Here is a 72,089-nt window from a genome sequence, read left to right on the forward strand (position 1 = left end):
CCGCTTGGTTTCCTGGATCATATCTGACCTGATATCCCCAGTATGTCCAACTACAGAACTGTGTGTACGAGACAGTGATCTACAGCACTGGAGCTCCCCAGGGGACTGTAACGTCTCCATTTCTTTTCACCCTCTATACATCTGACTTTAAATATAATTTAGAGTCATGCCACCTGCAGAAGTTCTCTGATGACTCTTTGGTTGTTGGGTGTATAAAGGAGGGTGACATCTCTGAGTACCAGTCTGTAGTGGACGACTTTGTTTCCTGGTGTGAGCGTAATTACGTACAACTGAACATCAGGAAAACAAAGGAGATGGTTGTGGACTTTAGGAGAAGCAAGAACCCTGTGACTCCTATATCTGTCAAGGGGGAGATAGTGGACATGGTCTCTAAATACAAATATCTGGGAGTCCATCTGGACAACAAACTTGACTGGTCACTTAACACAACGGCGCTCTACAAGAAAGGACAGAGTCGATTGTACTTTTTTCAAGGGCTCAGGTCTTTTAACGTCTGTCACACCATTCTACGGATGTTCTATGAAACTGTTGTGGCGAGTGTCATTTTTTACGCTGTGGTCTGTTGGGGTGGTAACATTAAGGTGTCTGATAAGAACAAACTGGACAAGTCAATTAAAGAGGCCGTATCTGTGCTAGGCATGAAGCTTGACTCTGTGGATGTAGTAGCGAAGAGAAGGATTCTGTCCAAAGTACAATCCATTTCAAACAATCCTTTTCACCCACTATATAGTGTTTTCACCCTAAAAGCATTCATAACAAGAAGCTTAATCTTTTGAAACATGTCTTACAATCTGTAACCACTGGCCAGGCGATTACTCGTTTACATATTCCACAACAGAGTAGGACTAACACTTCTAACCAGCGTACCGAGCATAAAATAAGAAAAAGGTCACGTCAAATGTAGGCATTAGGCCTAGCAGTCAACATTATTGTAGTTTTTTGCTATTTGAGTGTGTTTTACGCTTTTAGAGACACACAAACAACAGCAACGAATAGCCACATAAGCTAACAGAAGAATGAAAAGGAAAACCATGAAAGCTAATAGGATTTCACGGCCATATATTTACCAGGAACCTAGCCAGGCCCCTAGACTATCACTGTTAACTTATTCAATATGTATAATAAGATCACGTAACTTCTCTAAGTTTTTAATGTACTGAGTTAGGTTTAAGGGAGGGTCAAAAATGTCCGTACAACATTTAGGGCCTACAACTGCACAGGTACCCCCCTGTTGAGCTAAGATGTAATCTAAAGCAACTTGATTTTGAAAGATCATCATGCGATGTGATTCTAGTGTGGTAGATATCACACCTAGGGCTTGGGCAGTGTCATTAGCCAATTTCTCAACTTCATGAGATACGGATCTGATCCAAACTAACCATAATACCATAATTAGGAATAAGAGCACCGAGTGATCTAATCCAGAAAGTCTGACTACATGTGAAATATTTAACACATGGACGAGGGTCATTAGCTGCGAATGATATAACCTTGAAAGAACTATTCTTCTTATGGGAGCGTGTATAAAGTTGATAACTCACCAGGCACTTTTATTTATTACTACTAAATGTAAAAATAGCATCAACTTCAGAATAGAAAGCAATGTCTAACAGCAGCTTATCTGTCACAGAAATAGGAATTTCAGATTGGTTGATTAAGTTGACAAAGAATTGATATCCCTGCTTCGTTGGTAAGAGTGTTAAGGTACCATTGTCATAAAGGTTAGCATTTGAGGGTACCTTTTAAACTCCCCTCTCTATGGCAGTGTGCACTTTCCTGTTCTTTTAACAAATGCATTTACTGGTCCACATGATCTAGGAACATCTAGATTAATTACTGAGCGATCTGTAGGAAGCCGTTGTATTAAAATGACATGCTGCGGAGTAGAATTAGGTTTACTTGTAACTTGGTCCTTAGAATTCATGTGTCGAGGTCTCATGGCTGGAAGAACATAGATTAAAGAACATCGGCGATTAAATCTTGCGGATAATTCGCTATATGTGGTACTTCCACATAACCAGTAAGTACCAGAAGAAGCTGGAACGCAACAGAATTTATTAATTGAGAGCCAATTAACCCATGGACCAGGTTTAGAAACACAATCAAATATAGAATGAGCTGTAAATTTAGGTTAAACTTGGATAATGTGTGAAACATGTGAGTTTGACGATAAAACTGCATAATGCCCCAGAGATTTCGCCCATAAAGGGAGAGTCCCTTACATGATTTTCAACACACCATGAAAATTTAGTTAAGGTAATGACGTCAGTTACACTATGAGAGGGAAGATAAGTCTAATTACAGACTTCCGCCCCTGGAGAGCGTGACCTTTTATTGTGGGCAGTATAAGGTACACCTGTGCACTACTCATGATGTCAGATCAGCATCTTGATGTGGCACACCTGTGAGGTGGGATGGATTATCTCAGCAAAGCAGAAGTGCTCACTATCACACATTTAGACTGATTTGTAAACAATGTTTGAGAGAAATGGTAATATTGTGTATCTGGAATGAATTTTAGATCTTTAAGTCCATCTCATGAAAAATCGGAGCAGAAACAAATGGAGTGTTGCGTTTATACTTTTGTTGAGTGTATCTTCCCCCAGACTATAGGAGAAGGTAATCTTCTGAAATTCTTAATAAAAAAACCTTGAGCTCCAGTGGCAGGATAAATGTGATTGTATAATGTGAACCCAGTGATTGTAACTATTTTATGATAACAATTTTGAGAAGGTCTATGTGTGTAATCGACAAAATTAGCTTCTTGAGATGTGGTGGCTATGACAGCGAGGATAGCTGGATCTTGTCTCAGCACGGCACAAATAGATGTCGAAGGATGCTGAGGCGTGCTGTGTGGACAGCTGGGAGAAAGCGGGAACCCGATGTATCCTGTAGCAGACTCGTGGCTATCTTGTATTAGCTTCTCCATCTTCTGGAATGCCTCACTTTGTTGTTCCTGAAAAAAAAAAAACACCACACACACACAAACACACAAAAGATATAGCAGAATCAGGTAGTAAACACAGTGATGGTACGTTTTTTTTTCCCTCTCTCCTACGTTATTATTTTTAATTAATTGGCAATGGTTCAGGATCCACCATATGACCACTGTAAAGGGTGACCATCTTTCCCTTCCGAACTTGGGTCCTGTCCACTGAGAGAAGTAGGGAGCGCTAACAGCATGTTGGGGAAAAGGGAATCTTCATTTCGAGTTTAACCCCCGCGGCCTAAACACCATCGGATCCTCTCGAAGCTCTTCTCCCAGAGCCACCTAAACTGACCCTATTTAGGAGGTAACACCACTTTACAGTGTAAAGCATGAGTCTAGGTCTTACGCCCCTGACATAAAACTGCTGAATCGGTTACTAGAAGAACTTGCAAAGGTCCTTTCCATTTCGCCTCCAATGGCCCAGCAATGTGATTTTTGATCATCACCCACTGTCCTGGTACAATGGCATGGCCACCCTTCTCAGGTGAGGTCCATGCCTTTGAAACACACTGTTAAGCAGCACTGACTGCATCAGTGAGCTCTTCACAATACTTTAACAGTGCATCAGAGGTCAGATGAATATCTGCCTGTCTCAAATCAAGTGTGCCTGGCAAGGCCATGGGTCGACCAGTTATGATCTCATATGGGTTGAGACCAATCTCCCTTGTAGGAGATGACTGAATGCTGCACAAAACAGCTGTTAGTGCATCTACCCATGACACTCCACTCTGATGGAGCTTGGACAATGGTAGTTTTAGTGTCTGGTTTTGACGTTCAACCTGCCCAGAAGCCTGGGGCCTGTAAGAGCAGTGAATCTTCCACTGAACATTTAACAATTTCATGATTTTCTGCACAACCTGACCAGTGAAATGAGTTCCACGATCTGAATGAATGCATTCGCCAATTCCCCAGCGAGGGAAGAAGTCCTTGACCAGTGATTTTGCAGTGTGCAGAGCTGTGCCTGTTTTAGTTGGGTAGGCTTCAACCCAGCGAGAAAATTGGTCAACCACCACCAACACATCTTGTTTACCTTGACATGGAGGAAGGGTGATGTAGTCGACCAGTTGCTGCAGGTGTTTAAATGGACCTGCTGGCGCTGGTGTGTGAGCTGCAGGAGTTGGCACTCTAGCTGCACTATTGTTAGCCTGACACAGAACACAGCATTTCACGACATAAGATGCTATATAATGGTATAAACTTTAGAAGAAAAGCTATAGTATTTTTTTCATGCTGATGAACATTTAGCTGTACTTAAAAAAACATTCAGACACTAAGACATTATCATTATCACTACACAGTGTTGCACAGATATGCAGGTATAATATGACATGTCACAGGGCAGATAAGGATGGTGATTAAAATTAGACCACCTAACTCATACTCCAAAGTTCCCTTACATCAGTACAATAAAAATTCTCAGTTAAGATATTCAGCAAACTGAAGAATAAGAAGGATTTAAATTTCGACCTTTTATTTATTATTACTTTGTTTTATTTAGGGTAAGGTAATGAGTTATATTAATAATCCCCGAATAAAACCTACTCTAGTGTCCTTTTTAAGAAAAGCATTCACTTGACCACTTTTATAATAAAAAAAGGTAATGTATAAAAAAAATGGCATATTGCATAAATGATGTATGTTGTAAAAACTCACCCAAAACAGATTTTGACAAGCTTTATAAGTGTGCTCTATGTTCTGATTAAGCTTTACTAAATGTAGAGGGCTTTGAGCTCAGTAGGTTAAGTCTTTGGGTTACTGACCAGAAGGCGAGAGTAAAGGGGTCTGGCTCAAACCCTAGATCCCTTTACCCTTACCCTGTGTACTGTGCTTTAATTTATATTTGACGAATAAAGGCTTCTTCTGATGGAAGACTTTTTTTTAACTTTGCATGCTATATCATAACATAAAAATGGCTTAGCCCCGAGTTCTCCTAAAAAAATAAAAAAATAAAAATTCCTTAATAATTACTAAGATATGGAACAACTCTAGATAATGTAGCAAAAACATGAAAAGTGATCTACTCTGTACTGTCCCCTTAAAGAGGATTTCAACAAAATCTAGATTCCTGTTTAATTCTATAACAAATTTAACCTGAAATATTTAGTAACAAAACCAAAAAATAAACAAGAAAAATTTCTGCCTTAAAATTCAAACAAGACAATCTCAGAATTAACCCTGTAAATATGAAGGTTACAGGTTTATAATCTTAAACTCAATTGAAAATCTTTAAATTTGCAATATGGGAAGTCTTAGATCAGTATGTTCCTTTATATTTCCACTTTCTGTCATAATCATATTGTATATTTAGAGTGTTTGGTATAGCTAAGAAACATGGCATTGCTATAAAAGAGCTTAATAATCACACATGGCCCAAAACACAAAAATTACCTCACGCACACAGAAAAAAGGCTAAAGTCCTCTGCATTTAATGTCTGTATTTCTTGTGTGTTAATTTCCATATTTTATTTATAGTCTATTACAGTCTCTCTCAATGTTATTGGAATACAGAATCTTTAATTTAAAATTCTGTTTTACCTCAATCGCGCCATTAATCTATTACTTTATCCTGTGTTATACCTTTGGTTTAGGAAGTGCATTAAATTAATTATAACTCTACAAAAACTACAACAAAACAATACATTATTAAATGTACTTTCATTCACCTAGGCGTCAACAAAACTACAGGGCTTTCAACAAGCATAACTTCTGTAAAGTTTTTAAAGTTGTGTATTAGAAGAAGCAAGTTGCTCGGTATGTCCGCTTTGCTTGAGTAAGCTTTTCTGGCACCAGGAGAGACTCAGGCAAACACACACACACACCCACACATGCTGTCTGTCAGAAATGTCCCTGTTTATTAACAAAAAAAATATGTTTACATAATAAAGACAACGAATAGCTGTTGCATTCTTTAATATGTAATGTTTAGCTCTGGGTCAGAGTTGTATCGAATCTTTAACGATTCGGGTTAATTTGATTAACTAAATCAAAATTTATAATGTGCACTTTATTAACTAGCCGGCCAGCGTTTAGCACAATTTAGTGTATCTTACCAGTTCTGCTTATCACGTGGCCAACGATAATAACACAAAATCTAGTATTTAGCAATTATGAGCAAAGTACTGTAACAAGATCTGGGCAAATGTTTAGACTTTAAAATACATGACCAAGACAACAGTTTTTTATAAAGAAACAAGAATTTATTTGACTAATCTACGATACATAACACTACGCTACTTTAACGCACACACACACACAGTTTGGAAAGCGAAAATGAAAAAAGTTATTCTAGTACTGTTTACTAGATCAACAAAAGTCACAAGAGCAGAGTCTTGGGTTTAATCTTATGGTTTAGTTATGAAACGAGCACAAACATCAGCAAGGAATGCAGCTTTGTTTGTTTACTTGCGTTATGTTTTATTCTCATCCGTCGGTTCACCTCCAGTGAAGGGAATCAGAGCGTTGCTGATTGGTTGGTGCGCTAATGTAGAGATGACAGCTGTTGGGAAAGCCCTTCGGTGAGATGTTGGTTTCCTGGTTGGTTACTCATGGCTGCACTCTGGAACCTCTCCTGAGGGTTTCTTCATTGCAGGACTTTGGAGTTCTGGCACAAAGTCTCGTAGAGAGTTCTTGAAGAGCGGATGACGCCAGCTGCAGTGGCGAGGCGCCCGCAAGTGTGGAAGCCCGAGCTGCTTGGAAGATGTTGTAGGTTCCAGTCGCGACTGTTAACTTCTGAACCTTTACTCTTTAGGGTTTTTGGTTGCGGGGCTTAGCCACGCTTCACGTGGTTTCTCCTTTTGTGCATACATTAGCCCGGTGTTTTGGCTGTCATGTGGGGCCCATCCGGTTGGAGTTTTTAGTACTTTTTATAAAGTAATTTTGCATGAGCTCTGTTCATGCTACCAATTTTCCATGTTTACCAATGTTCTTTGAATAAAGCCAGCTTTAGATGGACATCAAACATTACATACCGTATCTTACCCACTCATTCCTTCCTTTATCTAATAAAAGGGGTTTGTAAATGCTGATTACACCTTTTTATGAAGAATAATCAAACATACACACAGAAATAAAACATACTGAGTAAATATATGTATGTATTGCCCCACTGGCACACTTTAAAGATGTTTCAAATAGTGTCGATGCCATATGCTTTTTTTTTTTCATTGAAAGGCATATGGAGGTCAATAGGTGTCCAGGTGTGACTTGGTGGTTCCAACAGACAAAGCATCTGTTTCCAACCGGGAAAGCCATCCAGAGGAGTGTCTGGGAAACACCCACCTGCCACCGCATCGTTAAGAGCTGAGAGGAGCTGGTTAGTCCAATCATGAGGAGTGCCAGTCAAGGCACTCAGGAGCTGCTGCCCACACTAGGCCTATTCAGCCACTCTGCCCACTTCATCATTGGGCACTGCCCACAGACCTGTATACTTTCCCTCCTTTTCATTTTTCCCTTTCCCCCTCCTCCTCTAAAAGCTTTCATTCCCCCTAAATAAAATTACCCCTTTTCTGTCATTGTGGTGCCACCCATGCATCAAACTCATTACAACATATAAATGCTTAAAACACAAAGTTAGCATTACTCACATCGCAGAAACATTTTATTTACATGTTTATTAGGCATTATCTTAGGTGTGCTATTAATATGTATTAATATTCATATTAATGAACTTTAAATATTTTCTATTTACCCTGACAGAAATTAAAGAAATTGCAATAATCCCATCAGTCTAGGAAATAGTACATGGGAGGAGAAAGGTTTTCTCTGGTTAGACCTTTTTAGTTTCAACACAGTATTACATCTGTCATGTTGTAATTCAAATAAGGGAGGCGTGATCAAATACTAAAGTATAAAAGCCCCAGAGCTGCCTAAAATATAAGTCATATAATTAGGACTTTTTACAATTAATGTTTAGTTAGACTTGGACAAGACTGTTTACAGCACTGAAATGCTTTATTCATGAATCTGACAGAGTTTAATCAGTCTAATCGCTGTGTGCTTTTGTCCTGTCCAGAGAGAACTGTATCTACTGCAATTTATTACTTACTTTATGCTTGTTTAGCTGCTTTGGTTCTGATAACAGTGTGTGGGAATCTGCTCATCATAATCTCTGTTATTCATTTCAAGAAGCTTCACACACCAACCAACATGCTTGTGCTCTCACTGGCTGTGTCAGATTTCCTCGTTGGCATTTTTTTAATGCCACCAATGTTTATCTGGACTATTGAGTCATGCTGGATTTTTGGGAGAGTTTTATGCACACTCTACTGGCAGATTACTGGTTTTCTTACAATATCAAGCAACATTATAGCTCTAATTGCTGTGGATCGGTATTTGGCTCTCTCAAAGCCTTTTCTTTACATTAACTTCATCTCTGTTAGAATGACTAACCTTGTAATTGTTTTTAACTGGTGTGTAGTTGTGGTGAATACGGTAGCATCACTATATTTCAGTGGAAACTTTGAAAAACTTGTAATGTGTCCTGGCGAGTGTTTTCTCTCTCTAAGTGAGGTTTGGACTGTAATTGATCTTATATATTCATTTATAATTCCACTTTCTGTCATAATCATATTGTATACTCAAGTTTTTATGATTGCTAAGAAACATGCCACTGCTATCAGAGAGCTTAATAATCACACACGGCCTAAAACACAGAAAATCACCTCACACTCAATGAAATCTGAGAGAAAAGCAGCTAAAGTCCTCGGCATTTTAGTGTCTGTGTTTATAATGTGTTTACTTCCATATTTTATTTATAGTCTATTAGTACGTGTTACTGAACTACAGAAAGAGCCATTTAAGGAAGTTTTAATAGTGTTTTACCTTAATTCCACCATGAACCCAGTTATTTATGCTCTCTTTTACCCATGGTTCAGGAGGTGCATAAAATTAATTATAACCCTGCAAATATTTCAAACAGACTCTGCATTAATCAATGTCCTTTTATGAACAGTACTGTCAAGTGCTTTTTTTTTAACCCATCAACCACCCCGATGACTGTCCCTCATGAAGACCACTCCAGAAAAGCAAAGCCAAAACTTACCTCTGCTCCAGTTTTTCAAAGTTAAAAGCCTAAATAAAAGCAATTAAGATTATAGCCATTATAAAGGTTTTAAAGAGCATAACTGGCAGACACATTTCACTACCAACATTATTTTGCACTGTTTTACAGTGTAGAAAAAAAAATCTATATCTTTTCTGTCAATGTGTATTTTTTTTAACATAATGGTTATGGTAATGGGTATTCTTTTATCCAATGAGAATTAGTGTGGATTATTTACATAACTGTATAATTACATAATTTACGTAAGTGTATAATTAATTTACATATTTGTATAAATAAAATCATACAATGCAAAAACCTTGTTATGCAGATGATAGAAATAGTATTTGCTACAGAAGATTAAAGTATGGCTTAAATACAAAATACAGGGGTTGGACAATAAAGCTGAAACTCCTGATTTTAGACCACAATAATTTATTAGGTGTAGGGCCTCCTTTTGCAGCCAGTACAGCATTAATTAGTCTTGGAAATGACCATTACAAGTCCTGCACACTGGCCAGAGAGATTTTAAACCATTCTACTTGCAGAATAGTGGCTAGGTCACTATGTAATGCTGATGGAGGAAAACATTTCGTGACTCACTTCTCCAAAACACATAATCCCTTTCAGACAGCTTCCTCTTGCATCCACAGTTACTTCTGTTGAATGTGGTTCATCTTTCTTGGTGGTAAGCTGTCACATATGTGCCAGCGAGACAGTATGTCACTCATAATATTGTGTGCATTGCAACATTTTAAGCAAAACTGTGCCATTATTTAGCTAATTAAACCTTCACACTCTTACTAGTGGAAGGAAAATGTAATTTTAAACATTTGTTAAATTTAAAACATACAGTTAATGCTATTTAAATGCAAAGTACACTGTCATATTTGCAAATTCACCAGTTTAGAGTGTTATCCTGATGTCCAGGTATAATAAGACATTTTAAATATACAAATAAGAATGCTCAATGCAGGTTTAAGTATGTATCACCTTTCTTAAAGTCAAGTTGACTTTATATCAGCATAATAATAATAACAATCAATGATATTGAGGTGTCTCTGAGCACCTTTAAAAGGACTGCCAAATAGTTAGGGTGGCCTTACCATGAGTGGATTGGAATTCTCATACTCATGTTGTCAGGTGAGGTGCAATGTCCCACATTTTCACTGCTTAAAGAAGACAGAAAATTATGACTTGCTCAAGAATGAGATTCTGTTTCACAAGTGGACCTATAATGCCCAGATTGTAACTGGGCATTATAGGTCCACTTGTGTAACAGAGTGGGCCAACTCAGTTAGATTGCAATTAGGTGGCTTCAGCCATTCAAGGTGGCAGAACGAGTGACGATGGACTCCTCTGAGCGCTACCAAAAGAGGAACGAAAAGGATCAGGCATGAGACGGCCAGCAAACATCTGAGAGATCTGTGAAGTATGCTGGAGTGTGCATTAACCCTATGGGGTCAATAGCATCGTCCATTTTGGAGGGGGGTTTATCAGTGTAAGCATGCCCATGTCCAACAAAACAGGAAGGGCTTAAATAAAAAAAACAAAAAAGAATTTAATATTTTCACATAAATATTTGCATGCATGTAAGAATGTAACGTGGGGCTAATGATCTCTCTAACCCATATGTTTCACTGTTTCAGCAGGTCATATTTCTTTGCAAGAAACAGTCTGCTCTATTATCATACTGTGCGACGTGGAACTAAGATTGATATCTTGGTGGTCCCACAGGTGAAAGTCCTGCACCTGATGCATTCCACACGACACCATTCAGTGGGCAAGAATGCCTAATCCTTTTCGTTTCTCTTTTGGCAGAGCTAAGAGAAGTCCATCGTCACTCGTTCTGCCACCTTGAATGGCATGAGGCACTCCGGCTGAAGCCACCTAATTGCAATCTAACTAAGTTGGCCCAGTTACAATCTGGGCATTATAGGTCCACTTGTGAAACAGAATTTCATTCTTGAGCAAGTCATAATTTTCTATGTCTTCTTTAAGCAGTGAAAATGTGGGACGTTGCACCTCACCTGATAACATGAGTATGAGAATGTCAATCCACTCATGGTAAGACCACCCTACCTATTTGGCACCTTAGAATAAACAGCACAATAATGATAGAAAAGGTCTAGGACTGTTTTCACTAACCAGGGATCCACACGAACAGCGCCCGTTAACTCCATTGCCCATTAGCGTACCCTTTGAAGAATTGCCAACTGGTCAGTCCACTGCCTAAATCAGTAAAAAGGCATGAATACATCCGTAAGATTATCGATTATGCCATGCATTACCCTGAGGCCTTCCCCCTATGAAAAGCCAACTCAAATAACATTGCAGACAGCTGTTATAACTTTCCAGTAGAGTGGGTCAAGGTATACCTTTTATGAGTAAGCAAATGTATGATATGTGCCGACTGTTGCAGAGTAAACAGCTCTGCATGTCACTGTACCATACCCAAACAGACAGGTTAGTACTATAGAACGATTCCACCTGACACTAAAGCAAATTTTACAGAGGGTAGTGGACGATAGTAGCTGCAACAGGGACAGATGATTTTACATATCCTGTTTGCAGTCTGCAAGACACTGCATGCCTCCACCGGTTTCAGGCCCTTTGAGCTACCCTTCGGCCACTGGCAGCACAGACTGCAGGGCATGCAGTGAATGTCACCAAAGCTGGATGTCGCCAAAGAAGCCTGGGAGGAGCAGCCATCAGGTCAGTGACAGAAGCTGTTCAAAAGCTACAAACCAATATTAACAAGGTGCACCCTATTGTACAGCAACAGATACAGAAGGTACAAGGAGTGCAGAATTGTGTCTATGACCAACCAGCACAACTGCACAAGTTCAAGGTGAGTGACTGCATACAGCTGCTCTTCCCCAGTACTACCTGCAAGTTACTGGCCTGTTGGCAAGGGCCCCTTACCAGCTTGGAATGAGCCGGGCCAGTGAAATAGCGACAAAGCCGCCATCTGGTCCCCCGTCAGAGGATCTGATGCCCACACAAAATCAGGATCTGAGCCTATGCTTAAAAGTAAAGCGTATAAGTCTGTTCTCCACACAATGCACATAGTGTAGCATGGCATTGTTAAGGTGTCGACTAGTCCCTGTTCAAGCACCATTGTTACGGTGCCGAAGTATGATGGGTCAATCAGGTTATATAATGACTCCTGGCGGCTTAACGACATCACCACCTTCGACGAATACTGTTTAGCAGGTGACCTCCTCATCACTGTCTCCTTGCTCAGTCCTTCTATATCCCATAACTTAAACATAAAAAAGAGACATTTGGACAAAACATCTATGTCAAAGAATCCTCCAAAACTACTCCAGATCAAGGGGCAACCAGCTTATAGAATAAGGACCTTGACATTGATGATCAAGAATTCCATGCCATCCATTCCATGCCAGCCACCTAAACCATATACAGTTTAGTACACAAGTAAAACAAAAGAACGTTCCCCCAGAACCAAGATGCTACATACAACATAAAGTAACAAAGAACTAACTAGATAACTTAGAGACCTAATTAGCCAGCTAGCTGGGACATTATTACAGATTGACAGATTAAAGTTAACAGATAACTATCTACATTTTTATACTAAAGAGACAAAATAAAGTGCACGTGCAAATATGCAAACAAGAGCTACTGAAATACTGAGCCACTGAAATACCATGACATTAATTAAATTTCAATTCAATTCAATTCAATTTTATTTGTATAGCGCTTTTAACGATTTACATCATCACAAAGCAGCTTTACACAATCAAAAGAATTAAGTTTGTATGAAATGTGAATGTGTATGAATCAAAATTATATGATTGTCCCTGATGAGCAAGCCGAGGACGACGGCGACAGTGGCAAGGAAAAACTCCCTGAGATGGTAATAGGAAGAAACCTTGAGAGGAACCAGACTCAACAGGGAACCCATCCTCATCTGGGTGAAAACAGATAGCAGGGATTGATGTGCATAATAATATGCGAGACTGGAAGTTCAATATAAGAGGAGATGTGTAAGATTAAAGTCCAGTTTGTTCCTGGAGGCTCAGGTAGACTGTGAAAAATTCCAGTCCTAAACCATTGAGCGACTGAAGTCACAGGTCCTCAGAGAACAGCTGTCTGCATCAGTCGAGGACAGGACCACCTTCATGGAAAAGTGGAACCAACCCCAGTCACCACACGCATTCCAGGCAGACCACACAGGGGCATCCATGTGATGAGATCTCCAACCAGAAGCAGGACTCCAGGATGAGTTAAAGAGGTCCAGTGGGCAGAGTGGGTCTGGATCACTGGCAGCTCAGGAGCGACATGTATAGCTCGACAGAGAGATAGGTAGAGGAAAAAGGAGAGAGGGAGAGAGAGAGAGGAGAGAGCAGAAAAGGAGAGAGCAAAGAGATGGAGAAATAACAGTTAGGTATGGTCACAGTCGAACAATGTAAAAAGTGAAAGTATATTTAGTGCAGAGTGCAAGCAGAGACTCCGGCAGGACTAACTATGACAGCATAACTAAAAAGGGAGAGCCAGAAGGAAACACAGACATAAGGGCTTCCAGAGATGTAAGGCAACCAATCACCTCACCGTCAACAAACCTGAGTGATCAATGAGAGTGAGGAAGACAGCATCCAAACATACCAGTTCACCATAATACTCTACGTCCATGAGTCCTCCAGATCTGCTCCTTTACCTAAGGCTAATTCATTTATAAAAATGCTTGGCTAAATAAATAGGTTTTTAGCCTGGACTTAAACACTGAGACTGTGTCTGAGTCCCGAACACTATTTGGAAGACTATTCCATAACTTTGGGGCTTTGTAAGAAAAAGCTCTGCCCCCATTACAATACTTTGTGGTGATAAGTTGTGGTAGTGGGATGAGGAACAGTAAACAACAAGCGTTCCATAATTAGCAGCAAAGATAAAAAATAGTTTGTCATAATTAGCAATTGATGAATATTGTGCAAAAGAGCTTGATTTTGTTAAGCACTTTGGTCAGCTTGCTGAGAGAAATGTGCTATATAAATAAACTTTGCTTACTTACTTACTTACTTACTTACTATTTACAGGTTAGTGTATACAATAATTTGATAGAATTGATCAGTTTGCGTGTGTTTATTTATCAGTCCAGTCGCAATGTTTTAAGCTAGTTAAGTTAATCTGCGTGGTGTGTGTGTTTCTGTGTGTGTGTGTGTGTCCAGTCCCTTTTTGTTGTGGAAAAAAGCTGTCGCACGGTCTGAATGTGTGTGGTGAAGAGTGTGTAACAGGCTTCTACCTGGTTACGCACTCCTGGCCACCGGGGGCGCTGCGGGAAGCCTCTCCAGTAAATAAATAAAAGAAGAAAAGAGGCTAGGCTAGGCTGATAGCAGCAACAGATGATGCTAATGCTTACAGCGTATTGTGAACCCGAATGCGGGATGTATCTTGTCCTGAAGCGCATGTGAGTATGTTAAGTAAATATGTTTGTGAGTGCAAGGCCCATTTCCGCTTTTTATTTGTGTATTCCTCCTGCTGTGGTTACGCAGGAGTTTTTTTTTTTTTCTGTTTCCCGTTCTTAAAGGCGGATGTGCATCCGGAGGACAGTTGTACTGAATCAAAGCACATCCCGGGACGGTATCACTTTTTGTCCGGACTTTGTTTGAAAGATTCAAATTCAAATTTCAAATTCAAATTTTATTTGTCACATACAGAATGCTTAGACAACTGCCCGTGACCTTAAAATAAAAGACTATGAATAGAAAATAAATATGAAAAAAAACAGAAGGTAAATTTAACTAAGAAAAAATAAAATATAATATAAAATTAAAATAAAAAAACAACTGTACAGTACAAAATATACAATATAAGAAAAATATATTTACAAAAATTTTGAAATATAAAAGACAGCTGGAATGTACAGGACAAAATATACAATATGTGAAAAATATAGACAATAAGAAACAGCTGTACAATACAGATATATAGAATTTATGGACTTTTTGTGTGGGAATGAAGTTAAATATAAATTGAATATAAATGGAAATGTCACATATTTAAAGTGTTTAAAGTGACTTGTGCATCCGGGTAACAGAATGCCCAGGAGGTGTGCAAATATGCTTGAAAGTGACATATTTAAAGTGACTTGTGATAGGGGTAATTGGATAATTTAACTAGTGTCCACGAATGTGTAGTTGTGCAATGGACACTAGTGTAAGTAAATGTCCAGAATGTCCACAATGAGTGCAAAAACCTTGTGTGTGGATGTGCAAAATGGATCAGTACTGTGTGGTGTACTGATTAAGAAACTGTATTAGCTGTGGGAAGAAGCTTCTCCTCAGTCTTTCTGTGTTATTTATTGTCGCTAAACGACGCAGAAAAACTAGTTCATGCTTTTATCACCTCTAGGTTGGACTATTGTAATGCCTTACTGTCTGGTTGTTCAGCTAGATGCATAAATAAGCTTCAGCTAGTCCAGAATGCAGCAGCGAGAGTCCTCACCAGAACCAGAAGATATGAGCACATCACCCCTATCTTATCTTCACTCCATTGGCTCCCTGTGAAATTTCGCATTGATTTTAAAATACTACTCTTGACATATAAAGCATTAAATGGTCTCGCGCCGCAGTACCTGAGCGAACTGCTAGTGTCTTACGATCCGCCACGCCTACTTCGATCAAAGGATGCAGGCTGCTTGTCAGTACCGCGTATTATGAAAAATACAGCTGGGGGCAGAGCTTTTTCTTACAAAGCCCCAAAGTTATGGAATAGTCTTCCAAATAGTGTTCGGGACTCAGACACAGTCTCAGTGTTTAAGTCCAGGCTAAAAACCTATTTATTTAGCCAAGCATTTTTATAAATAGATTTTCCATAGGTAAAGGAGCAGATCTGGGGGACTCATGGACGTAGAGTATTATGGTGAACTGGTATGTTTGGATGCTGTCCTCCTCACTCTCATTGATCACTCAGGTTTGCTGACAGTGAGGTGATTGTTTGCTTTACATGTCAGGAAGCCCTCATGTTTGTGTTTCCTTCTGGCTCTCCCTTTTAGTTATGCTGTCATAGTTAGTCCTGCCGGAGTCTCTGCTTGCACTCTACAGTTAATATACATTCACATTATACATTGTGTGACTGTGACCATACCTAACTGCCATCTCTCCTCTTCTTCTCTTTCCCCCCCTCTTTCTTTTTCTTCTCTCCTCCTCTCCCCCCCTTTCACTCTTTCTCCCTCTCTCTGTCGAGCTACACATGTCGTTCCTGAGCTGCCAGTGATCCAGACTCCCTCTGCCCTCCGGACCTGTCTGACCCATCCTGGTGCCCCGCTTCTGGCTGAAGATCTCGTCACATGGATGCCCCGTGTGTCTCTTTGGGATGCGTCTGGTGTCTGGGAATGATTCTCTCTACCTAGAAAATGGTTCTGGCCTTGACTGGTGTTGGCAACTGTTTCTCTGGGGACTTGACAGTTCGATAGTTCAGGACTGGAACTTCTTACAAGTCTACCTGGGTCTTCAATAACTACCTGGACTCCATATTAACATCAATTAACATCAGCTATTATAGCTGAACTGCCTTCCACCCTACACACTGTATAAATGCAGATCATTTACTGCTTTCTGTTTCACCCAAATGAGGATGGGTTCCCTGTTGAGTCTGGTTCCTCTCAAGGTTTCTTCCTATTACCATCTCAGGGAGTTTTTCCTTGCCACTGTCGCCCTCGGCTTGCTCACCAGGGACAAACTGACCATTTTGATTCATACAAATTCACATTTCATACAAACTTAAATAATTCTTTTGACTATGTAAAGCTGCTTTGCGGCAATGAAAATTGCTAAAAGCGCTATACAAATAAAATTGAATTGAATTGAATTGAATTGTTGGCCTTCAGTAAGCGGAATTGCTTTCCTGACCTCAACAGAGAGAACAGTCAATTGTTGGGATGGCTGAGGTCCTTTACAATCTTCCCGGCCTTGGTCCAGCACCACTTGCTGTAGATTGAGTGTGGGTCGGTGTGGATGATGCACTCAGCTGATTGCACCACCCTCTGTAGAGCTCGTCTGTCCTGTATGGTGCTGTTCCTGAACCAGGTTGAGATGGTTCCCATCAGGATGCTCTCTATGGTGCAGAGATGGTGAAGAGATGCTCTGGGGCTCTGGTAGTTCCTCTCCTGCTTAGTGCTGAAGTCCACTATCAACTTCTTTGTTTTACTGATGTGTAGAAGGAGGTTGTTTCTCTGGCACCAGTTCTCCAGATTCCCAATCTCCTTCAGGTAGGCCCACTCATTGTTGTCAGAGATCAGGCCCACCACGACGGTGTCATCAGCAAACTTAATGATGGTGGTGGAGCTGGTAGTGGCCACACAGTCATATGTGTACAAAGAGTACAGCAGGGGGCTCAGAACACAACCCTGGGGGCTCCAGTGCTAGTAAGGGAGGCTGAGACATGTTCGCCCATCCTTACTGCCTGTGGTCTGCCAGTCAAAGAACTAGAGATCCTCTGGCATAGAGATGAGTTAAGTCCCAGGTGCTCCAGCTTGGTGGTGAGTGTGGAGAGAATTATTGAATGCTGAGCTGTAGTTGATGAAGAGCATTTTAACATAATTCCCCCTTCTAGTGTCCAAGTGAGTAAGTGATGTGTGGAGGAGATGAGAGATAGCATGATCAGTTGAACGGTTTGGACGGTAAGCGAACTGTAGTGGGTCAAGTGTGTCTGGTAGAGATGAAATGATGAAGTCCTTGATCAGCCTCACAAAGCACTTCATCACTAATGAGGTGAGGGCTACTGGGCGATAGTCATTGAGAGAAGCAGGATGAGGTTTCTTCGGAACAGGAACAATGATGGACTGTTTAAAGCATGTGGCTATCACAGACTGAGATAAAGAGATGTTAAATATCTCTGTGAAAACAGGTGCTTTGTAGTCTATCATTGTCTTTAGTCCCTGTCACAGGCTCCTAGAGTCACTCTGTTGGAGCTGTGACTCTAGTTTTCTTCCATAGCGCTGCTTCGCCTCTTTCACCGCCTTCCGGACGTTGTATGATGCAGCCTTGTACAGCTCCATGTCCCCCGACGCAAGACCCGCATTGTAGGCAGCGGTGTGAGATCTCGCGTCGCGGATGGATTTATCCACCCACGGCTTCTGGTTGGGAAATGTTCTGACAGTTGTTTTTTTGCACGTTATCATCCGCTAGTTCCCAATGAATTCCACAACCGCTTCTGTAAACACACTGACATCATCATCGGAGCTGTTTTGGAACATTCCCAGTCATCCAGTGTGTCCTGTAACGTGGCCCCCGATTGGTCCGTCCAGCACGCGACCTCGCTCTGAACCGGAACTTCCTTTTTCAGCCTTTGTAGGTATTTTGGCATGGGTAAGATGGCGGCATGGTTGGATTTCCCAAACGGTGGACAAGATTGTGCCTTGTAGCCGTCCTTGACTGTAGTGTAGCAGTGGTCTAGTGATATGCTGATGAAAGTTCGGCGCTGCGTGTTTGAGGGTGGCACTATTAAAGTCCCCCACCACAATAAGCCTGCGTCCCGTATGAGTACCTCATGCAGCTCACATAATGCAATGTGTTGCTTTGCATTATGTTTCTGGGTTAACATCTTGAGGCAGGATATAAACTGCGCTGATTATGACCAATGTAAACTCCTGAGGTAGATAAAAAGGACGACACATGATAGACAGTAGTTCCAGGTTTAGTGTGCAGGAGCGTGTAAGAGAAACAACGCTCGCACTGTTGCACCAGCTGTTGTTCACCATTAAACACAAGGCGCCTCCCCTTGACTTTCCTGAGTGCCATGTCCTGTCCATGCGATGAACCGAGAAGAACTCGGCTGGCTGGATGGTGTGGTCCGGCACCGCTGGGTTCAGCCATGTCTCGGTGAAGCAGAGGAGATTGCAGTCCCGAATGTCTCTCTGGAACTTTACTCTGGCCCTGAGGTCATCGAGCTTGTTCTCCAGTGACTGGACGTTGGCGTTTGAATAAAGCTACTTATCCACTCATTCCGTCCCTTATCTAATACAAGGGGTTTTAAAATGCTGATTACACCTTTAAATTTATGCAGAATAATCAAACATATACACAGGAATAAAAGATACTGAGTAAATATAATAAACTGGCACATTTTAAAGATGTTTAAAATAGCTGTCCATGCTGTATGCCTTTGTTTATTGAAAGGCACGTGCTCCGGAGGTCAGAAGAGCATCCCCCCCCCCCCCTTGTTTATTCTTGTTTATTGCTACACTGCTCACATACTTATTTACATCCAGGCCATTGAACCTTCTCTGCCATCAACTTAACTATTTGCACCCCCGAACTGCTGACCGATTTTATTTTTAATTTTTTTATGGCTTGTATAGGATGTCCCTTGTGGAAGTGACCACTTCCCACTGATTATAACTCTAACAGTAACTGAAATACAGCAATCACCCCCTAAATAGAAATTACAAAAAGCTAATTGGCATGCATTTCGAACTGCTTGCCAAGAGAGAATTATCGAGAACTATCAGGACCATGAGGACTCCATGAAGTGGTTGACAAACACACTGATTACAGCAGCAGATGAAACCATCTCAAAATCATCCACCAAACAATTCAAAAGGCACAACCCATGGTTTGACGATAAATGCAAAAACTTATACAGGCACAGAAAAAAGCTGTAAGAACACTTAATGAACATCCAACAGTTGAAAATCTCATCAATGTAAAAATCTGCCAAGCACAAAGATACATAAACGAAGCAAAGAAATGAAGCTGGAATCTATTTTTATCAAGCCTGACAAGAAACACACCTACAAAGAAAATATGGAATGTGATAAGAAGAATGAAAGGAAAAGGAGGTGGACCACAAGTAAAACATATAAATGAGCTAGATACCCTTCTAACCCAGAAACAAGAAATAGCAAACAGTTTAGCAAAAACATTTGAAAGAAACTCCTCAGCAGAAAATTACCACCCAAAATTTCGGAGACTCTAGGAAACGCAAGAAAGAATTGAATTAAACTTACGTACTGAAAAACTAGAACCATATAACCAACCCTTTACTATGAAAGAACTATCAGTTTTATTAAAATGCTGCCATGACACTGCAGTAGGATCAGACAAAGTCCATTACCAATTTTTTAAACACTTACCACAAAACATATTGTCCATTCTATTGGAAAACTTTAATAAAATCTGGAGAACTGGTAGTATTCCACCATCTTGGCTAGAAGCAAAAGTTATACCTATACCTAAACCAAACAAGGACCATACAGACCCTAACAACTATCGACCTATAGCACTAACAAGTTGTATGTGCAAAACCATGAAAAGAATGGTAAACAATCGACTTGTCTGGAAACTGGAATCCGATCATCAAATAAGTGACTTTCAGTGTGGTTTTAGAAAAGGAAGGAGCACTCTAGACCACCTAATAAAACTTGAGCAATATGTCCGTCATGGTTTTATTAAAAAGGACCATGTGGTAGCTGTCCTTTTCGACTTAAAAAAAGCATGCGACACCACCTGGAAAAACGGAATCCTAAAAGATCTACATAAAATGGGTTTCAGAGGCAACCTACCTACTGTACCTACCTTCATATCCAGTTTCCTATCTAACAGAAGCTTTCGTGTCCAAATAGGAAACTCTATGTCAGACTTGTGTACTCAAGAACAAGGAGTCCCCCAGGGCCTCTTTGTCACACTGTTCATGATAAAAATAAATAGCATTATAAATACTATTGGCCCAAATATACTGTGTAGTCTCTATGTTGATGATGTCTGTATATGTCACATGGGGAAAAACATGAGTACAATTGAAAGACACTTACAGTTATGCCTAAACAAAATACATGAATGGTCAATAGAAAATGGGTTCAGATTCTCTAAGACAAAAAATGTCTGTATCCACTTTTGCCTCCTGCGAACCCTGCATCATGAACCAGAACTATTCATCGACAGAGAACCAATTGAAATCGTCAAAGAAGCTAAATTTTTAGGACCGCTCTGGGATAACAAAATTACCTTCATTCCTCATATTAAGTCCTTAAGAAACAGATTTCTAAAAGTTTTAAACATCATTAAGTCACTAGCAAAAACTAAATGGGGCTCGGATTACACAGTATTACTGCGACTGTACAGACTACTGGTCCAATTCAGCTTGGATTATGTATCGTCTATGGATCCGCCAGAAAATCATACTTGCAAATGCTAGACACTGTCCACCACCAAGGACTGAGACTTACATTGGGAGCCTTCAGGACCTCACCAGTTCAAAGCCTATACACAGGAGCAAATGAACCACCTCTTCATATAAGATGCTTGAAACTAGCTCTCCAGTATGCAACAAAGATAAAAACAAATCCACAAAATCCATTTTATAATCCAATCTTCTTTCCACAATATTTGCATCTGTATGAGGCCAGACCAAACTACATCAAACCTTTTGGTATACGCGCCAGACCTCACATGGAAAACTTAGGCATAAATCTGGACATCCTAAGTCAGACACACTTTTGCCCAATACATCCTTGGAGTTCGGAAAAGCTTAATATAAATCTGGAACTGACTTATAATAAAAAGGCTGAAACTCATCCGTATATATATATTGCGTCAACAAGTCCTCGAAATAAAAAGCATTTTTCCCTACCATAAACCCATATACACGGACGGATCAAAAATGGGGAACCACATTTCTGCAGCAGCAATAACGGACCAACACCATTACGGAATCCGTATCCCAGACCTAAGTTCCACTTTTACAGCAGAAGCTCGAGCTCTGTTACTTGCTCTGGAACATATTAAAAAAGAAAGGGAAGAAAAACGCCTTACTATTCACTGATTCAAAATCCTGTCTACAAGCCTTGGAATCTATGAAAACAAATCACCCAATAATCACTGATATATTAATCAAGGCAAACCAAATACAGAAGAACCATTACAATATTTTCTTCTACTGGATTCCAGGACATAGTGGAATAATGGGAAATGAACAAGCTGACATGGCAGCAAGACAAGCTCTTACAGAAACAATTAGAGTATGCCAAATCCCACCCTCTGACCTTAAACCACTAATAAATCAATATATATTAAATAAATGTCAAGAAGAATGGGAACAGTATAAAAAGAACAAATTATTAGAAATAAACCCAGTGGTAGGAAAAAGAGGTTATCACCCCTTCGAATCAAGACACGACCAGGTAGTATATACAAGGTGCCGTATAGGCCATACAAACATTACCCATGCTTATTTATTAAAGGATGAAGAAGCCCCAAAATGTCAGCGCTGCAGAACTACCCTAACCATAAAACGCATACTTTTGGACTGCCCAAGTTTTAACACCATAAGAAAACAATTTCTACCAGAACAAGATTTAAAAAACATATTCTGCAAGGCAAAACCAGAAAAACACTTACAATTTCTGTCTAAAGTACACGTAAAGAACCAAATGTAAAACCCTGTACTTCTGACCAAGACCATGCTATTATGTGATCTATTATTATTATATCCTTTTAACTTTCTCACTACTCTCTTAATCACTTACATTTTCATAACATAATAAATCAGCTTAATATTTGATGTGAATCTTGCAATGAAATAGCCTAAGAAGCTGATATGGCAATAAATCCAAATACAAACAAACAAACATTTAAAAAACAATTATGGTTGACCAAAGTGCTTCACAATGCTAAAAAAAAAGATCACACACAATCAATCAATCAATACATTAAAAGTTGTCAAAATGTCTCAAAAACTCTGGCTAGTCTCTCTCTGTTAATGGTACACCTCACCCTTAACGACGTTCCTTGTATAGCTGTCATCGACACGGGCAGCACCTTTTTCCTCATAACCGAAACCATGTGAAAGAAGATAAAGAAACCGACTGAAAAATGGCAGTCAGCGAGGGGGCAGTCATTCTCATTAGCCAATGGCTTGGTGCAGGTTGCAATGGGTAAAGTGCATGCCCTAAGTTCCTTCCAGGGAGTACTGTAGAATCTGAGCTCTTTTTTTTTATTATGAAAGACAGTGATCTTGCATTCGCCTGCGTACTAGGGCTGGATTTTTTTAATAGAGGCTGGGGTAAAGATAAACTTTAGTCAGCGCTCCTATGCCTTCCCGGGTAGAGAAGGAGAAAATTTTCCACTTTGTACCTCTACACATGGCCAAGTTTCCCATTATGTGGCAAATCCATTGCCTCAAATATCAGATTCGACCAAATCAATAATCTCCGACCTGGTCAGCAACGCCACCCTGTCAGAAGAACACAAATATCAGTTACAGTAGCTGTTATTAGAGTGGCCGACTGTATGTACTGACAGAATTGGCCACACCATGGTTATAACCCATCATATTTACACCACCAATGAGAGACCAGTTAGTAATAAAGCATAGCCTGTTCCTGTCTACAAGCAGCAAATTGTGGTGGAAGAGGTCGCCAAAATGCTGGAAGCAAGGATCATTAGGCCATCTACCTCGCCATGGGCCGCCCCTGTTGTGCTTGTGGGGAAAAAGGACGGTGGGACTCGTGTGGACTTTAGGGCCCTGAACAGCAAAACACCACTAGATGGCTTCCCAATGCCCCAGGTCCACAAGATCTTAGAGGCACTCTATGGAGCAACTGTGTTCAGCTCACTAATACCTGCGTAGTGGAAAATGGATCTGAATAGCATCCCTAAAACAGCTTTTGTCACCAAAAATAGCCAGTATGAATTTATTCGTCGAGTGGGTGTGGACCTCCGAATGCCAGTCAGCCTTCGAGGACCTGAGAACGGCTCTTCAGAGCATGCCAGTTTTAACAGCCCCAGACTTTAACCACCCCTTTTAGGTGCACACAGATGCCAGTGACATCGGCCTAGGTGTAGTGCTTACCCAAGACCACGAGGATGGGAAACATGTGATTGCTTATGCCTCCCGAATGCTCCATGGGGCTGAAAGTAGATACTCGGCATTAGAGAAGGAGTGTCAAGCTGTGGTATGCGCAGTGGAAAAATGGCGTAAGTATTTAGAAAGTAAGTATCTTCCCAACCTGAGGCATCTGCAGATTGTACCAGCTTCAGTAAACAAAGGCCAACCCTGCAAGCATCCTGAGCTGGATTCTGCCTTATTATGGTTGAAGCTACACATCCTGCTTCTGTGCTCCCAGTGATCCAGACCCCATCTGTCCTCTGCACCTACTGACTCATCCCTATGCTGAACTGGACTTCATGTTAATTTAAAGAATTTCTGTTATATTGTACTTTCAACTGCATCACCCAAATGAGGATGGGTTCCCTGTTGAGTCTGGTTCCTCTCAAGGTTTCTTCCTATTGCCATCTCAGGGAGTTTTTCCTTGCCACTGTCGCTGTCACCCTTGGCTTGCTCATCAGAGAAATTTTATTCATTCATCTCATTATTATCTAGACTTATTTTTCTCACACATACACAATTTATTATTTATATTATTATTTTATTATATATATATATATATATATATATATATATATATATATATATATATATATATATATTTATTTATTTTTTCTTTTTTTTTTCTTTTAATTATTATGAATTTCTTTTATATTTGAGACAATGACCATTGTTAAAAGCACTATGTAAATAAAATTGAATTTATTTTAATTGAATTAACAGGGACAAAATAATGAAAGACATGGCAATGCCTCGGTTTAAATGGTCTTGAAATTAATTTCATTTCCTGATAGTAGGATATCTGATAGTGTTAACTATTCGAATGTCCTGATTCGTAAATATGCCAAGATATCTTATTTAAAACGTAATGATGTGTTTCCATCATCAGAAGACATGAATGAACAAATATATAATTTATAAAAAGTATTTGTGGATATGTATGTAACAACGCGGTTGAACACTGCTGAAGCAAACATGAATTTTATTTTGTTTTACAATAGATCTTTCATGATAAGTAAGTGTATATGTGCTTCATATTATTTTCGTAATGATGCCCAAATTTGTGCTTTGAAATTCATAGTAAGCTTATAACTCATAATCTGTTAGTGTTAACTATGCGAATGTCCTGATTTGTGAATATGCCAACATATATTATAAATAAAGCTGTTCATCACCATGCGAAAACCCGCAGCTCGTACTTTCACTTTACAAAAGGCAGCGTTTTGATCAAAAGGCTGCTAATCGTGCGTGATTTATCAAGAAAAATGCAGACATTCTTGGCCAGAAATGCACCAAAGACAAATACATGTACAGTACTGTATATAGTCTACTCGTGTTGTTTTAGCGCGGAAAGATTGTGTGTGCATGCACGGAGAGTGTTGATAAGTGTATGTGGATAAGTTGATAAGTGTATGTTGTTAAAGTATTTGTGGACATATAATTAGGAGAAAAATGTCAATTAAGGATGTCTTAAAACATAATGCAGTAACTCCTGCATATGTTTTAGGTGTTCCAGCTGATGGCTTTGTCAGAGTAAATCATTCTGTAACAAACCTGTAAATTTCCATGTAAAACAGGAACATCTGTATGAATAAATTGATATGATGAGCTATTGATCAGTGACTTATGTAAACGACTCAGTTCACATGTAAGTAAATGAAAAGAAAGTAAATGGCTGCGCTGTTTGGGAGAGGGACGTGCTAATGACAATTTGGTCTGCTGTTAAAGGCGAATTAACATAACAGCTGTTACGGTGAATGCTTACGGCAAATGCTTACAGCGTATCGTGAACCCGAATGCGGGATATATCTTGTCCTAAAGTGCATGTAATTATGTGGTTTAAGTTAATGTTTGTGTGTGCAAGGCCCGCCGTGGTTATGTTACACATTGCCGCTCTTTATTTACGTGTATTCCTCCTGCTGTGGTTACGCAAGAGGTTTTTTTTGTTCCTGTTTCCCTTTCTCCTTTGGTCTGTGTGTCTTTTGTCCTGCGACTTCTGCTCCCCGGCGTGTCAACACATCATGTGCAGTGATTGGAGTGGCGTTTGTAAGGAGGGGATCTTCGGTGTCTGCCGCGTGGCCATTAAAGGGGATGTGCGCCCGGAGGTACTAAAGCAAAGTATCACTTTTTTGTCTGGAGCTCAAGGACTCTGGTCAGTTGCTAAAGTGGACTCTGCGTGTGTGTATGTGTGTGTGTGTGTGCATGTAGTGGAAGGGCAAAGAATGAATGGTGTGCTCAGAGTAAATAAATGTGTATACACTTTTGTTTATGAAAATATTGTCGTCTGGTGGTCCTTATCCTACCCTGAATCTGTTAACGGCTAGTTTGTTGTTTAATAACGAAAAGCGGTCTGTTACAACGATCTCTAACCCTAACCCTAACCCTAGGTGGGTCCGATCAGCCACATTACTGGTGGCCTTGCAGGTGCAGTGTGTGGTGTAGATGGCTTTAATAAAGGGAAGAGAGACCCTGATGATCTTCTTTGCTGTCCTCAACCATTTCTTTTGTCTTGTCAACATTCAGAGACAGGTGGTCTTTACACCAGTACATTAGCCTCTGCGCTTCCTCTTTGTATGCTGACTCATTGTTCTTACTAATGAGACCCACCACAGTCTTGTCATCAGCAAACTTGATGATGTGATTCAAACTGTGTGTCACTACACAGTCATGAGTCAGCAAAGTGAACAGCAGGGGACTGAGCACACAGCCTTGGGGGCCCCAGTACTCAGTGTGGTGGTTCTGGAGGTGCAGTTCTGTACTGATCCAGTTACAGAGAAAGGTATTCAGGCCTAACAAGCTCAGCTTCCCGATCAGATGATGGGGATTATAGGGTTGAATGCTGCATTTGACTGTAGGTATCCTTATTATCCAAGTGTATAAGGGCAGGATGGTGTGTAGTGGAGATACTCCAACTGCACTGGGGTCAGTGTAGGGGCCAGCAGGGTCTTTATGTGTCTCATGACGAGCAGCTTAAAGCATTTTATGATGATGGGTGTGAGGGCAACAGGATGGTAGTCATTTAGACAGGACACAGAATACTTCCTAAACATGGGGACGATGGTGGTGGACTTGAAGCACGTGGGAACGATGGTGCTGCTCAAAGAGATTTTGAAGATGTCAGTGAAAACATCTGACAGCTGTTCAGCACATTCTCTAATCACTCTGCCTAAAATATTCTCTGGTCCAGGAGCTTTAAATGGGATGACTCTGCGTAGAGTTTTCAGCTGTGATAAGACATAGCACCTGGTCGTTTAGAGAGGGATGGTCTTCCTCCCCGTCATGTTGCTCTGCATGATGAACTGAGTGTAGGAAGTTGTTCAGTGCATCTGGAGCCATCACAGTCACAGGCAGCTGATGTTGTCCTGTGGTTTGTAATGGCTTGTATGCCTTGTCACATGCGCCATGTGTTACCACTGTGCCTGAAATGTTTGTGAATTCTCTGGGCATGTACGCGCTTCACCTCTCTGGGAAAGTTTGGCCCTTGTTGTTCTTAGGTCCACCTTGTCCCCTGCTCTGAAGGCGGAGTCTCGGGTCTTCAGAAGTGCACGCACCTCAGCAGTAATCCACAGTTTCTGGTTGGGTTGTGAGATGATGTTCTTGGGGACAGTGATGTCATCGGTGCACATGTTGATGTAGCTGGTCACTGATGATGTGTACTCCTCCAAGTCAGTGAAGTCACCGTAAGTTGTAGCCTACCTAAATATGTTCCAGTCAATGTTCTCAAAACAGTCCTGAAGAGCAGATATGGCAACTGCTGGCCAGGTTATCACCTGCTTAAGAACTACTTTTGAATGCCTGATGAGTGGTCTGTATGCTGGAATTAGTATAACAGACTGTATAGCCGAGGTGGGGGCAGGGCTCTGCCCGATATGCATCAGGGATGTTTGTCTAAACAAGAACCAAGATGTGTTTTCTCCTCTCAGTGCAAGTCCGCATTGATGGAGCACTGACTTGAGATTGGCATGGTTGAAATCTTCATACGACAATAAACAATCCATCTGGGTGTGTGCCCTGCAGTTCACTGATCTTTGCATACAGTTCCCATAGGGCCTCCTTAGCATAAGCACTAGGTGGAATGTATTCTTTGATAATAAAAACCATGGTGAATTCTGGGGGTAAATAAAAAGATCAACATCTAACAGTGACAAACTCCACCAGCGATGAGCAATAACTAGAAACTAGTACAGCCTGGTTCTTGCAGCAAGTCGAGGTCACATAGCTTTTCCCTAAGCTCATTGTGAATGTTGTTAACCAGGCTATTTATTTCCAAACGTGTCTTGCAGTGGTATATATGGACACCAGTTGCCCCAATGCATAATCTCCTCCAATGTCCTTGGATCTCATCTTGGATACAATCACTTTAATGATGCCCCATCACACTTATTCAGAATGTTTTTTCCGACCACATTTCTTCCTCAAAAGGTGATGGTTTACCACTATTCTTCCAGGCTTATGAATAATAAAATGTGTTTTTTTCTGTCTGGCAGTGTATATAGAAACCTTTTAAATAGCTTATCACAGCTTATTAATTGGCACAGAACCATTAATTGTGTTTAGCATTGTGGTTTTGAAATAAAAGGCTTCAATTTATAACCAAAAAAGTACTTAGGTTGACAGTATAGTGAAGCCAAAGTTACTATATCATTATATAGACAGTAACACTAAAGGCTTCTGCATTGCTTAAGGTCTAATGCATTGGAAGTGAGAACTGGTTTAGAACCAGTGTAGTAAACAGCAAGTCACAGAGCTTTTCCCTTAGCTCATCGTAAATGTTGTTAACCAGGTTTTTTTTTTTTTCAAAACGTGTCTGGCAGTGGTATATATGTACACCAGTTGCCCCAATGCATAATCTCATCCAATGTAATCTAAATACAAGGTAAAACAAATGTGCTATAACACAAAGCCAAAAATGCCATCTTGGATCCCATCTTGGATACAATCACTTTAATGAGCTTGAAGCATTTATATGATATCCCATCGCACTTATTCGGAATGTTTTTTCCGACCACATTTCTTCCCCACTGGTAAAGGCTTCTGCATTGCTTAAGGTTTTAATGCATTGGAAGTGAGAACTGGTTTAAAACCAGCGTAGTGAACAGCAAGTCTGTCTAAGATAGAACTTTATACTAGACAGACAGTACAATCTTTTTTTCTAAAACTCCACATATAATTTTTACTTTTTCCATACTACTGTTTGCTAAGCACATGTGATTATTGTGGTACACATGGTTTTTATTGTTTTAATTTCTTTGTTGTTGTTAATGTTTTTTTTTTTGTTTATTTTTATTATACATTTAAAAATATAATAATTATATATATATATATATATATATATATATATATATATATATATATATATATATATAAACTGTATTTCTTTTTAGCCAAATTCTTCCTGTAGTCATTTCTTTCCCTAAGGCATGACATCATATTTATTAAACTTTTGATCACATGTAGGGGGTGTGCGTGATTTTTTTTAAACTATAAAAACCATTTGCGCTATGCCATGATCTATATTTGATTTGACCATAACATAGAAAATACTTTTTTATTTGGAAAAAAAAATGCCTGTTTTCCTGAACCTTACAGAGTTTAACCAGTCTGATCGCTGTGAGCATTTCTCCTGTCTAGAGAGATCTGTATCTTCTGCAGTTTATATCTTACTGTATGTGTGTTCAGCTGCTGTGGTTCTGCTAACAGTGTGTGGAAATCTCCTTGTTATTATCTCTGTTTATCACTTTAAACAGCTTCACACACCAACAAACATCCTCATACTCTCTCTGTCAGTGTCAGATTTTCTTGTGGGGACTTTGGTCATGCCGCCAATGTTAATCTGGAGGATCGAGTCATGCTGGTTTTTTGATATGCATTACTGCATCATTTTTTTGGTGACCTCTTATTTTCTAACAAGCCTTTCTATTTATAATATTGCTCTGATAGCTGTGGAGCGATATTTGGCACTTTCAAACCCGTTTCTTTACACAGACACAATTTCTAGTACGACCATGTGTATTGTGGTTTGTTCTAACTGGTTTGTGTGCCTGGTGTATAACACAGCATTTTATTATTTCAATGGAAGCTTTACACATTTTGTACTCTGTCCTGGAGATTGTTATCTTTTTCTACATGGAATTTTATTTGCAATTGACCTTGTAATAACATTTATTTGTCCATGTTCTGTCATCATCATACTGTATACTCTAGTTTTTGTGATTGCTAAGAAACATGCCACTGCTATCAGACAGCTTAATAATCACACACAAGCTAAAACACAGAAAATCACCTCACACTTGATGAAATCTGAGAGAAAAGCAGCTAAAGTCCTCGGCATTTTAGTGTTTGTGTTTCTGGGGTGTTTACTTCCATATTTTATTTATAGTTTATTAGGTGATATTATTGAAATACAGGAAGAAACGCTTCAAAATCTTGCAGTTCTGGTTTATCTGAACTCCACCGTCAATCCGGTAATTTATGCTCTATTTCATCGATGGTTTAGAAAGTGTATTAAATTTATTATAACTTTGCAAATATTCCAGAAAGATTCTGACTTAATGAATGTTCTTTCATAAGTATTTCTTGGACTGGACAATTACATATTGGAATATATTTATTTGGTAGTTAAAAAAAAAAACCTATGTTGAAAGAGATGTGATTTTTTTTTTTAGATGTTTTAAAATATGTTTCAATACATAATATAACATTACACATATTAAACAGTGTCCCCTTTGTATACAAGAATACTGCAATACCTTATAATATATGCAAATATCAACTTTTACCTGGATCAAATGTGATGTGATATTCGAATATTTATTTGTTAGTTAAAAAAAACTATCTAGAAAGATATGTGATTTTTTTTAGATGTTTTAAAATGTTTCAATACATAACATTACACATATTAAACAGTGTCCCCTTTGTATACAAAAATATGTGCCTTATTCTTACCTCCTGTGCTGCCTATAGACTAGCACTTCCTAAAATTGTACTTACCCATCCCAAATGCTACTGTTTGAGAGGCAATGGCTTGGTATTGTGTTTTGCTAGTTCATATCTGACATTCTGTGTATTGATTTTTGATAAATATCATTTTATAGATCATGGTAAGTAGAGAGTCTGCATCCTATTTGACCTTTCCCCTTTTTCTCCTGATTATGCTAATCAGGGAGTTAGGGAAGATTTAATGTATTTTGGTTTGTTTTGTTGTAAGGTTAGATAGATTATTGTGTTTATTATTTTGTACTGATTGCCTCCTGAAGAGATTACCACACTTATATACATCTGTATATAGGGTAAAAGAGCAGTTGATCTTACCCCCAGTTTATTTTCACATTAAAAATAAACACCAGCCTCACAAGGATAGATGGTTGGCTAGATAGATAGATTTTGTAGTTTATCCAGTACAAGTGTTGTTTATTTAGTAGTATCTATGTATTGATTTTGTTAACATTGTTTATCTGCTGTTTTTTGTCTTTTGGTTGTAGAAATATAGTGTATATGTGTTTTTCACTAATTTGACAACCAAATTTAATTTAGATCAGTTTTTTATTTGTCCTTTAGTGGACAAATGAAAGCCGTGGGAAGGATAATTAATTTTTGCTTGCTGACTTTTACAGCACCTCAGAGCACAAATAAGTGCAATATTAAACAGCTGCTTTAGGCAGAGCTGGTTAAACAGGATCCCAAACCCAAGGAACCCCCACGCAAAGATCCCGCAGTTGTAGGTTTGCCTATAAATGAGTCAGAGTTTGCACTGTCATCGAAGCAGTTGGGCCTAGAATTAACCAGTCAGTTTTTCGTTCGAGTATCCCCTGTGCTACTGCCTGCAGGTGCAGCTCCTGTACAGGCCAATAAACCATCACCTGCATCCCCTGCGTCAATACAAGCACCTAGTGGCTTTAATATCAGTAAGCATATTGCTTTAGCTCCTACATTTAGAGAAAGTGGAGTAGATACATTTTTGCTATATGTGAGTGTATTGCAGCCACTTTACAGTGGCCTAGAGGCATAAGCACTGTTCCCTCTAAGCTGCGCGCATGCGCAATTGCGCACTGCTGACACGGTCTCCGCGCACAAAAAAATTCAACGGCGCACAAAAAAAAAATTCAATGGCACAAAAAAAAAATCCAACCTGAATTGAAAATAAAATAAACACATAACAATTCATTCTGTGCTATTTTGCAGTGTGAGTCAGTGAGTGACTGCTCCAGCCAATGATGCGATTCAAATACAGTACGTATTTACGCAGCCAATCAACGTTGACAGGCTATGGCAGCGTCCTTATGTGCAGCCACAGGTGTTTTAGCTAGCAAAGCGGTGTGGACGATGCGAAGTGCTGCTTATATTGACCCTTTATAAGAATGGCAAAACGAACCGGCAGTGGCACATCCCCTCACCAAGCCAAAGTAAAAAAGAAATGCAATTCTTTTAAGATGGAATGGCTGTCAGAATATGTACAAATAGAAAAAAAAAACGGTGAAACTGGGTGAGATTTTTTCTTTTTCTAACGAGAAAGGTCTGCTCTGCAAAACATGTTGCGAAGCCAAAATAGCAAGCGAGTTTTCGGAGGGAAAAGTGTGGACAGAGTGGAAGCTGGACTACCTCAAGCGTCACATTCAGCACAAAAGTCATTTGAAAGCGGTTGAAATTGTAAGAAGATGTAAGATGGGAATGGGGATCGGTACATTGTTGGGGGAGAGCGCCAAAGACCGAGAGAACAGGAACGAGCTGTCACTTGTGAAGAAATCCGACCCCGAGCAAGTTAAAGTTCTCATCGACAATATTCTACTAGCCATCAACATGAATGCTTCTATGCTGTCGGTTCAACAAATTCACGATCACATGGCAAAGTATGTGAGTATACCAGAAAGCTGGCGAAGCAAAAATTATGCCTTTGAGTTTGTGAATTCAATTAATCAAATAGTGCAGAATGAGACGATGTGTAAAGTTAAAAATGCACCATGGCACACCCTGATCGTAGATGAGAGCACAGACATAACAGTGCACAAAATGCTAGTCCTGTATATTAAATACAGGGAGGAAAATAACGTCAACCATAAAACTGTGTTTGGCGGCATCATCCAGCTGACAGCATGCACCGCTCAGGATATTGTGCAGGCAATAACTCAGTTTTACACCAAGCATGAACTAGACATGCAGAGAATGGTGATGCTGACCTCTGATGGTGCCTCAGTAATGCTAGGAAAGCACAATGGAGTTGCAGCTTTATTAAAGCGGCAAATACCACACCTAACTGAACAACACTGTGTGGCCCATAGAGAGGACTTGGGCATTGATGATGCGTGGAAAGATATACCTTTGATGCGTGATGTGGAAACTCTTCTTAGGACAGTTTATTCCACTTTCTCTAGATCCACTGTAAAGAGGGGAAAATTGGAAGACCTAGCAAAGATTCTTGATGAGGATACACTGAACGAAGTGCGATGGCTGTCACGGTACCAAGCTGTGAATGCTGTTCTGAGGAACTACACTGTGCTGGAAGAATACAGCAAGAGAGAATCCAGTGATAACAGAGATCCAGTGGCAAATTACTGTTACAAAAAGCTGACTGATTCAAAGTTCAAGGTTACTCTCACTGCTCTGGGAGATGTTTTGGGCGAGCTCTCACACCTGTGTCTTTCTTTTCAAAGACGCAACCTGACTGTGATGGAAGGGCACTGCTTTGCAAGAGCAAAGCTTGAGAAGATGCGTTCCCAATACTTGACAGAGAAAAAGGATGTTAAGTGGAGTGACCGTGTCAAAGAGGCGATGAGGGCCTCATCAGCCGATAATAAAAATACCGGTGAGATTACTCGTTTTATTCGTAAGCTTTGTGATCACTTGGATGCTCGTTTTCCAGAGGACGAATTAAGGGAGTGGTCTGCATTTGACATTGAGGCATTGAGTTCAGACATCAGTTTTGAGTATGGAGCAGCAGACATTGCCACACTGGCAAAGAAGTACGAGGCCATTCTCCACCACCCACATTCTGTGGAGGTCATTAACAGTGAATATACTGAATTCAAGTACATAATGAGGCAAAAACTTAAACACGGGTCAATCAGCACATTCTCAGATTTGGTGGCTGCAACATTAAAATGTGAGGAGCTAAAACACATCTCACAGCTTGTGGATATTTGTGCTACATTTCAAGCATCCAGTGCAGATTGTGAAAGAGGCTTTAGTTTGATGAATCGTATCAAAACAGCATCCAGAAATCGTCTTGAAGTGGGCCATTTGGACCAGCTGATGCGCATAAAGTCAAAGCTGCAAGCAGATGAGGCCATCAACCTGGACAACGTGTACAACCATTGGAGACTTGAGAAGGACAGACGGAAAAATTAAGGTGAAATTTAAGTCCTCAATCAGATTTGTGATCATGTAGTGTCATTTATTTTACAATTTTCATTTATGGATACTGATCATTAAACACTTTTACTAGTTTATGAGTAGTAGAAATGCTAATAATCATGTCATTACATTCTGTATTTTGCAGACAAAGAGTTACAGTCCCAGACCACAGTAGGACCCTCTCACACAGTGCACAGCAGGAGCTTCACACACTGAAAGTCAGAGCTTTATAATTAAAATATTCAGTGTGTTTTCAAAATTGGGAGTTTATAGTTGGCCTGGTTTGGTTAACAGGTCCTGTTTTGCCATAGGTAAAATTAAATATTTATACTTCCAATAATAAAAGTATTCTAACAGAAATTTAAATGCTGAAATTTGATTCTTTTAATAAACCATGAGACTTGCATAGATGCGATGCTGCCGTGACCACAGTGCACACGTCTGATGTTGCTCACAGTGGTCCAAGCGACCGATCAGGGAGTTTTTGTGTTTGCTCAGACACATGAAAAATTAGAGGGAACATTGGGCATAAGGTCACTTTTATTATGATGCAATTTGTTGGGAAGGCACAGGTAGTGTGCTCTGCTTTTAGAGCAAAGTTTATATTATGAAACCACTAAAATTGCTGTTTTATGTGCTTATAAGCTTGTTCCTGAGGCCAACCAGCAGAAATTTTGTAAATATGTAAAATCCGCCAAACAAAACTAATGTAGCAGAGTTGTATGCTATGACAAATATAAATATATGAGTTGTGTTAGCCATCATTGCACAGTTTGGACAAAAGGATAGAGCAGAGAGACAAAAGGGAACACTCTTATGCATGGGAGTTTTATTGTTTAGGTGTGTTCTGAGTCAGAGAAGCAGGATAGTTCTTGTTCTGTTAATATTTTCCCGTGACTGTGGCCGACAACTATGAAGTTAATAAAGACTATTGTGTTATTGGTGAGCACTACAACTAAAGTCAGAAGTAAAGTAAACTTCCAACGTGGTGTTCGGAACACTAGTGGTTTGATAAATGTGCTTAAATGGAGCTGGCAGTGTAATTTAAGATGGAGGAGGAAGTGGACGACTATTCAGGAGCGGTGGGTGCTCTTTTGTTGGACTAGGGAGGTAATCTACTTGCCACGTGGGGATATTCTAAAAATGTGGTAAAGAGTGAGTCTACACCCAATGTAATAAAGCAGTGCGTAGTCAGAGCTGTGACCTATCAGGCTAGCCAATATAAAGGGAAAGACACACAAAAGCGTGGTAAGAATATCCGGTATCAAGATAAACAAGCAAGTTAAACAAAGATGGAGGTTTTCTATGCCCATTTTAAATGGTTAGCACTTGCAAATGACTGGTCAGATGAACAGAAAGCTCTCCAGCTTGCTCCCTGTTTAACAGACTATTATTTAATCCTAGAGAGTGAACTAATTATAATGCATTAGCTGGTTTACTGAGCTGGAGATGACTGTATTCTCCCTATAGTACCTGTTAAAATAAAGTCCAAGAAAGGTAACAAAACAAAAAGTCCAAGAAAGGTACTGTAACAAAACAAGTAGAAAGTTACTCACTGGCTCTCTTTTCTTCCATTTTTTTCCATTTTTTGCTTGAAAATGCTTCCATTGCTTCCAATTTGCGTCCATTTTTTGGGGATTTGTTGCTGTGTTTTTTACCACTAGTCGAAACGTTCAGGTCTCCAAAAAGTGGGTTGGACATTACCTTTGCTTCTCGTTCTACGAATTTCATCAGCTGCACAAACTTAGCTATTTTCTGATTGCGCTCCTCGTGCTCGTATACGTGGCTTCTCTATTTTTCACGCAATTTGTAGGGCAGTTTTGAGATGGTGTTTTGGTCAGTGTTTTCGCTCAGAAAATGCAGGAGGCAGAGGCATGCAGGAGAATTGGTATGGCTGTTGGCAAATTATATTGAATGCTTGAAAAGACAGACATATGCATACATGCCACCTTCGGTGCAGACAGAGGAAGCCCATGACCACTTCATCAGAGCATCTTTACAACTGACTTATGTGTTCATCTTTATGCCTTGGGATATGCTCAAGAGAGTAAGATGGTTATGGAAGCAGCACAAAACAATGCGAGGATGGACACTCACATAGTGGAAAGGGAGAGGGGGACACTGGGTAGAAATTGAGAAACCAGCCTGGTTAGAGGTCACAGAGATAATTGGGGGACTGCCCCTACCCCCGACCAGGCATCAAGTGCCAAGACTACTCTCTGCTGGGCTTGTGGTTAGGAGAGACACCTTGTATGGACTAGTAGGCCACCTCAATGAAGCTGTGAATCTGTAAGCTGTTGAACGAGGAAGAGACAGGTAATTAATTAATCAGAAACTATGGAAAGTTGGTTACAAGAAGATATGGTCACACATCCCCAAATCAGATGGTGTAAATCTGCAAAGCAACTTCCTGGTACAAGAGAGAAGCAGTTCCACATCCTTACTCAAATGGTGTAAGTCAGCAAGCAGGCCCCTCGAATGAAGAATCCAGTTTCACTACCCCCTGGCAGTTGCTGACCCCCCAGAATGTGTTTCCTGTTTTACTTCTGGGACCCAGAACAGAGGACATACAATGCTTTAGGGACACGTAGAATGTTAATCAGTTAAAGTTTGCCACTAGGGCAAATTCAAAATTATTTGTATATCCTCTTATAGAATGTGTGACTAACTATAACAGCATAACTAAAAGGGAGAGCCAGAAGGAAACACAGACATGAGGGCTGCCTTAGATGAAAGCAACCAATCACCTTACCATTAACAAACCTGAGTGATCAATGAGAGTGGGGAAGACAGCATCTAAACATACCAGTTCACCATAATACTCTATGTCCATGAGTCCCCCAGATCTGCTCCGTTACCTAAGGCAAATCTATTTATAAAAATGCTTGATTAAATAAATAGGTTTTTAGCCTGGACTTAAACACTGAGACTGTGTCTGAGTCCCGAACATTATTTGGAAGACTATTCCATAACTTTGGGGCTTTGTAAGAAAAAGCTCTGCCCCCAGCTGTAGTTTTCATAATACACGGTGCTAATAAGCAGCCTGCATCCTTTGATCGAAGTAGGCGTGGCGGATCGTGAGACACTATTAGCTCACTCAGATACTGCGGCGCAAGACCATTTAATGCTTTATATGTCAAAAGTAGTATTTTAAAATCAATGCGAAATTTCACAGGGAGCCAATGAAGTGAAGATAAGGTGTGATTTGCTCATATCTTCAAGTTCTAGTAAGGACTCTTGCTGCTGCATTCTGGACTAGCTGAGGCTTGTTTATACACCTACAGATCTGGCCTTTAAAAACGCACGTTTTCAGAAAAGGCATACCACGACTTGCCGCGAGTGCGCGCGGCAAGCTGTGAAAATGCCCTTCATTACCTGTAGGGGGCAGTCGTGTTTCAGTCTAAAGTATTGTGTGTCTACTGAAGCCGAAAAATGTTATGTCTCTTAGGCGCCCATTGACAGCAAGCGACAGAGCTCATAAACGTGTCAAGCTCAAACTGTTATGTATTTATTCATAATTTTCATTCAGAATTATTATTATTTTTAGTAGTAGTTCTCCGAATTTATTATTATTATTATTGTAACGCACCCGCGCGATTGCAAAAGGACTACAAAGATGTATGACGTTAGCCTATAACATGCGCTTTTAACGCAGATGGGTACTGGTGGCTCAGTGGTAGGTGATTCGCCCGCCATGCGGGAGACCCGGGTTCGATTCCCAGCCAGTGCTCAATATGCTGGTGCTATTTGCTAAAATGCCATAGATATAGCCATTACATTATCAACTTATGCTTTAGTACTAAATGCATGTTTGCAATTGAGAATTTTTTTTTGCTTAAGCTATGAAACACATTAGCACTCACCTCACAGTTGCTATAATTTAATGATTATCATAGGCAAAAAGTGTAAAACAAAGGATTCACATTTATTACATTTTCACCCAGAGCGGGATTCGAACCAGGGTCTGGACGATTTTATAGGATATACGGTTATTATACAGATAGTATTTAAGCAACGCCACACCACGTGGAAAGCGGCAGAAATGCTTCAATTTCATTGGCTGTCACTGAGCGTCAGCTATTCACGACTGGCCCCCGCGGAACACAGAATCCCCGGGCTTTGACTGCGCTTTCTCCATTCGTTATTACAGGGGCGGACTGGGACCAAAAAGTGGCCCTGGACTTCCTGGCCCACAGCAGCCCACACCATAATACATTGGCTCATTAATGTAGAGATACATTTTTAACACCAGTTACTAGTATAAAAATATAACACAATACAGAAATCAATGCTATTTAAACATGTTATTTGAAGTATCACTGAACATATATTGGGTCAAAGAAACAAACAAAAAAAGAACATCAAGACAAACAACATATAAATCTATAAAGACAATATTTTTTATTTTATTCTTTAATTATTATGGTAGCCAATATTAACACGAAATAATGCTGAGAAACATTATTTCAATTAATATTGACCACCATCATAATAACTAGCACAAGTTAGTGCTGCTACTAATTTTATTCTGTTTGATTGCCATTCTTTTTACTTGGCTCTGGTAGATCAGGGGAGACGTGTTGGTCATCATCAGCATGTATTATGATGTGGGATGTGGTGCGCTGCTGGATCCAGCCTCACTGTCCCTGACCTGTTATAGGCAGAATCTGTTCATTTGAAGCATTTCATAGCATTTACCTCTAAAGCTTTTTCTTATTTTCGCGTAACCTTTTCTTCTTCCTCCTTTTCATTCATGGAAATTATTATTAATTTGCTTAGAAGATTCGCTGCATCGAGAAAGGATCAATATTTAAAAATTGCCCACGTGTGTGGACAAAGAATACAAAAGTGTATAATCTTTAATAAAGTTAATCTATTACAATGTTGTTTTCAATGCTGAAGCAAACATGATCTAGTTTTAGTCTATTCATTGAATACAACGCGACAGCGCGCTCCGAGGTGAAGCGCACCCACAGTTACTGTAATCCCCCATCTCACCTTTACAACAGGTGTGAAGTCATCAAACCAGTTTCGCTGCTGGGGGGGAATTCGCAGAATTGGGGGTTTTAAAACAAATTAACAAGACCGAGCAGACTTCAGACAAGGGGTTTGGTTGGTTAGAAGTGGCGCTGATGGGGGTGGGGCGGGAGGGAGTCTCGCCCGCGGAGCAATTCAGTGTAGAACCGCCACTGCCTATTTTCCACCACATCACGTACTTCCCTGATCTCGGACTAAACTCCGCGCTTTGCTTTTATAATGTGGAGCAAGCCCGAGATCATATTAACGTAGCATTCATCATTCAAAGTTATTCATATCAGTGTATAGTAAGTGTGATTTGAAAAGTGCTATAACTCCACCTGCTACAGTTTCAGCCCAGTGGAACAATCTGACTACACGTGAAGTGCCATGAAAAAGTATTTGCCCCTTCCTATTTTTTTTCTTTGCATATTTGTCACACTCGTATAGGTGGAATTTTACCTAAACACTTTAGGTGAGAACGTATAGGTTAATATGTATAGGTGAGAACGTCTCGGGTTACTTTGCTGTAACCCTGTTCCCTGAAAAGGCGGGAACGAGATGCTGCGTGAAAACGCTATGGGAACATCTTGTCATGTTGCCGGTTGTGAAGCATGTGTGTACCAAACACGCCAAATTTTTGGCTTTTATAACCTCGGTCAGGTGACGTCATCTGATAGGACGCACCTGCAGGTTATAAATAGGAGTGAACCGGAAACATTCCTCAGATTGATTTGTCTGAACGGACGTCCGGTCACATAGGCAGTGCGGCATTGGGACACAGCATCTCATTCCTGCCTTTTCAGGGAACAGGGTTACAGCAAAGTAACCCGAGACGTTCCCTTTCAAAGGCTACACTCGATGCTGCGTGAAAACGCTATGGGAACGAGAATGCCAATGCCGCCGCACTGCAAGTGTCTGGACTCCAAGGTTGTGTAGCGTGTGCGCACAAGGCCGAGAAGGTCTCAGAACTATGTCTGGGTAGCTGACTCGAGGACCCGTGGGCCCGGAGTAGCATGAACATCCAAACTATAAATGTAATAAATGTGTGCGGAGAGGACAACCCTCCGTGTCACACACTTGCTGCAGGAGAATACCTCTTGCTAGTGCAATAGATGAGGCGATCCCCCTGGTTGAATGAGCCCTGATTCCTAGAGGCGAAGTGAGCCCACGTGCCTTATAGGAGAGGGCAATAGTCCAGTGTAGTGGGGGCCACCCCCCGTTGCGGCCCCAGACCATGTAAAAGCTGCTTTGACTTACGCCACTAACTGATGCGGTGGACGTAAATCTAAAGAGCACGTACTGGACAAAGTAAGTGAAGTCTTTCCTGCTCCGAAGCTATAAAGGCGGAGGACAGAAGGCTTCAAAACAATAGGATGCATATTGGCAAATGTGTGCGGAGAGGACCAACCCTCCGCGTCACAGACTTGCTGCAAGGGAATACCTCTTGCTAGTGCAATTGATGAGGCGATTCCCCTGGTTGAATAAACCCTGATTCCTAGAGGCGAAGTGAGCCCACGCGCCTCATGGGAGAGGGCAATAGCATCTCTCACGCTGCTTGTGGCTTCAAAACATGTAAAAGCTGCTCTGACTTACGCCACTGGCTAATGCGGTGGACGTAAATCTGAAGAGCATGTAATGGACACAGTAAGTGAAGTCTCTCCTGCTTCAAAGCTGTAAAGGCGGAGGACAGAAGGCTTCAAAACAATAGGATGCATATTGGCAAATGTGTGCGGAGAGGACCAATCCTCCGCATCACAGACTTGCTGCAAAGGAATACCTCTTGCTAGTGCAATTGATGAGGCGATTCCCCTGGTTGAATGAACCCTAATTCCTAGAGGCGAAGTGAGCCCACGCGCCTCATAGGAGAGGGCAATAGCATCTCTCACGCAGCTTGTGGCTTCAAAACATGTAAAAGCTGCTCTGACTTACGCCACTGGCTAATGCGGTGGACGTAAATCTGAAGAGCACGTACTGGACACAATAAGTGAAGTCTCTCCTGCTCCGAAGCTGTAAAGGCGGAGGACAGAAGGCTTCAAAACAATAGGATGCATGTTGGCAAATGTGTGCGGAGAGGACCAATCCTCCGCGTCACATACTTGCTGCAAGGGAATATCTCTTGCTAGTGCAATTGATAATTCCCCTGTTTGAATGAGCCCTGATTCCTAGAGGCGAAGTGAGCCCACGCGCCTCATAGGAGAGGGCACTAGCTGTCCGATCCTCTTAGATAGGTAACACCATTTGGAAAAATCATCTTAGAATAGTCTTAATTACGCTGGCTGAAAGACCAGCTTGACTTAGAGTCAGAGAGTAGTAAAGGGGACATTTGCTGATCTTGAGAGGCAAAGAGGTCCACCTACGCTACATGAAATTTTCCCAGAATGTAAATCGCCCTGAGGGACAGGAATCTGGTGCGCTAGCTATTTAGCGGCGCGAGCACAGTCTGCCCTGGCGATTAATATATGAGACTGCCATAGTGTTGTCCACCCGCACTAGGACATGGTAGTCTCAACTGCTGGAGGAAGTGCTTTAGGGCCTGAAATAGAGCCATGATTTTGAGGCAATTTATGTGCCGCGCAAAAAGATGGCCTCTCCAGCTCCCTTGGGCTGGATGGTCATTTAAGACAGCACCCCAGCCCATGAGGGAAGCGTCTGTCGTTAGCATCTGCGACGACAAGACGAACTTAGAGTGGGACCCAGAGTCAGAAACCGGGGTCTGAACCACATAGGAAGGGTACGAAGCACCTGGCACGTAGCCCTTATTGGGGATTGGCCCTAGAGTGAAATCCCCTGTTTTTTAGCCACAACTGAAATGCTCTCATGTGCAGAAGGTCCAAAGGTGTTACCGTGGATACAGCTGCCATGAGAGCTAAGATCTCTGAAAGTGATGGTCACTTTCTGGTCTAGCTTGATTTCCTTGACGGTGTTGAGAATGGATTCGACACGAGCAGGAGACAGCTGTGCCCGCTTACGCTCAAATTCCATGTGACACCCAAAATGTCGTCCTCTAAACAGGAAAGAGCATGCTTTCATGGCATTGGATCTCAATCCTAGGAAACAAAGATTAGCTAGGACGACATGCTGATGTCGAAGCGCTAGCTACTGAGACTAGGCCAGCCAGTCATGTAATTCAATACAGATGCTCTGGAGTCGTAAGAGCCAGAACTACATCCATGTATTTTGTGTATGTGTGGGTGAAAAAGCTAGACCAAATGGAAGGACCCGATACTGGTAAGCTTCGCCTCCGAAAGCGAACCTCTGGAACCTCCTGTGTTGTGGCAATATTTCCATTGATTTATTTTTAGATAGCGGTAAAGCCCGCATAGTCTAAAAAATTGGACGCAGCCCCCCGTTCCTCTTGCACTTTCCGGTTTCATGGAAGTGGAGACCACGCCATTGAAACCCGGAGGGTGATGTGAGAACTGAATCCTGTAGTTTCTCTGTACAGTGCTTAGTACCCAAGGAGATATACTTGGCAGTAGCTTCCACGCTGCCAGTTTCTCAGAAAGGGGCAAAGCTCAGCGGCTCGGTTAAACGGGGGGGTGTTAGATGTTCGGTTCCTGAAACACGGCAGGAAAAACCCGAAGAACTAACATTTTATTGAAGACTGGAGTTGCCCGAAACACCAGTGGTGGCGGAGCAAGAACACCAACCTCCTGGGGGTGCCAGGGAGAACACTTCATTCTTTAAAAGGAATTCTGCGTGCCTCTCCCCATTGGGGGGCCACCCCCCACGGTCCTGGGCACATGAACCTTAGGGCTTCTTTGTAAAGACAATATGCCAGTCTGACCTCTTTTGAGGCGGATTGCGTGACGCACCCAAATCTTGCGAGGGGGTGCCCAGCTCAAAAACACTCTCCTTGTGTGTTTCATGCCTCACAACAGTCAGACCCAGTCGAGACTGGGTGGCCGACAGTCCCGACTCTTGAGCAAGACGGGGAAGGAATTTCCCGAAGGCTTGTTATATAACTTCGCCTCATGAACCTAGTGGCGACCGAGTTAACGACATCGCCAAGTAGGCAGGGAGGCGAGATGGGGCATTGAGGAGGAATACACGATCCTTCTCCTTAATGCCCCTGAGATTCAACCACAAGTGCCTCTCCGCGGAGACCATAGCAGCCATAAAACGACCGATAGCACAAGCCGTCTGCTTTGTTGCACGAAGAGACAAGTCTGTGGCCCGGCGTAAATCCGATACGCCCTACCTTGCAGAGCCCCGCCAGTACTCAAGTCTCTCAGAAGGTCAGCCTGGTAGGCGTGCAAAACCGCCATGGTGTGCAATGTGCCAACCTGACCTGCTGCCTGAAAAGCTTTTCCCCCCAGGTAAGATAAAAAGTCTACACAGCTTGAAAGGAAGTAATAGCTTTTCAGAAAGGATGATGTCCCAGAAGAGAGATAGCCTGGAAGCGTCTCTTCTATCTGGGTGTCATCATATAACTCCGCGTTTCTACCTCAATTATATTTAAATAAATAAATAAGTTCATGGCAGGAAAACACGGGATAAATACAGCTTACTCCATGAAAGGGTTAACTCATATGGAGATTGCTAAAAAAGGGGAGAGAGCGTCGTTGAGGCTCCGCCCCCGGCCACCCGACAGAACCTGCCGTCTATGTTTTTATTTATTTTGTTTTAAGTGTATAGAGGCTATTACCATCTCCGCGAAAGCAAGAGAGGATGTTTATCCTTGCCCATTCACAAGGCGCTTGGGAGTGGACAGAGGGATTTCCCGATCCGATGAGAACGCGAAGAGTTTAAGCCCCAGGAATGCGCGGCGGCTCGGAATGCGAGGCGCACGCGTAGCACTTAATCGAAGCAGTAAAGTGTAGAGATCGCCCTCCGATATGGATTATACACACGGAGGGACATCTCGTTTAAACTCTGCCATTATCGGTGAGTTAAACACTTATTTTTGCTGGTTAGACACACACGCTCACAACTAGGTGAAGACAAGAATCTGAGGAATGTTTCCGGTTCACTCCTATTTATAACCTGCAGGTGCGTCCTATCAGATGACGTCACCTGACCGAGGTTATAAAAGCCAAAAATTTGGCGTGTTTGGTACACACATGCTTCACAACCGGCAACATGACAAGATGTTCCCATAGCGTTTTCACGCAGCATCGAGTGTAGCCTTTGAAAGGGAACAGCTGATTCACACTTGGGGAGAGTGAATAATTTGCATTTGAATGTTGTCTGGCATTGTAAACACACGCAGTGACACTAAAAGAACAATAGGATTAATAGGAATAGGAGGCACTAAAGAGGAGGATTTTAATTTAGACTATAAAAAAATTAACCTGCGTCTATTTTTAGGCGTGCCAGCTGCCACTTTTTAGTCTTATAATGCCCACATGACATGCTGGTACAGAGCTGGACATAGCTCATCCATGCCAATGATCCCGGGTTTTCACCCTGCGCTATAAAATACAAGTACGACGGCCATCCGCGGACAGCAGCCCCTGCCTCTGTCCGCTCGCGCTTGCTCTTCTTTGAAGTCTCTGGGCCGCGTTCCAATTGCCCCGCTTGCATGCCGCACTTCCGCGTTGTTTGCGCACGTCTCACTCACACCGTGTAGTAAAATCCACTGTAAACCAACAAACCCTGAGTAATTTATAGCGCGGATGAACCCGGGATCATTAGCAAGGAGAGCTCTTCTTCACTATTCGTGCTTAATTTCGCAGCCCCGCTTCTTCGCATATCTGAAGGAGAGGCCACCTAACTAGTGAGCGAGGAGCGATATGACAGGCTGAAAAAAAAATATTGTCCTCAAAAATGTAACAGATGAGGACTCTGATTAATGTGCAAAAACTATATAATAAAACTATATAAGACTACATGCCTTTATAAGGCTTAACTTTTATTTAAGCGCACTCACAATAACGAAAAAACGTGATTTTATAAATGTTTGAATGCAAATAAGCTGCGCTGTTCTGTATTGTTTTTGGTGAACTTGAGCGCGTCAGAAAATGAACGCAAACGTTTTTTTAAATGGTCAGAGTCAGTCTGCTTGCTGTTTTCCCGACGCGTTCATAATCATTAGTCTACTTCTGCCGGTGCGCTCTGGAAAACTTCATGCATGCGGCTGAGCGCTGATTAAAACTATGGAGTAAATTAAAGAGGAGAATCACGATGCCGAATTAAAGTCCTGAGCCCAAACCTCATTTAAATTCATTTAACAAATACTATAAGTAAAAAAAACAATAGCTCACGTTTAGAAACCGTTTAAAAATTCTTTTCGACATGAGTTGGCCCGGTGTTATGCTCAGAGCGCCGGGAGATTTCCTGAAGCTCCGAAATCACTAGGGCATTTTTTCTAAATAGATGCTTTAATAACTGATGGAGGTTTTGAGCTGTATATACACGCAGTTTTGAGGGGTTTAAAACTAATTAGTCCGAGCAGACCTACATGAAAGGTGAGAAGTGAGTAACTGCGCGCGCTGTCGCGGTGTATATACTGTACAACACACGTTTATCAACCTTTTGATAAAAACGCTGCCTTTTGTAAAGTGAAAGTACTTTACAAAAGACAAACTGCTTTATTTTAGTCATGAATTCACAATCACATCACATTCCAGCTATTATTTCCAGCCGTGGTTAAATAATGTATGAAATAATTATTAAATGCTGGACACAAACAGCAAATATGATAATTATTATAAAAAGCCCGAAAAAGTTTGTGGTTATAAGATAATATTTACTTAATAATATAATATATATAGTTCATTCATGTTTTCTGATGATGTCGACACATTTTTTACATTTTAAATAAGATTCACGAATCAGGACATTCGCATAGTTAACACTATCAGATAGGCTACTATCAGGAAATTAAATTAATTTCAACACCATGTAAACCGAGACATTGCCATGTCTTTCACTGTTTTGTCCCTGTTAAAACATTACAAAAAATATATAAGAAACTTATTAAGAATTTTAAGGCACGAATTTGGGCATCTCATTTCATCATTATGAAAATAATATGAAGCACATATACACGCATTTATCATGAAAGATCTGTTGTAAAGCAAAATAAAATTCATGTTTGCTTCAGCATTGCAAACAATATTGTTTTATACTAAGTAATTATACACAATTCTTCGTTGTACAGTACTTGGTCCAGCGTTTAAATAAAGTCCTTCCATGCGCCATCTGGCGGATATTCAGTGAAGCACAACACATTTATTTAAATTCCCGAATGTTGCTTACGGCAAGTCGCGGCGCACCGCGCGCTAAATTGAGGCATCCCGCGGGAAAACACGTGCAGTCTTAATGACCACATCTGTAGTTGAACAACCAGACAGTAGGGCATTACAATAGTCCAACCTAGAGGTGATAAAAGCATGAACTAGTTTTTCTGCATCGTTTAACGACAATAAATTTCTTATCTTGGCAATATTTCTGAGGTGAAGGAATGCTATCCTGGTAATATTATCTACATGCGCTTCAAATAAAAGACTGGAATCTATAATCACACCGAGGTCTTTTACTGTTGCACATGATGGAACAGAAAGGCCATCTAAAGTTACAGAGTGATCTAGAATCTTACTCCTAGCTGTATGCGGTCCTATATCTAGAACTTCTGTCTTATCTGGGTTAAGCAGAAGGAAGTTAATTATCATCCAATTTCTTATGTCCTGCACACATTGCTCAACTTTATTATTCTGGTTTATCTCATCAGGTTTTGCTGAGATGTATAACCGTGTGTCGTCAGCATAACAGTGAAAACTAATACCATGCTTATGGATCATGTTGCCCAGAGGAAGCATGTAAAGGGAAAAAAGCAGTGGGCCTAAAACTGAACCCTGTGGAACACCAAACTCCACTAGAGGTCATGCAGAATATTCACCATTTAAGTCTACATACTGATACTGATCGGTCAAATAGGATCTGAGCCAGGAGAGGGCTGTACCCTTAACACTAGAAGCGCCGAGCAGCGGTCATTTGACCGCAAGGGGGTAAAAAAAAAAAAATACTTCACACTCGATCAATTTCCAGGACCCTCCTTTCATGACTTTTCCTAGTTCTGTGACCTTAATCACCCTGTATGCTTAAATTTTTAAAATCGCACCAGTAAAAGCCAGTATAAAGCTATTTTGCTCTTATTTACGTGAAATCGCTGACAGCTGCGCGGCGGAATGACGTTTCCTGTCTTTTCCAACCTGCGATTCTCATTTCTCTCAGCAGATGGCGCAAGGGATCGCGCATACTATTTATGCGTCATTCAGTGTGTATATGTAACTATCTCAGGTTTTATTCCATATATGCAGTTTATATATGCTTCCGTAAAATATCGACAACTCGCCATTCGTTCTGGCGTTGATAATCAGCGATATTTTATAAGGACATTTACGGAATTTCGCTTTACTTAATTTTATAAGGTTTTGAGAAAATTAATTAGTTTGTTAGTTCTGTTAGAAGCTTCCGTGAAATTATCTCTAAAACAATATTGTTTTACATATTACATATGTAATGACCCCTCCTGAGGATATAAAGCCTCATTATTAAATGTAAATAAATCAGATCTACCACAGCAAATAATAAACTATGCTATGTCATAACCGAAGCAAACACCACGATTATGCCTCGTTTCATTCAGTGTTGCTAGGCAACGGACCACGCGCCTAATCGGCGGGAACGTGGTTCACTTGGCCGCAGTGTATTATAAACCTGCGGAATGTTTCACTGCTTATGCATAAAAGCGAGGGAAATGTGGAAGTGATGTGTGGCCACTGAATGAGAACTAAATCAAAGATTTCGGTAACTACACTGAGTGTAACATCTGCATAGTGACACTAAACAGCTGAACAACTTCACTTTTCTGTTTACCTCTGAGAAAGAAAAAAAGCTATATGTTGTTTGTTTATATGTAGAATGTTTATAAAAGTACACGAAGTAGCCGCGCGCGCGCACACACACACACACACACACACACCTCCCCTGAGCCCTCGGTCAACATCTAATGACCGTCGATATGCAAACGAGTCAAGACGTAACCTAACGTGGTGTCGTGTCGGATTTCAGCGTTTTTTTCAGTTACAACAAGCACAGCGATGAGTCCACGTTGTTTCACTGGTTATCACATAGTGACACTAAACAGCTAAACAACTTCACTTTTCTGTTTACCTCTGAGAAAAAAAGCTGTATTTAGTTTGTTTATATTCAGAGTAACACCTTCCAACCACCTCTCATAGTCTATTGTTAGTTTTAATGATTTGGCTGAAACTAATTATCACTACATAAGTACCCCAACACCACTGATCATGAGTTTCAGCTGAAACTAATTCTATACATGCAACAAAAAATGTAGATGCAGATTCCAAATGTATAAAGATACATGCTATATACATATATTCCGCTTCAGCGTGTTTCTTTATCTTTCCCTATATATATATATATATATATATATATATATATATATATATATATATATATATACTTTTCAAATAAAATCGCTATTACTTGACCCTGAAGTTTAGTTTAGCACACAAAAACTGAAAAGTCCTTTCTGGTAAATCAACTGCATATGTAGTTTATTCACAGCAATTCATTAATAAAATGAATATACATTGTACAGTACAAGGTAAACACGAGAAAGATTACAAAAAAAAACCCAAATAATATCTTCTTTATAAACAGCTTCTACTGTGCGTCGAGATGCTGAAATCCCTTGCATGTTGCCCCTCAATTTTGTGCTTCCATTTCAAGTGGAGAGATATTTGACCGACAGCTTAGAACAAAAGAACTGTAGGTGTGATCACAACCCCCTCCGAACGACCGAGCCATCAATCACTGACCACCTCAGAAGTTCCCTCCAATGTATGCTGATGTTTTGCAAGTATTTTTGCAAAACTATGGCACTCTTTTGAGAGGTGGTTGGAATGTGTTATTCATTTATTTATTCTATACAAGGGCACTAACTACACAGACCAAACTGTTACCTTATTTTATTCTTATACTTATCGCTGTGCTTGTTGTAACTGAAAAACGCCGCAACTGCTTCAGGGGAGGTGTGTGTGTGTGAGCGCGCGCGCTGCAGCCTGTGAATGAATACGCACAGCAGAGGGACAGAGACATGAGGGACATCTAATACCGTATTGTGTAGTGTCCCTTTTTCAGCGGATTACTCTGCTACCGCAGATCAGTTTATCAACTTGTAATATATAAATTTTAGGAATATATTAACATGTGCAGACATTTAGTTGATGGGGCGCTGCCCCTCTTGCCCCTGAATAGAGCCAGCCTCGATTACACACACATACACACACATATATATATAGCATGTATCTTTATACATTTGGAATCTGCATCTACATTTTCTGTTGCATGTATAGAATTAGTACACTGTAAATTTTGCAGTGTTAAAATAACTCTTTAGGAGTAAAATGTAACACTGGACCCGAGTGTATTTGGTCCCACTCAGAATTGGTGATAAATTGACTCTTGTCATAGTGTTAAATTTTCAGAGTAAAATTAACTCTGTTTGGAGTAAATAATTAACACTGCTCAACACTGGATAGTGTTACGACAATTTAACACTAAGGGAAAATTAACACCACATGGTGTTAATATTTCACTTTTGTAGAGTTTATTTAAATTTTTATTAGTGAAAAAAATCCCACTTAGAGAGTACAATTTTGAAAACCCATTTTGTGTTGTAATGGGTTAAAATGCTGATCAAATAACTCCGTAAGTGTCATTATTTCACTCTCTGGTGTCCCTACTTTTCTCTGCACCAGTACAAAGTCAACTCTTACAGTGTTTTTTTTTTTTTTTTTTTTACATTGAATACATGGAATAGAACAGAAAACAACCGCAATGTACCATTTAAAACATTTATTAAAACACTGTCAGGCTTAAACACATACATGACATCTAAAAAACATCACATCTGCATAAAATGGCAATAGGGCACTATATGCAGTGCAGAATCTGTTGTGCCATACTTAATTTGAAGATCAAATGGTTTGAAATAAAACAGTTCGTTAACATTCACTACCTTTTAAAACTCGATCTGGATGCACTCTGACTGTAAATGCATGGTAATGGTCATCAAAACAGACTGTTTCCATCAGTGTTCCACAGAGCAATACATTTTCATCTTTCACAGCAATAGTCTTGATCTTACAAAACACTGGCATCTCACATGCTACTTCTGTACAGATAATAAAGTCAGGGCGATACTCTGTGCCATGATGTTTAATCCACTTTACAGAATAGACAAGTTCTGATATTTCCACCCCTAGTTTGGAAGCAATGTCCATGCCACCTTTAAGTCCACTGAGTTCCATCATCTTCCCTGGACCAAGAGTCAATCTGTACTGGCTAAAAGACTCCCAGTGCATTGCCATACAACTCTGGTGCTTTTTGGCTAGCGTTTTGGTGATGTTTTTGAAGCTTTTTAATTGTGTTTTAAAGAATTTGTGTTTCGCTTCATAACGCATACACCACATGTGCAGAATTGGTCCAATTTTCCTTATACACTGTGGGTAATGTATCATTATGTGATGCTTTGGCAACAGATTTTTTTCGGGAAATAATTTTTTGAATAGCTGGTGATGTTCAGTTATTAAATGATTAAGATAAATGGTCATGCCTTCTGTTATGACTGGTGAAAATACGATGTTAACAATCTGTAGAAGTAAAAGCAAAAGATACCAGTGTTTATCATCTCTCTGCACTAAATCGCCAAATAACAGAGGCATGTTGAGTAACAAGCACCAAGATTGGATGGCATTTAAACCCAAATCGTTGCTTCCACCAAACAATTTGACCATTGGAGGACGGTTCCTCTGCTGATTGTAACCATAATCAAAAGCATGTATTCTACCAGCAAGATCATCAGCACTCAAAAAATTATGCTCAATGTACTGCAGAACAAGTTTTACCTCAAGCTGTGCGACACCTTCTAAAATGTCGTGCATTATATCCACAGCAAAATTGTTTGCTGTGTTGAAATACTTGAGTGAATTTAACAAACACACCCGTTTGACGCCATAAACATGTGGTAGTGTAGAGTCATCTTGTAACCTTTTACAGTGCAGAGCATGCATCTCAGTTGTTCTCAGTCTAACTTCAGGGTTATCTTCAGAAAATACAAATTGAAAGCGATCTTTCTCAAGAACACAGAAACGACAGCAATATTGAGCCCCAAATGACTCCAGAAATCCTAATAAACTGTGTAAGCCAAGGTTATCCCCTGTGACTTGAACAACTGTACCCCTTACACAATTTCTAGATACCGGATTCTTAACCCCCTCAATCTCAAGCACTTTTAGATCATTTACTAGAGGCTCAATTATAGAATTAAAACCATACCGTCTAATATCCTGTGCATGAAAGAGGGCACATAAATGAATGTTATCCAGTGAGGAGTTAAAAATGGGGGGGAAATTCCTTAATGTAAAATAGATAGCACCCAATTTGTGTATACCTTTTTTAGAACCCAAAGGGTTAGCAGTCTCGAAATCATCATAAAATAACTGAATTTGTAAAGCATCTTTTTCTGTGCAAAATAAAGGATTACTTTTAAAATGGGCCGCATCACTTAAATCAACATAAACACCTTCCTTTGGAACATGCCTGGGTTTAAACAAATCAGTAAGATGCGGATTTTGTAAAATTGACTTCAGTGTTTCTAAAATGGGAACATAAGAAAACTTATCTGTTACAACAACTTGATCAAATGTTCCAGTGGTTTTATTTCTCCTGCTATCAAATCTTGTGCCAAGCACTATTTCGGTTGGTTCAACAGTTCCCCATTTCTCTGTAAATAGTCTCTTACGTTTGGCTTCCGAATTTAACAAAGTAAATGGATTTTCCAAATGTTGAAATGAACTTTCTATTTTCCTTTTAGTTGCAATGTCGTGTGGAGACAGACAGAGCAAAGCTGTATCCTGGGCCTGACTGTGAATCTCACAAACTATTTCCTTCATAGATGAAACAAAACCACTTACAGCAGATTGACTTAACCCAGCAAATTTTAGTTGTGCAACAGCAAATGCACACATATCCAAAGTGCTCTTTTTTGACTTTAACAATACAGATGTCGTGGCCACCTCTCTAACAGAGTCAACCTGATCAAATGTTTGAGCACTACTTTGTCCTTCTGCCTCAGCAGTCTTACAGTTGTCAATGGTGTCAAAATGCTGGTCATTTTCCTCAGGATGTTTTGAATTCAAATGTTTTCTAAACCCTGAAAAAGTCCCAAACACAGAACAACACCCTGCCTCTACACATTTAAGGCGAAGATTCTTTCCAGGAACAAAACCATGAACTAATCTGAAGTGCCTAAGAAGCAATTTAGAACCATATAACTCAGCCTGACAAACAAAACACTTCATGAACGCAGAAAAACTTAAACTACTTAAACTTAGCACCTAGCACCTAGCTAAGCAGCCGTGCTCTAACCTCAGCAACACGAGGACTCTCTTTCACTTTGCCAACATCTATGTTGTACACAGTGGTCTGAATGAAAGTGTACATGTTGTGTAGCATAAGGTTGTAAGATGTTCCAAAAACAAAGTGTGCCTTAAACAGTTCGTCAACGGCACCAAGAGAAGAGGTTGACTTGCATGGAATGGCATGCCGATCAAGAACGATGAAGTAGTTGTGAACTGAATTCTTCTGAGGTCCCACGGCCAGGAGGTAGGGTTGAGCAACAGCTGTAATTTCTCGAAGATGCTCCTCAATGTTTGTTCCACTCTAAGAAGGCCAAGCAAATTGGAGAGAGCTATCAAAAATATGTTAAATATAAAACAGGAAAATAAAACAAGAAAAAAAAAAAAAACCTTCTTGAAGACAACAAGGTGTTTTTCTGCTTGAGAGGCAGAAACCTTTCCTGGTCTTTTCCGGCCTTGGGCAGAAGGTGGGATCAGATGCAACAGAAGTATTATAGAAGAGAGGTCGCTGTCCCAGCCTGTTTACACACATACATTATGTCAGCAAAATCTGATCAATAATGCAAACTGGAAGTGAAGTAAAAGATATAAAAAAAATTAAAAAGTAAAAAAATAGAAAGAACATTAAAAATGTATGGGTACCAAATTTTAATCTTAATATTTCTAAATAATATTTAATGTAAAAACCTGATCTTAAACATCTTACCAAAGTTAACACCCTCTTCTGAGTCACCAGTAGAAGATGCAGCTGCAAGCAGTAGTTCTTCCAAATCACTGGTGCTTGGAAGCTTTTTGCACTGCTGAATCACTTTTTTCTTGAATGCAGTGGTCCACTTCTCCAGTAGCTTGCCTGACACTCCTTCTCCAAACATCAGAACAAAGTCTTGCTCAATCTAAGAAGAGGCAAAAAAGGATGAGACAATTTCTTTTTCTAAGTACCAGACAAATCATTATGGATATAAACTCAAGCAAGCAGTGAATAAACTTCCATTTAAACATCAGTACAATTTATTGTATTGTTAATTTGTTAAAAAGTATGATTATAAACACTTTACCAAGCCTTTAATATCTTTGAATCGTGGAAAGACTGTCAATATATCACTGGACTGCATGGGGTCAAGAACCATGTTACGGCGATAGTCGAATGTCAATTTCATTTTCTTCTTGATGGTGTCCTCATCAGAGGAATGGCTCATGAATGCAATTGCTTCCTTGCATTCATCCTCATTCAGGGTGGTCTCTGGATTAAACTCTGACTGCCGTCTTACAGTTGGTCCACCAGACCCCGCTTCAGCAGAAGTTCCTTGTCCTGATGATGAACCACAAAACATTTTAAAAGCTTCAACACTGCTCAATGAACGATAAATGAAATTAATCCTTAAAACAGGCAACTTGGCAAGAGAACTCCTGTAAAAGATTGCAGAATGAGCTACATAATCAAAAAAGGTAGATTTCAGAATTTCATCATGTACCTTCAAATGACGCACGTCGTTCCTTAGCTAAGCCTCTCTGTATAGTTTTGATTCTCCATGCTAAGTACCCAGTACCGCTTTCGCCATCATAATAATGTTCCTTAGGAAAACAAAAATAAAGGTAAAGTCTTTAAATTCAACAGCAAAATACACCACCTGTAGTATGGGTATGTGAGATCAGCAACATTTAACATGCCAACAAAGAATTAGAATTAAAAGCTGACGCTTACGTAGCCATTTTTAGAAAAGGGGTCACTCAGGTAAGGGAACAAAGCCACAATTCCTCTGGCATATTTTTCTTTCACCTGCTTTGGTGGTGATGTACTGCAGTAAAAAAAAAGAGATTTTTAGTGTCCTTTGCATGAATTTAAACAACAACAACGTAAAACTATAGAGATCATATATACACCAGGTAATGATTATGAAGATTACCCATTATTTTCTGTCATGTCAGCTGTTAAGATGTTAACCATTTTCCTCCTTGTTTCGTCCCCCAGAGACTTGGTTCGGTTGTATTCATTTATTATATGCTCCCCACCAGGTTTTTGGACAAGAATGGTTTCTACCAACTCAAACAAATAATAAAATGAATAAATATTTGTATGTATATGTATATTTATGTGTATATATATATATATATATATATATATATATATATATATATATATATATATACACACACACACACATATACATACATACATACATACATACATACATATCAGTAAGCCTCAATTTTATAATTTTATTTAAATAAATTTAATTTTTAAAAATACATTTATGAATTTTAACAGTCTTTTCCATTCTTTTTTCTCTCTTTTTAACACCAAAATGTAAAAGTACAGAAAAAAAATTATTATACCTACCTTTTTAGCTTCATCGTCTAACCTCATTCGTTTACTGGAGGAGCTTTCTTCAATAATGACTGTATCCTGTGAGTCACTGGAGTCAATGGAAGACAGGGACTGATTTGACTGCCCATGAGAGGCTTGTGGAGAGGCAGAGCCCAAGTCTGTTTGCAGATGAATATTTATGGGGAATTGTTGTTAATTAGTAGTATTAAATTTCTAATGTGTAATGTAATAAATACAAACCTGCTCCATGTTTTATGGTAAGGACTCCGACTGAGGATCTGAGTACATCCTCAAAAACATCATCATCCACCTCAGTCCCTGATTCATCAAAAACCATTACATTCTCTGGTACAGATGGAACACCAAACTTTAAAAATGCTTTAAAAAAAACAAACAAACAAACAAAAAAGCATGCAATTTTATGAGAAAGTATACGGACTTACAAGGTTTTACACAGCAATGATTAACTTTGAACATCAGGGAACAAGCAACATGTGACTATATATAGTCTCATGTAAAATTACTAGACACTCATCAAGTAACATAAATAAATAAAAATAGAAAAATGAATGTAATGGAAGTATATATATGTTTTTTTTTTTTTACCAGCGGTCAAAAATTCCTCCAGACTCAGCTCAGTTATCTTGACAAATTTTTGGGCATCCCCAAGTTTCACCTTAACTAGCATGATCTGAGAAGTGACACGAGTATCACACAAATTATAGTGTAAAAAGATTTCATGCCCAACATATAAATAAATATGCCCAAAGTAATACTGTTGCAATAATTTACATAGTCACCTCAGTTGGATCTAAGAATTGGTCATACTAAATAGCAAAAGAAATGTCAAATAGTTCAGTAAATACTTACAGTCACTTTTCATCTAGTGATGCCATACAGTTTCTGATCGAAGTTGCCTTAAATTGAGAATGTAAAACAGCGACAATATGTCAATTATATTGCACAACTCAGTTTCATTGTCAAGATTAAAGCACATTTTCGTTATTTTTCTAATATACAGCGTTTAAACACTGCCACTTCTTACAAACAGGATACTAGCACTAACATGTAACGTTCTGATCATGTCGGTTAATTCTGTGACTAACATAGCGGGCGTTTTATTCCTTCGTTGCACAGCTTTAAACCATCGCTAAGCCCATAGCGCGCCTAACGTTAAAACAGAATACTGTATCTAACGTCGTAATACATGTGGAAAATCAACTAAATCTAACGTACATCAGCACCGATATTACATGAATTATACGTTAAACATTGACATAACTTACATGATGCAAATATCTAATTTAAAGTTACAGTCCAAGCTGAAACTTCACAATTTCAACTAACGTTATCCAACATATAAAAATGCCGATGCCCCATTGGGACGTTAGATAATTCAACATTAAAACAACTAAACCATATTCATGGGATATAATGCCAATTGCAACGGAAAACAAACAAACAAATTAAGTTAGATTATTGTCATAATTTGTTTTAGCATTGCATGACGAGAACGCATGAACTTGCCACGACGTTACCTAATCGGAAGTCCCGAAATTAATACGACAAAACTACAAAAATTGCATCAAAATACAACATATACAGTAACATTAGCACATTTATTTAGATGAAATATTAAAACTGTGTTTTAGTACGTTACTTAAACAAGCTTACCTGTCGATTGGAGCTAAAATAAAATGCCGACCAGAACACTCCTGTCCAGTTCAGATCTTCGCAGGAGGTAGATTGAGGGGCGGAGCTTCACAGAGTAAAGTTAACGACGCAGAAATTAACTCTGCTAGTTATCACCAACACTAGGGGGTATCTTTCACTATTTGTTGTTGTATTAACTCATTAAGAGTAAAGACAAAGCAACACTGCCGTATTAACACTGCTTATTTTACTGTGTATCAGCTGAAACTCATGATCAATGGTGTTGGGGTACTTATGTAGTGATAATTAGTTTCAGCCAAATTATTAAAACTAACAATAGACTATGAGAGGTGGTTGGAAGGTGTTACTCTGAATATAAACAAACAAAATACAGCTTTTTTTTCTGAGAGGTAAACAGAAAAGTGAAGTTGTTCAGCTGTTTAGTGTCATAACCAGTGAAACAACGTGGACTCATCGCTGTGCTTGTTGTAACTGAAAAAAACGCTGAAATCCGACACAACACCACGTTAGGCTACGTCTTGACTCATTTGCATATCGACGGTCATTAGATGTTGACCGAGGGCTCAGGGTGTGTGTGTGTGTGTGTGTGCGCGCGCCTACTTCGTGTACTTTTATAAACATATAAACAAACAAAATACAGCTTTTTTTTTCTCAGAGGTAAACGGAAAAGTGAAGGTGTTCAGCTTTTTAGTGTCACTATGCAGATGTTACACTCAGTGTAGTTACTGAAATCTTTGATTTAGTTCTCATTCAGTGGCCACACATCACGTCCACATTTCACTCGCTTTTATTACATGAACATAAGCAGTGAAACATCCCGCAGGTTTATAATACACCACGGCTAAGTGAACCGATTAGGCGCGTGGTCCGTTGCCTAGCAACACTGAACGAAACGAGACATATTCGTTGTGTTTGCTTCGGTTATGACATAGCATAGTTTATTATCTGCTGTAGTAGATCTGATTTATTAAAATTTAATATTGTTTTAGCGATAATTTCACGGAAGCGAGTTCAGAATGAACAAACTACATTTTCTCCATACGATATAAAATTAAGTAGAGCTTTCCTTTTTGTTATAGTACGAAGCCCCTAGATGGACAAAGGAGGAGAAAAAACGGCAGAAAAAAGTCAAAAACTTTGGGTTATAATTCCAAACATGACTTGTTTTTTCCCTCTGACTTGTTTTTTCCCTCTTCCTTTGATACCGCTTATTATCAACGCGGGAATGATTGGCGCATTGTCCAAGTGCAAGTTGATCTTGGAGCTAAACTATTTGCTTTGGGTTTAAGCGCCATCTAGCGATCATTGTGTGTCAGCAGCAGCTTCCCATTCAAAACAATAGGCGGTCAAATGACCGCTGAACCGCGTTTTTAGTAGGTGACACTGGCGCGGCGCTTCTAGTGTTAATTCCTACTACATTTTCTAATCTGTGAAGAAGAATACTATGGTCAATGGCATCAAAAGCTGCACTGAGGTGGACTAATACAAGCATGGTTACAAAACCGTGATCTTAGGCCAATAGGAGGTCATTTACTACTTTAATGAGTGCTGTCTCTGTGCTATGATAAGGCCTAAATCCTGACTGATACAGTTCATGTATGTTATTCCTATGTAGATATGAACATAGTTGCTGTGCTTCTATCTTTTCCAGAATCTTAGAGATTAAGGGGAGGTTTGATATTGGCCTGTAATTGGACAGCTGACAGGGGTCAAGGTCAGGTTTCTTAATAATCGGTTTAATAACTGCTAATTTAAAAGATTTAGGAACATACCCAGTGGTTTTCTTTTCATTTATTACAATAACATGCCCCTTCTGAAATCAGGCCAATCGCAAATGCCTGTCGATGTGACGCCACACCACAAGAGGCCGCTCCTACACTAGTTGATTGACACTGGTGTTTTAGCAAAGACCCGCCCCGAGGGAGAAGAAGCTGTCGGCCATTGTTTTTCGCCGCTGGAGCAAAATGGCGCCTAAGCGAGTGTTGTGTACAGTTGTTGGGTGTAATAGCGAACACAGCAGCCGTCATTCACTACCTAGGGTTAGTGACCTACGGTACCTACCTAGGGTTAGGTATCTGAGCCACTGAGGACGCAGTGACTGAATTTAGTTTTTAAAGCTAACGTCCCCGCCGATTTACCTAAATGCGTTCATGTTTGCAATATTCATTTTTCACCAGACTGCTTTATAAACGCGTGTCAATATAAAGCAGGTTTTACTAGGAAGCTGCTCCTAAAAAATGGATCTGTACTAACGCTTAGTGTTCCTGCTTCATCTTCACCAGGCTCGGTGAGTGTAATTCCTTTTACTATGACTCTTTGCAGATCGCCTTTTCTAATAATCACGATGAATGCGGAGTGTAAGTTAACTTATACTCTCATAGAACATGGTTATGGCTTCTTCTCTGTTTACATCCGTCTCTATATAATCCCTAATCGCCCGTTTATAATAAACAATGCATTAAGGTGATTGTCTAGTTGCAAACTGTGTGGGTAGTCGGAAAACTATATTATGCTTACCTTTGTTACGTTAGATGGTTTATAATGATGTCTGTCGAAGATTAAAAAGTCATGTAAACACATCAGTAAACACATCGCGTCCGTATCTCTCTCGGTAAGTTTCTCCGCTTTATGTTGTTGTTGCTCGCGGCAGCGTAACAGCCCGTTAATTCATGCTCATGCGGTAATGAGAAAGACAAATTGAGTCGATGCATGTCCATTCTTTTAATTTCTGCGTTGTCAGGCGATATTACAAACTTTCGCGTAGGTTCCATACTTAAATCAAACCAAAAACGACTGAAGAAAACAGGCTCAGGCTCCATAATCCAGCGTTTTCCAGTTTGGACTGCATTACCCACAAAGCACTGCGTTGTGGGCAATGCTTTGTGGGTAATGCAGTCCAAAGCACTGCCCGCACTGGACTACACTTCCGTGGCTATACTTCACGTGTGTTGTGAAGACACGCCCCACAGAACTGGGGGGCGGGCTCAGCAGAGGTCATGAGCATTTAAATTAGCATGTACTGAAACAGGTTGCTGAGAACAGAGCTAGTTTTTACCAGGTAAAAGTAGTGTTTTTTTTACACAATCCTTTTGAATTTTTAATTAACGTATAATACAAACTTTTAATTAGGACCCTAAAGAATATATTAACATTTAATGAAAAATGGGATGTGTAGGACCTTTAAGAAAATGTGTCAGTATAGGATCTAATATACAGGTTGATGAGTTTGCAGAAGAAATGAGTGAAATTAGATCATTCTCTTCAAGGGGAGTAAAGTATTCTAGGTTCTGATCTGACATGGCTAGATTAACATCTGCATCAATTACATTGTTTGGTTTCAAAGCCCTAATTTTATGCCTAATATTTACAATTTTATTAATAAAAAAGTTCATGAAGTCCTCACTATTACACAGTGTTGTTGTAGAGATTTCTGCAGTGGTCTTATTTCTGGTTAATTTGGCTACGGTATTAAATAAAAATCGAGGATTATTTTTGTTATTTTCTATAAGAGTGGAGAGATACATTGATCTAACTACACTAAGAGCTTTTCTATAGTTCAGGATGCTCTACTTCCATGCTATTTGAAATACTAACAGTTTAGTTTGACGCCATTTACGTTCTAATTTCTGAGTGGTCTGTTTTAAAGTGTGTGTATGATTTGTTTTACCAGGGAGCGAGTTTTTTATCTCTAATAATTTTTCTTTTAACTGGAGCTACATTATCTAAGGTGTAACGAAATGGCGACTCTAAATATTCAGTCGCCTGATCGAGTTCTGTGGGGTCAGACGGTGATCTAATCAAAGTTGGTAGTTCCGGGAGATTACTGATAAAACTCTGTTTGGTAGTTGATGTGAATGTACGTTTAATACGGTAGCGCGGGGCTATGCGTACAATATTACTATGACACACTTGAATTGAGACAAGATAGTGATCTGATATAACTTCGGACAATGGACTTGTAAATACATATCTTATACTTAATCCGAAGAATATTATTAAATCTAAAGTGTGACCTGCTTTATGAGTGGGTCCTACTACACACTGATTTACTCCTACCGAGTCCAGTATGGACATAAATGCTTAACACACAGGGTCTTCCGGATTCTCAAAATAAATATTAAAATCTCCAGCAATTAACGCCTTGTCTACAGAAACGACTAGGTTTGAGAGGAAATTTGCAAATTCACTAAGAAATTCAGAGTACGGCCCTGGAGGTCTGTAAATGACGATTATCGTGATCGACTGAGCTGACTTCATATTTGTAGCTACAAATGTTACTATATAGAACTTCAAATGAGTTTAATTTGTGTCCGTGTTTTTGTATAATAGTCAGATTATCATTATAAATAACGGTGACGCCTCCTCTTCTACCAGTTAACCGAGGCTGGTGTATGTAGCTGTATCCAGGAGGACTAGCTTCATTTGGAGCTACATACTCGTCCTGTTTAATCCAGGTTTCTGTTAAACAGAGTATATCAAACTCCTGATCTGTGATAATTTCATTAACTATAACTGCTTTAGATGCGAGAGATCTAATATTTAACAGTCCTAGCTTCAGATCAGAGGTGCCGGCTGCGCATTCAGTATGATCTGAGTTTGTGGTTTTTATGTTAATTAAATTACTAAAACAGACTTTCTGAGTCTCTCTAAATTTGTTTTTAGCTTGGAGAACAGACACAGTCTCAATATGATGAACCCTGAGTGATGACTCTATGCAGCTAGCAGACGGTTGGTTTAGCCTGTCTGTCTGCCCCCTGCCTGGGCTCTGGATTGTCACCGATTAACTAGGCCTCTTTTGAGACTATAAGCTATACTATAAGAAATGAGAGCAGCAACTTCCTGAGTGGGATGGACACCGTCCCGCCCTAACAGGCCAGCTTTGCCCTCAAAAGTCTTCCAATTATCTATGAAGCCCACGTTGTTTTCGGAGCATAACCTGCTGTAAGTTATATGAGAGTTATTTGCTCTCATATATATATATATATATATATATATATATATATATATATATATATATATATATTATAATATGGATGCTAATAAAATGTTAATAGTGAGGGTTTTCTTTCTACAAAAGCTTTGTTAAAGGATCATGTCGAAATCTGCCATTATGATTAGTGTTTTAATGCATATTTATTAAAGAATTGCATTAACATATCCGTATGCCTTGTTTTCTTATTTCTAATGCATTACATCATATTTTATGATGCTGTCACTCAAACTAAAGGGTGTGATCAATTCCCAAACTATAAAAACACCAGATCTGTTTAAGCCGTAAGCTGTAATTGTAGCCCTTAATACTCACAGTAGAGATGTTTATTTAAACTCTGTAAACATTATTGATATTCTCTGTTCATGAACCTGACAGAGTTTTACCAGTCTGATCGCTGTGAGCATTTCTCCTGTCCAGAGGGATCTGTATCTCCTGCAGTTTATATCTTACTGTATGTGTGTTCAGCTGCTGTGGTTCTGCTAACAGTGTGTGGAAATCTGCTCGTCATCATCTCTGTTTTTCACTTTAAGCAGCTTCACACACCGACTAACATGCTCGTGCTCTCTCTTGCAGTGTCAGATTTCCTTGTTGGTGTTTTTGCAATGCCACTGTTGTTAAGCTGGACACTCGAGTCATGCTGGATAAGTGGGAGAGTGTTCTGCATCTGTTTTTTGTTAATTGGTGGTTTTCTTACAATTCTGTCCATCTGTACTATTGCTCTGATTGCTGTAGATCGTTATTTGGCTCTTTCAAACCCATTCTTCTACACAAGCATGATTTCTAGGAGGACTATGTGCATTGTGATTTATTTTAACTGGTCTGTGTGTCTGGTGTATAACACAGCATTTCATTATTTCAATGGAAGCTTCACAGGTTCTGTAATGTGTCCTGGAGAATGTTTACTCTCTGTGAATGAGGTTTGGTATGTAATTGACCATGTATTTTTCTTCATATTTCCACTTTCTATCATAATCATATTGTATACTCTAGTTTTTGTGATTGTTAAGAAACATGCCACTGCTATCAGAGAACTTAATAATCACACACGGACTAAAACACAGAAAATAAGCTCACACTTAATGAAATCTGAGAGAAAAGCAGCTAAAGTCCTCGGCATTTTAGTATCTGTGTTTCTGGTGTGTTTACTTCCATATTTTATTTATAGTTTATTAGGTGGTGTCATTAAGCTACAGACAGAAACTCTTCATAAATTAATTATTATAATTTATCTTAATTCCACCTTTAATCCATTTATTTATGCTTTGTTTTACCCATGGTTTAGGAAGTGCATTAAATTAATTATAACTCTGCAAATATTTCAAACAGACTCTGCATTAATCAATGTGCTTTCATGAATAGGTTTACACTTGTTCTGATGATGTGCCCAAATATTGCTATTGTATCGTGGTGTATAAAAGCTTCTGTCTTCCGTGAGGAATCAAATGATTATCATAAATTAAATAAAACTATAAACCAATATTTGTTCCACCACATCCCAAAGATGAGATCTGGTGACTGTGGGGGCCATTTTAGTACAGAGAACTCATTGTCATGTTCAAGACACCAATTTGAAATGATTCGTGCTTTGTGACATGGTGCATTATTCTGCTGGAAGTAGCCATCAGAGGATGGGTACATGGTGGTCATAAAGGGATGGACATGGTCAGAAACAATGCTCAGGTAGCCCGTGGCATTTAAACGATGCCCATTTGGCACTAAGGGGCCTAAAGTGTGCCAAGAAAACATCCCCCACACCATTACACCACCACCACCAGCCTGCACAGTGGTACCAAGGCATGATGGATCCATGTTCTCATTCTGTTTACGCCAAATTCTGACTCTACCATTTGAATGTCTCAACAGAAATCGAGACTCATCAGACCAGGCAACATTTTTCCAGTCTTCAACTGTCCAATTTTGGTGAGCTTGTGCAAATTGTACCCTTTTTTTCCTATTTGTAGTGAAGATGAGTGGTACCCGGCGGGGTCTTCTGCTGTTGTAGCCCATCCGCCTCAAGGTTGTGCGTGTTGTGGCTTCACAAATGCTTTGCTACATACCTCGGTTGTAATGAGTGGTTATTTCAGTCAAAGTTGCTCTTCGATCAGCTTAAATCAGTCGGCCCATTTTCCTTTGACCTCTAGCATCAACAAGGCATTTTAGCCCACAGGACTGCCGCATACTGGATGTTTTTCCCTTTTTTACACCATTCTTTGTAAACCCTAGAAATGGTTGTGCGTGAAAATTCCAGTAACTGAGCAAATTGTGAAATACTCAGACTGACCCGTCTGGCACCAACAACCATGCCACGCTCAGAATTGCTTAAATCACCTTTCTTTCCCATTTGAAGTTCAAGAGATTGTTTTGACTGATTTTGATGTAATTGGTTGATTAGATAATTGCATTAATGAGAAATTAAATAGGTGTTTCTAATAATCCTTTAGGTGAGTGTGTATATTACATTTTATATTTAAATTGAATTCATATTTTGCCAAAAGTACAATGTAGACTCCCGACCATGACATGCATATGAGGTCTTTTCAAAGCAGAGGGTGTTATCATTGGTTTGGTCTTCCTTTGCTTTCCCACTTTTCTAAAAAGTCACAAGATTCTCCAAATCTATCATCGCAAACTGTCTTCATGAACCCTGATTTTTTTTTTGCAAATAGTAATGCTATATATAATATATGCACTGATCAACCTTAACACTACATTGTAAAACTTTATGCCCAGTGTTTTATAGTTTGTGCCACCAGAACCACTTTGACACTTGTTGTCTTAAAACTATCTTAAAAAGTTTAAATATTGCAAAGAAGTTTTTTTTTCATAATTGAATTTTAAAAAGTGATTAAGTAATAATCAAACAGATCTGAATTTTACACAAAAATAAGAGTACTGTATATAACACCAAATGCAGTTTTAAATAATTATTTCATTTCATAAGGGAAAAAAATAGTCCAAACCTACCCACAATTTTTTGAAAGATATGTTGAGAGTGGCTAAAAAGTGATAGTTATTTGCTGTCCTAGAGAGGACAGAACACAAATTTACCTGTTCACTGTTCCCATTATTATTATTATTATTATTATTATTATTATTATTATTATTAATAATAATAATAATAATAATAATAATAATAATAATAATAATACAAAAGATGCAAAACATGCCAATGTTGTGACCAAGTTAATAGCCAGCTTTTTCGATCCCAATAATCATCATTTACAGACCTCCAGGGCGGGTACAGGCAGGTTGGAATGGGTGGAGAAAAGTGTCAGGTGTGTTGTGCGATAAAAGAGTATCAGCAAGAATGAAAGGAAAGGTGTACAGGACAGTGGTGAGACCAGCGATGCTCTACGGCTTAGAGACAGTGGCACTGAAGAAAAGACAGGAGGCAGAGTTGGAGGTAGCAGAGCTGAAGATGTTGAGGTTCTCTTTGGGAGTGACAAGGATGGATAGGATTAAGAATGAGTTCATCAAAGGGACAACCCACGTTAGATGTTTTGGAGATAAAATCAGAGAGGCCAGATTGAGGTGGTTTGGACATGTTCAAAGGAAAGATGGTGAATATATCGGTAGAAGGATGCTGAGGTTGGAACTGCCAGGCAGGAGGTCTAGAGGAAGACCAAAGAGGAGATTTATGGATGCAGTGAGAGAGGACATGAAGTTAGTTGGTGTAAGAGAAGAGGATGCAGAGGATAGGGTTAGATGGAGGCAGATGATTCGCTGTGGCGACCCCTGAAAGGGAACAGCCCAAAGACAAAGAAAAAGAAGAAGAAGGGCCGTATTCTGAATTTCTTTGTAAATTTGCAGATTTCCTCTCAAACCTAGTTGTTTCAGACTGCTCGGAAATTAGAACGTAAATGGTGTCAAACTAAATTAGTAATTAGTATTTCAAATAGCATGGAAGGAGAGCATCCTGAACTATAGAAAAGCTCTTAGTGTAGCTAGATCAACATATCTCTCCACTCTTATAGAAAATAACAAAAATAATCCTAGATTTTTATTTAATGCTGTAGCCAAATTAATCAGAAATAAGACCACTGCAGAAATCTCCAGAACAACATTGTGCAATAGTGAGGACTTTATGAACTTTTTTAATAATAAAATTGTAAATATCAGGCATAAAATTGAGGCTTTGAAACCGAACAATAAAATTGTTGCAGATGTTAAACTAACTATTTCAGATCGGAATCTAGAATACTTAACCCTCCTTGAAGAGAATGAACTAATTTGATTCATCTCTTCTGCAAATTCATCAACCTGTATATTAGATCCTGTACCGACACATTTTCTCAAACAGATAGTACCAGCAATACCAGAGCCCCTGTTGAGAATAATACATTTCTCACTCAGCATTGGGTATGTTCCAAAATCTTTTTAATGAGCGGTTATTAAACTGATTATTAAGAAACCTGACCTCGACCCCTGTCAGCTGTCCAATTACAGGCCAATTAGTTTTCATTGTCATGCTGACGACACACAGTTATATGTCTCAGCAAAACCGAATGAGAAAAAACAGCTTAGTAAAGTTGTGCAAAATGTGCAGGACATAAGAGATTGAATGCTAATTAACTTCCTTCTGCTTAATCCTAATAAGACAGAAGTTCTAGTCATAGGACCGCATTCAGCTAGAAGTAAGATTTTAGATCACACTGTAACTTTAGATGGCCTTTCTGTTCCATCGAGTGCAACAGTAAAAGACCTCGGTGTGATTATAGATTCCAGCCTTTCATTTGAAGCACATGTAGATAATATTACCAGGATAGCATTTTTCACCTCAGAAATATTGCCAGAATAAGAAATATACTTTTGCTAAATGATGCAGAAAAAAATAGTTCATGCTTTTATCACCTCTAGGTTGGACTATTGTAATGCCTTACTGTCTGGTTGTTCAACCAGATGCATAAACAAGCTTCAGCTAGCTAAATTATGGAATAGTCTTCCAAACAGTATTCGGGACTCAGATACAGTCTCAGTGTTTAAGTCCAGGCTAAAAACCTATTTATTTAGCCAAGCATTTTTATAAATACATTAGCCTTAGGTAAAGGAGCAGATCTGGGGGACTCATGGACGTAGAGTATTATGGTGAACTGGTATGTTTGGATGCTGTCTTCCTCACTCTCATTGATCACTCAGGTTTGCTGACGGTGAGGTGATTGTTTGCTTTACATCCCAGTTCCCCCTCATGTTTGTGTTTCCTTCTGGCTCTCCCTTTTAGTTATGATGTCATAGTTAGTCCTGCCGGAGTCTCTGCTTGCACTCTACAGTTAATATACATTCACATTATACATTGTGTGACTGTGACCATACCTAACTGCCATCTCTCCTCTTCTTCTCTTTCCCCCCCTCTTTCTTTTTCCTCTCTCCTCCTGTCTCCCCCTTTCACTCTTTCTCTCTCTCTCTGTCGAGCTACACATGTCGTTCCTGAGCTGCCAGTGATCCAGACTCCCTCTGCCCCCCGGACCTGTCTGACCCATCCTGGTGCCCCGCTTCTGGCTGAAGATCTCGTCACATGGATGCCCCGTGTGTCTCTCTGGGATGCGTCTGGTGTCTGGGGATGATTCTCTCTACCTACAAAATGGTTCTGGCCTTGACTGGTGTTGGCAACTGTTTCTCTGGGGACTTGACAGTTCGATAGTTCATGACTGGAACTTCTTACAAGTCTACCTGGGTCTTCAATAACTACCTGGACTCCATATTAACATCAATTAACATCAGCTATTATAGCTGAACTGCCTCCCACCCTACACACTGTATAAATGCAAATCATTTACTGCTTTCTGTTTCACCCAAATGAGGATGGGTTCCCTGTTGAGTCTGGTTCCTCTCAAGGTTTCTTCCTATTACCATCTCAGGGAGTTTTTCCTTGCCACTGTCGCCCTCGGCTTGCTCACCAGGGACAAACTGACCATTTTGATTCATACAAATTCACATTTCATACAAACTTAAATAATTCTTTTGACTATGTAAAGCTGCTTTGCGGCAATGAAAATTGCTAAAAGCGCTATACAAATAAAATTGAATTGAATTGAATTCAGGATGTGTGAATTTATCAACCTGTGTGCACGGTTGGCAAATATTGTAGGGAGGGTTTTAGATGAACTATGAAGACAGAGTAAACATCTCATCAGTGTAAAATAGCCTGTCAAAGCCAACATAAAAATAATTTAATACCTTCAAGTGGCACACCACTGACATGTACAGATTGCTTAATGTTGTTGCCAAAAAAACATATGTTTTTTTTACATATGTTTTTTTTTAGGTGAAACATATTTTTATATTTAAAACATATGTTTTTTTTTTAGGTGACTTGTTCTCTTTTCCAAAACGCTGTACAGACAGTTAAGAGTTAGGATACAAGTACAACAAAATCTATATGTCAAATAAAGTCTACTATATATTATTAAAAGACTTTCTGCCACTGAGTGGCGCAGTGGTAAAGTGCTCGCCCTATCATCCGGAGATCGCTGGTTTGAACCCCGGGTGATGCTGTTTTCCTCTCACAGCCGGAGGCAAAGAGAGATCTGATTGGCTAAGCTCTCTCAGAGGGGAGGGACGAGAGGTACTTGCGCTCCCACATCAATCACGGCTCCACAGCCAATCAGGGGCGTCTGTGAGCTCGCGCACGCGGAAGGAGCGGCTAGCGCTTTCCTCCAAGTGTGTTACTCCGCCCCTAACGGTGCGTGAGCAAGCAGTTCGAAAAGATGCGGTCGGCTGACGTCACGCGGTTCGGAGGAAACATGTGATAGTCTTCGCCCTCCCGGCTGAATGGTAGTAGTAGCCCTAATGTGGGAGCCCCCTAGTGACGGGGAGGAATTGGCCACGACCAAATTAGGGAGAAAAATTGAAAAAAAAAAAAAAAAATTATATATATATATATATATATATATATAAAAGACTTTCTGGCAACATTCTTCGTGGAATAAGACGGCTTTGCCTCCATGTCTGTTTCTACTAATATCTGTAGGAACTGCAAATGCCTACAGTTGTTTTGTTCAATTTCTTTTATAGCTTAGGACCCTCGCTTTCCCCCAAAATGGTGTGAATGTCTGCACCAGTCACTATCATTAAAATGTTAAGAATTTGATTAAACACGAATATTAAACATGAATATATATATGAAATTAGATTTTCATTATACATAATATTTTTATTATATATATATATAATTATATATTTTTGTTTTGTTTTTTGCATTCAGTTTAATCATGCAGTACTTAGTATTCATAGCAAAAGCAACCCCAAAGTGTGATTAAAGTACCCGAAATAAAACAGAATTGTCAAAGCCCTGGGATTCTCCATGCTGTTGCGTTGTATTCAGCGAGTAGCATAGATTTTTTTTTTTGTTCCATTTCATGTCTGTAGTTTTATCGATAAATCTGCTTATATCTGTGCACGCTCTTATTAGCCTTTTGATCAAAAAGCCGCACATGCAACTCACTTTCACTGTGCAAAAGGCAGTGTTTATTGTTTAGTGTGTATTTAAAGCACAAACACAATAAAACAATATTTTTAGGCTAACATATCATACATTTTTGTATGCTTTGTTGTACTTTATCCTTTTGCACACACGCACGGGAGTGTTTACAATAATAATAAGTTGTAACGTTTGGATTGTAATTTATCCCTAGTTACTATGCTACGGGGTCGAAAATCAAAATACAGGCTTATAAACAACACTTCCGGTATTGCAAAATCGAGGCAGGACAAGTAAGGACGCGACACAACAACTAGAATTAAAACCAAACCAACAGTGTATTATACAAATCGAACCAACAAATAAACAAACAAGGTGCACCAAAACCAATATATACAAAATATATACAAATATAAACAAATGTGTGTATGCGTGTGTGTGAGTGCGTGTGTATGAATGTCCAAGTCCGTGTTATTGTAAGTATGAAATGGTGAACGGGAGAGATGACTCGGCCTCACCGGTAAAGATGTAGAATCCGGGAGCTCGAGAAACGGAATGAGAGGTGAATAGTAGTTGTCCTGTAAAGATTCATTCCTCCGGGGAAAAGTAATCCCTTGTGATCAACTTACAAATTTTCTTTCTCTTAATCAACAGCGCTGTGAACATCTCTCTGTGTCGGTTTGCTTTCCGGTTCCAGCTTTATACCGGCACACGTGACCCGGCGCTGCTTCCGGGTTCTCTCGCGCTGCGTTTGCGCATGCTCGCAAAAGCTTAACCCTTGTGGACCCGAACACTGGTTATGGGGCATCTAAACCATTATCAGGTACACTTCCTGGTGCCGTTGAGCAGCGTTAGCCCCTTAATTATTAGCACCCCTTTTAGAAATGCCCTTTATGTGGCCGCACTACAAAGTATAATGACAATAATAATAAATTCGGAGCACTAATACTACTACTACTACTAATAATAATAATAATACTGAATGGAGAAAGCACAGTCAAAGTAGTATCATCTTGGAAGGAGAGGAGAAGATACATATAAATACATATTAGTATTTACAGTTTGAGCTCGACACGTTTATGAGCTCTGTCGCTTGCTGTCAATGGGCGCCTAAAGGAGGTAATACATTTTCAGCTTCAGTAAACACACAATACTTCAGATTGAAACACGACTGCCCCCTACAGGTAATGAAGGGCATTTGCAAGTCCCAGGATCACTTTTCTCGAAACGTGCGTTCTAAATGGCCAGATCTGTGGGATCTCTCCATTGCACAGCTGTGCTCACCAAACTGTCTACATGCTGTCTGTGGTCTGTATACGATTCTGGTGGCCGACGCTTATCAAGTATGTGCATGACTATGTCTCACCCTGCTTCACCTGCAAGGCAAGGCAAGTTTATTTATATATCACATTTCATGCACAATGGTAATTCAAAGTGCTTTACATAAAAGGTAAAAAAATAATCTAACCTCCACACAAAACAAAGCCTTCCCATTACCCCGTCAATGAGTCCTACCTTGATGATCCTGGTCTTACATTTCCATCAACTTTATTATCTAGGCTACCCACATCCAAAGGCAACCATGTGGTCTTGACCATAGTCGACTGGTTCTTAAAAATAGTGCATTTTGTCCTTCTCGCCAATCTACCCTCAGCAAAGGAAACAGACCTACTTGCAACCCAACACATATTCCACCTTAATTGTCTCCCATTTAACATTAACTCCAACCAAGAATTGAAATTCAATATTCAGTTTTGGAAGGTGTTCTGTCACCTTCTGGGGATTTTCATCAGCCTATCGTCAGGCTTCCACCCAGAAACCAATTGTCAAACAAAGCGGAAGAATTAGAAATGGAAACCAGGCTAAGCAATGTCTATTCCTCTGAGCCATCATCCTAGTTGCAAAACCTGACATGGATAAAATATGCTCCGAACTCACTCCCAACTTGCCAACTAGGTAATTTCCCATTTTAGAAAACTTATGGGTATAAACCTGTCATTTTCATCACATGAAGCGGAGGCATCTGTTCCTTCTGCATTACTCTTTGTCCATTGTTGTTGCCACACTTAAAAGTAAGCCAGAACAACTTTATTAAAAGACTAAATCTTACTCCAAATGGGTCAATCGCAAGTGGCATCCAACATCAACCTATCATATAGGTCAAAAGTAAACAAAGCCCCACAGTTATGGAATAGTGTTTAAGTCTAGGCTAAGAACCTATTTATTTAGCCAAACAGTTTTGTGAATGAACTTGCCTTAGGTAAAGTAGCAGATTTGAGGGGAATTATGGATGTAGAATATTATGGTAAACTCGTATGTTTAGATGCTAAACATCTCACATTCCCACACTTCATTGATCACTCAGCTTTATTGATGGTGGAGTGATTGGTTGCTTTACATCACTGGGAGTCCTCACCTTCTGGTTCTCCCTCTTAGTTATGCTTCCATTTTTAGTTCTGCCAGAGTCCCTGCTTGCACTCTGTAAATATACATTCACCATACACATTACGGGACTGTAACCATAATCAATTGTTCTCTCCTTATCTCCCTCACATTATCTTTCTCTGTTGAGCTACACATGCCGTTCCTGAGCTATCTGTGATACAGACTGCCTCTGCAATCTGGACCTGCCTAACTCATCCTGGTGCTTGGGTGCTGGTTGGAGATCTTGTTGCATGGAGGCCCGTGTGGTCTGCTTGGGATGCATATGGTCACTTGAGATGGTTTCACTTTACCACAAAGATGGTCCTGGCCTTGGCTGATGCAGACAGCTATTTTTTGAGGACTTGTGACTGCATCTGTTCAGGACTGGAATTTCCTACAGTACATTTTACCTAAGCTTTCAATAAAGAACTGGAAGCCATATGAACTTAACAGACAAAATCTTATTACCCAAATATGGGTGGGTTCCCTGTTGAGTCTGGTTCCTCTCAAGGTTTCTTCCTAAGGCTATCTTTTTCCCTTTCACCATCGCTCTTGGCTTGCTTATCAGGCAGTGTGTGTGATCATTTAGATAATT

At 39.8% G+C, this 72,089-nt stretch overlaps 2 protein-coding genes across 2 annotated transcripts; both read left to right on the top strand.

Annotated features, from left to right (window-relative positions):
- The first annotated feature begins 29,464 nt into the window (after nucleotides 1-29,464).
- Nucleotides 29,465-30,469, top strand: LOC128518007 (trace amine-associated receptor 13c-like). Its single transcript, XM_053491125.1, has one exon. The coding sequence runs from the start codon at nucleotides 29,465-29,467 to the stop codon at nucleotides 30,467-30,469; it is 1,005 nt and encodes a 334-aa protein (XP_053347100.1).
- A 31,546-nt stretch (nucleotides 30,470-62,015) lies between these two features.
- Nucleotides 62,016-63,008, top strand: LOC128518012 (trace amine-associated receptor 13c-like). The gene has a single exon (XM_053491130.1). The coding sequence runs from the start codon at nucleotides 62,016-62,018 to the stop codon at nucleotides 63,006-63,008; it is 993 nt and encodes a 330-aa protein (XP_053347105.1).
- Nucleotides 63,009-72,089: the final 9,081 nt, after the last annotated feature.

Source organism: Clarias gariepinus, chromosome 2 (genome assembly GCF_024256425.1).
Source record: "Clarias gariepinus isolate MV-2021 ecotype Netherlands chromosome 2, CGAR_prim_01v2, whole genome shotgun sequence".
NCBI lineage: Eukaryota > Metazoa > Chordata > Actinopteri > Siluriformes > Clariidae > Clarias > Clarias gariepinus.

Coding starts and splice junctions, on each gene's coding strand:
- LOC128518007 (XM_053491125.1), top strand. CDS start 29,465: ATGCCTGTTTTCCTGAACCTTACAGAGTTTAACCAGTCTGATCGCTGT.
- LOC128518012 (XM_053491130.1), top strand. CDS start 62,016: ATGAACCTGACAGAGTTTTACCAGTCTGATCGCTGTGAGCATTTCTCC.